Raw genomic sequence first — 72,089 nt, 5'->3', positions numbered from 1 at the left:
ATCCTTCTACAAACACAATAACAGAGATTTCTTTCTTTCTTTTTTTGTTTTGTTGATGCTGGTACTGTGGGGGAGCTCTATCTTTTAGAATTTAGGGATCTCTGGTTTGTTTTCCACTGTAACACCAAAAATATCGCATTGTGCACTTAGTAATCGAGCACATACAGTAAAACTCCGTGATTTAAAACTGTTGATTAAATATACAAGATATACTGAGCCGATAAAGATGAAAGTTTTACAAGCTTGACACTTAAACACACCACAGAATGTAAACAAATAAGCCAATGATGACATGAGCAAATCAATCGCAAGCAAAACACACAGCAAGTTTTCATTTCAACCAACATGCTGTTAGTTACTAAAACCTCCACTGAGGGAAAAATGTTCTGTTTAATAGCTCTAATGACATATCAATAAACACTGCAGAGATAACGAACCACAAATAATCAGAATTTGGATGTCACCACCAAATTAGCATCAAGGACTTACGTTAGAGAGCATAACAGAAAGGTGCGTCGGTTGTGACTGAGAGTGAAGACAAAGTTGGGGTTAAATCCTCTTCCGGTTCTCTCTCGTTTCCAATGGAATTTTAGCTAAATAAGCTCCATGTTGTATTTCTGTAAGTAAGTTATGCTGTCACCAGAAAAAAAGCGCTCTCACTGGCTGAATCAGGACGAAGGTTTTAGTATATGAATAAAAACACAGCGCCGCCTACATGCAGCTGCGCTGTGTTCAGTTCTGTCAGACCGGCTGGTGATTCAGCACCGCCTGGAGCGGACAGCTCCCGGGATGCGCCTCCATTGACTCGGGCTTTTGGCGCGGACGGTCAGGTTAAATCATGTTAATACAACATAAACGCGTGCCACACGTCGGTCCAGGGTGGAAATCACCTACTTTGCTCTTCACAGCATAAGGCCCACGATAGCGAGGCGAGGCAGGTACAGGCAACAAGGCCACAAAAAAAAAAAAAAAAAAAAAAATCCATTACCTCCATCTTGGTTCAGTTTCAGCTGAGTCACTGAGTGAATCCTGGTCAGGTGATCATAAAATGTGAAATTGCACAGATTCAATCAGCAGTTATCAGCAATAACTGTTTAATAGTGATGCATCATACACTGAATATCCCGGCCACGAATGGACACAACGTCAGATATTACAAACAAGTTTTTATTGAGTTGATATCTGCAAATATCCTGTTTGAAATGGATTAATGTTCGGGCTATATGTGTTTCCCTACAGGACCGAGACGGACAAAGCTCCCCCTCCGTATCTCACCATCAACAATATGGGTGAGGTGGAAGTTCAGGACGACCAGGTGCTCGTCAGCACCTGCAGGATGCACATCTACCAATTCCCCTTTGATATTCAGAACTGCAACCTCACCTTCAAATCTGTTGCACATACTAGTAAGAGCCTGTTTGTGTTTGTAAAACGTCACAACTTGCATCAGTAGACAGAGTCTCCTCTGCAGGCACTTAGAAACTGCGGTAAAACGCTGTGGTTGGTGTGGATGAAAATACGAATGACACAGAAGGCTGTGAGGGAGACAAACATCTTTCTTCCTTCCTCACCTCTGTCTCTTTCCACCACACATTCAGTTACTGTAGTTTTAATAATTATTGTCTAGACGAGGGTTTTAAAGTGCTGGAGGATGTTCTCTCTCTTCCAAAAGCCTGAACCACAAAAAAGTCATCATCAGCCATCATCAGCCTCTCTTTTCTCTGACCATCCCTTCAGTGTAACATTGTAACCTTTGACAATATTTCTTCCAGGTTGGATCTTCTTGAAAGAGATTTTTTTTTAAGAAAAACAGCTGTTTTATATTTGTTATGAACACTTCATCCTTGACATCCTATCTTGGCTCTTTGCGACACAAAATACCCTAACAGCACTTTCATCCCCCTCAGTCAGAGACATTCGACTCCAGCCGAGTGACAACTCCTCGGAGGCCACAGAGTGGTCTCGGGACTTGATGCGGACCCAGTACGAGTGGCTGTTCATGAACATGGCAGTCACCTACCTCAACACCAGTGATCGATTTGGACAAGACTTTGTCGTTTACACCGTACGTACCAAGATGCATTTGTAAGATAAGGTTGATGTCAGCCTTAAGCACTACCAACTGTTTGAATAAATCTTTGCACAAATTCAAGCATTTATACTAAATAGTTTGTTTCTGTTTCCACCATTCCCTACATATATTTTAAATACAGTTTAAAGATTAAAAAACATTCTTGACTCAAACGTCTGATCCTGCTCGTATCTTCAGATCACGATGAAGAGGAAGCCTGTTCTCTACATTGTTAACTTCCTGCTTCCTGTCCTCTTCTTCTTGTGCCTGGACTTGAGCTCGTTCCTGATCTCGGATAACGGCGGCGAGAAGCTCAGCTTCAAGGTCACCGTGCTGCTGGCCGTGACAGTGCTACAGCTCATCCTAAATGAAATTCTGCCCTCTTCCTCCAACAGGATCCCACTTATAGGTGAAGAGCTCTGCCTTGTTTGGACTGCAGTGGTTACTGACACGTTTTGTGACTATTGATCCACAGTAGTGTTGTTGTCTGCTCTGTTAGCGGTTTACTGCATTGGGATTTTTGCCCTGATGATGCTGAGCCTGCTTGAGACAATTTTGGTGATGTATCTGATGGAGAAAGACTCCATATCATCGGACAGCAAGACTGAAAGAGATCAAAATGTAAGAGAGGACGGCAGCTATCAGAACAACACCAACAGCCACTACTGCCATAAAGGTGAGAGCAGGAGCCAGAGGAACTGGCTAACGTCCATCTATCTCCCTTCTCTTTATCTATCTTATCAGTAGACTCATGCTCTCTTGACAAAACTCGTTTTGGTTGTTCGTTTACACAATGATGTCAGAAAATGAGATTTATTGAGAACACTTGTCTGCATCTAGACGGGGAAAACACATTTTTTTCCAACACTGCTACTCCTGTCCACCACCGCCGTGGTAAAACATCCCACTGCACATCAGCAAGCAGACTTAGAATAAGAACAATTGTGGCTTCCAGAGTGGTATAACTATCAGTCTGTGTACGCGTCATTGTTAATGATATTTTTTTAAATCCTGTTTATAATTTTTCAGTGGATATTGATTTAATGACTTCTACATTTTCAGATCCACATAAATGGATTCAAGATGCACGTATTTATGAAGCGTCTTCTGGTGAAACTCCGTCTGAGCTGCTGCCTGAAGATAAAGAGGTCAGAATTCTATTTTCACTAACTTTTTTACAATTAAAATATTAGCTCTCTAATGCTGCAAATCCAAATCACTTCAACAGGGCAACGGCAACAGACTGACAGCGCAGTACCTTGGCTTGGAGAAGCTTTCCGATGAGCTGAAGGAGATGCGGAAAACATTAATTTTGCTCCTCAAAAGCAAGAAGGAAGAGGAGAAGCTGGGCTACTGGACCGGGGTGGCTAAAAAAGTCAACAGAGTTTTCCTGATTTTGTATCTGACTGTGGTCAGTGTGTTTCTCGTGGTTATCTTCTCAAAATGGAACAATCCATAGAAAATCAGTCCCACTGAGTTGGGATGGAGGTGAAGAATTGAGGATACAGGATCAACAGTTGTGTTTCACAGTTAGTCTACACCTGATAGAATCAATATTTAGTCTCAATTTTAATTTTGAATTTTTCTTTAATGTAAATTATAGAAGTAGTTCAGAGAATTCAGAGACTATCATTTAGACTACATCAACATGAAAAAGAGAGCTCTGTTCCAAACTTCCTTATGTCTTTTCTCTGGAGTGACTCCATGAAGACTTTAAGATCACGATGAGCATTTTTGCAGGTCTGCTTTACATTCTTGAAAGGGTCTTATTATTGTTGTTGTTGCTGTTGTTTTCTTTTCTTACATTTGCTCAAATCATCTTTCTGCTTCAGTTTTTGGGACAATAGCACATGCAGACGCCATGTTTTAAAAGCAATTTCCAAGATTCACTGTGATGATAGTAAATGTAATTAATTCTACACTTTGTTGAGAGTCAGCGGCACATTGTTACTTTTGCACATGTAAAAACTATTGACTGCAACTGTCGTCAGTGGAGTCTAAAATATTCTTAATGTTAAATTGTTGTGACTTATTTTATATAAAAGCTTGGAATTTCAATTTGGTGATAACATTGTTTGCTTCTGGGTAATTTCTGGACACAGTAAGTGCCAGTATTGATCCAACACTTGCTGAATTTGTAGGAAAGCCTCTCTGATGGAGGAGAGGCTTCATTGTTAGTGCCTTCAGCCCTTAATGGTGGTTTTTGTTGCTTATAATTTGATCTTCTGCAGGATGATCAGGAGCTCTGCTGAAAGCCATATTCAAACCACATTCTGATTACTGCAAAATGATGAGAACTTACACTGAACAAGTTGTGTTTGCAGGGCTGAAAGTTCTTTTGTTGAAGGTTTCACAAGCTTGGAAAAGAAATTGCAGCGTACAATAATATCTAGTAGAAGTTGTATCTGTCTTTATCATGTACGTGATTATGTGTCACACGTGATGTGCACACTGTGGAATTTTTTGCGTGTATATTTTAACAACAGTGTTTACATTGTGAGACGTTTTAGTGAATTCACTCCCATTATTGGAAAAAGTGCGAAACAGATTGTTGCTATTAGATAATTAAAAAAAAAATCGCAATTACTGAACTTTGCTTGAGCTTGTGATTTCTTTAATATAATAAAGAAGTATAGAGCTGCTGTCTGTGTACTTATTTTGGTGCAAACTGCACAGAAACTTATATAAAAAAAGGTGGATTCACAAGAAAAAAAATTTAATGTCAAAAGCTATATAATTGATTCAGAAGAATGAAAAAATGACTTACATTAGGTCTAGTTCAAGGACGTGAAACAAATTAATTTTAAAAATTGTATCAGACTGGTAAGTGAACTCTCCAGTTGAAAACACACCAAACACTTCTCTGTATGCTCTTGTTGTGTTTTGTAAAGTTTACGGATCTAGGATCAATGATGTCCAACTGATGGCAAAATGCACCTTTAATCAAACGTCCTTCTACCCAGTTTCAAAAAGTGAACTCAAATTGAGTCTGAATAACACCTACTGAGGTGAGGAGGAGTTGATTTGTAGTGATGAAGGTTAATAAGGCAAAAAGTCTGCAGGAGAAATGGAAAAATCTTGAAGGTAATGATGATAATAATCAGTGATAAGTGCAATAGAGTTATTATAGAAATGCACAACTCTAACAAGGAGAAACTAATCTATTTTCACCTCCTCCTTATTTGTACTACTGTTATCACAATCAGTGAAACATGGAGGTCATCCCAGGGCGGCAGAGCGGAGCTCCTGTTCGGCTGGAGGCCAGGCACGTAATGTGAAACCTAAAAGCCTCAAGAGAAGAAGAGATTGTGGTCTGTGGTCTATGAGCATTGATTAACTGTTCAATCTCCTTCCAGTCTCCAGAACTTACTTTGTGGGATAAGATCATAGGTAGCGTTGAATGAAAAACATGAACCACAAATTATTTCCATTTTTTTTTTTTTTGTGAAAACTGCAAGAAGCCACAAACAGCTCAAGACCACACTTGAAGTGGAAGAGACTGATGAACAAGTGATAAGAGGAGAAGCATGTGTGAGTAGCTGAGACACACAGGGTGAAATTGGGCTCAACCAACAGCAGAAAATCTTCTTTCTGTAATTCATCTTCAATGGGTGAGGGCGGGAGCTTTTTCCAGCTGGCGGTGGATGTCTGTGTTCACTGGACCGGTCACCGGTCCACCAGGCAGACAGTCACACCTCCAGTCATTCAGGGTAATCAGCTTACTTAAAAACTCACAGGCACAGGGGAACATGCAAAACACCTGCTTGTACTGTGCGTTGTGGTCTCTCTTTCCCTCCTCAGGATCTCCTCCCTCCCCTGACATTCCCACATCCCTCACCAGACTAACAAATCCGCAGCGCTCAGGGACTTTCTTTCTTTTTCTGTTTATTTCTTTATGATTTCTTCTCCATGAGTCTCTGTCTGCCATCCCTTGTTTTTAATGTAGCCACTCTGGCCTTACCATAAAAGAAGCCATTTGATCTCAACAAGCACCTTTCCTATTTGAGATAATATTTAAAAGCATAAAAATGAAATCATCATGTTTCTCTTTCTGGAGGTTCCCTTCAGATGTCTCCGTTGGTCTTATCCTCTGCCTCCTCTGGTCCTGCAACATCTCCACATCCTCCTTTCTCATGAAGAAGTTGAATCTGTTCTTTTAATATTGTCTTCTCTTCGCACAAATGTTTAGAATAAGTACAACAGGATGGAAATTTGGAACGTGATCTGATCTGCCCAACAGATGAGGGTGTTGCCCTTGGATTTACCAAAAAAAAGAAAAGGAAGGTGGGACGTTTGATCTGTCCTTCTGTTCTCGAGCACCTCAGTGATCCCAGTCCAGGAGGACGCTTCTTCATCCAGAGCGGAGAGGACAGAGACCCTCACACACTCACAATGTTGATGGCTGCTTCCTTCATTCTTCTGCTCCTCACAGGTAAGGGGGACGGTGTTTGTGTTTTACATGTAGTTCTGTTGTATTGTATTCTACCTAGGGCTGTCACTTTAGTGCATTAATTCGATTAATTAATTACACTCCAAATTAGTGCACTAAAAATTTAATCTAAGATTAATTATAGCTCACTTGAGTGGCAATTCAATGTGAATGGAACTGTTGTCTTATTTAGAGGCATATTATACTTGTAGTATTCATTTTAAATTGCTGTATTAAGTTAGTTTTAGTATTCATTTTGAATTTAGTTTGCTTAAGTGGTTATTTGAAACTCAGTCTTATTTATTTCAGAATTTTTTTAATTTTTTTTTATCAATATTTGTACTGCATTATTGAATAGTGCACCAGGCCGAATTGGCTTGCTGGGACGTACTTAAACTTTTTCTCCTTTTGAATTTCTTTAATGAAACACACTGAAAGTGTTATTTAAGTTGCCTGATTGGGCTTAGAATTTATTTTGGACAAGACGTCCTGACTGAGCTTTCATTCATCATTGACAAAAATGTGGATTTCAAATCTTCTCTTCTCGGTGTTGTCATTTAAGAGTCATGCACTACAATTCTGTAACATCCCTGAATTTTAATTCTTTACTTGGGGACCAAATCAGATATGAGATTAAAATGTGATTAATTAGATTAATTAATTACAAATCATGTAATTAATTAGATTAATTTTTGATCGCATGACAGCACTAATTGTACCTAGTTACATCTAATTTCATCAGGTTTAAACTTTGTCCCGCAGCCTCAATACAAGAAAAAAAAATCTAAATCAAAGTACATTTTGCAGATTCATGCATTTGTAATCTTAGAGGAACAAATTCCACTTTTGATCTGGAAAAAAAAGTATTTCATTTTAAGGTTTTTTTTTTTGCCATATTTAGGCCTTTGTCTGGATCTGTTTCAGTCTTTTAAAATGATAAACCATTATTTTGAAGCGTATTTCAATTTTTGCAAAACATAGGGAAAACTAAATTTAAACCTGTCCTATAACTTTTGTTTTCAATCAAAACAAGTCACAGTTTGCAACTCTTTCTCTTTTCTGTATATCAAAATAAATTAAATCATGATCTCTTTCGTCCTGGTCTGATTATGTTTGAACAAATAAATGGACTTCATCATGTTACAGTTTTTTAATCATTCCTGTGTGTGTGTGTGTGTGTGTGTGTGTGTGTGTGTGTGTGTGTGTGTGTGTGTGTGTGTGTGCATTAATTGTTTCGAAAACAGGTGGAAATGCATCGTCCAACTGCAAGTCGTCCTCTTCATATTTTCCACCTCACAATATGAAAATAAAAGGTCCTTAAAAAAATACTGTTTTTTTCCACCCTTAAACAGTCTTTTCCTCAAGAAAACCACAAACTTTAAGGCTTGAAGAAGGTTTAGCAATGAGCCATGATTATTTTTTCCCCTATAAATCCTGCATTGACGCTTGAATAATTCATACATGCACATCGCTTCAATCAACGTCAGAATAAACCACAGTGTCACAGATGTTTTCATCTCACCTTCCCATAAAATGACAGTACTGAACAGTCTATTCATTTCTAATTAGAGTTTAATTATTTTTTACCTGGCGCTGGTTTGTTCTTGAATTGAAATTTTTGGCACTTTTGATATTTATTACCTCAGGTCTCCTTTTTTTTTTTTCTCAAAATCAAGTTTGACAAAGACATCAGGGAAAGACCAGCTAAGAGATGACTCACTAATGAATTGGGAGAAACTGACTTTAAAATGTGTCTTTCTGTGGTTGCAGATCATGGGAGGTCGCTCGGTGGAAGCTGCAGTTACCAGGATGTTTTAAATCATCTGGCCTGACCAGAAACAACGACCTTTTCAGCATGAGCAGGCCCGTTAAACACTACGATTCGGTTACAGTCGTGAACCTCATAATGGCCATCTCTGCCATCCTCGATGTGGTAAGATGTTCCATCTGATTGCAGTTTCTTTTCTATGTAATCTTTTTGACAAGGACGGTTGTCGTTATCCCACTTCATTGGTCTACAGCACTGCTGTGTGCCACAGAAGCCAGACACTGAAATCCCTTTAGGTCCCTGCAGTGACCTATAATGACAGTTCAAAGTGGCTTTTAGCATCACAGCGTCTCCCTGGTGGCTGCTGATTGTTTCTGTCGGCCAGTATGTCCAATTACTGTCTCATTAAAAGCAGCATGTCTGTGAAAGGTTTTCCCAAAATCCTGTGCATATTTGATTATACTTTCTCTGCAATGTTTTTGGGACTGTGGCATGAAACCCACACACAGGGAGAACATGTGAACGCCCACAGAAGTGAACCTGGATGTTTTGCTGTGAGGGGGAGCGCAAACCACGGAATCGTTGTCTGGTTGTCATTAACTTGTTGAGTTGGAAGAAACAGATATAGTCCCCAGCCTAGTAAATAAGATGAAATGTTTATTCAGTTTATGCTGTGAGACATGATCTTCCTCCATATGAGTCAAATTCAGCTGTAGTCTAGACAGACTCTGACCTGGTTTTACTTTTCTACCACTGAAGCGTCATGTTTTATGATCCTGCATAGCTTCAGGCTTGAGTTGTTGATTAATGTTCACACAATCTGTATTTCTTCATTCACAGAGAGAGACCGACCAAACCTTCATTTCATACATTTGTATTTACACGGTGAGCTATTTTCTCACTTATTTATTGACTGCACTATGATCCTGACCATTCTCTGCTCGTTGAATTAAGTCAGATATTGAAAGACTTTCTGTATGTTCCCTTTAAGAACCGACTCTTTTACAGCCCTGCGATCATAAAAACAGCTCTTAATTTACCTGACTTCTTTCCTCTGTTGTTTCTCTGATCGCTTCTCTTCAACACCTGTGTGCACCCCGTCCTGCCGCACCTTCACTCTGTAGTCTTGGTGCAACGATTACATTCAGTGGGACCCGGAACAGTTCTGTGGACTTAACATGTGAAAGTCCCGACGGATGTTCTGTGGAAGCCGGACATAATTATTGAAGAGATGTAAGTTTGATGACGTGAGCATCGTCACAGATTAACATGTTTAACAGTTACTCAAGATGCAAGATGTGGTGCGTGTGTCTGTTGTGATGCAGGATAGAGAAAGACAAAGCTCCTCCGAGTCTTTACCTCAAAATAAACTCAGACGGTGGGGTGGAATATCGGAACGACCAGGTGGTGATCAGCACCTGTAAGATGCACGTTGACAAATTTCCCTTCGACATCCAAAAGTGCAACCTCTCCTTCAAGTCTCTCATGCACTCTGGTGAGTCTCTGGAGCGTCCCGTTCACATTTGTGGAGCCAAATCTACCGGTGGAAGTGTTTTTCGTTCCTGACCCTCCAAAGCCGAACATCTGTCTCCCTCTTCAGACGAAGAGCTGAATTTTTTAGTCCACAAAGATGACAAGCTGCTCACCAACTGGTCTCGCATCGCGATGCAGACGCAGTACGAGTGGCTGTTCCTCAAACTCACCGTCACCAACAAGACGGACAACCACAGCATCGGCTCAGACCAAACCACGATCGTTTACACTGTGAGGAGTTCTCTGTAAATAGAAAGCCTCACAGAGCTGCTGCAGTAGATGCTCTGTTTTCCTCTCGGAGCACACTCTGACAGCTGACCTCAAGCTTTATTCCACAGATTCACATGAAGAGGAGGTCAGTCCTCTACATCGCTAACTTCTTGCTGCCCGTCCTCTTCCTCTTGTGTCTGGACCTGAGCTCCTTCCTGATCCCGGACAGAGGCGGCGAGAAGATCAGCTTCAAGGTCACCGTGATGCTCGCCGTCACCGTCATGCAGCTCATTCTCAACGACATTCTGCCTTGCTCATCGGACAGGATCCCCCTCATAGGTGAAGCAGATCACAGACATTACAGAATTGCGCTGCACAGTAACAAGAAAACAGGTTGTCTCTAATAATGTTGCCTGTTTCATCCAGCGGTCTTCTGCATTGGGATCTTTTCTCTGATGATGCTGAGTCTGCTGGAGACGATTTTGATGTCGTATCTGATTGAGAAGGACTTTACATCCCGAGTTAATGAACAGAACCTGAACAGGGACCAACACAGCAAACTCCACAGCCCATTACTGGGTGAGCTGAATAATGGAAGGATCCCTTCTTGAAATAAATGTTCTGAAACATGTGAATGTGGGTTTGAATGCTCCAATATTTCACATTAATAAGCTTTTTATTCTTCTTGTGTCCAATCAGAGATGAAGAGATACACAAACTCTGATGTTCAAATATCACCTGAAGCCAAACAGGTAAGAGTTGTTTTAAAATATATTTTAGATGGCATGCTTGCACTCTCATCAGTGGAAACAAGACCCGGCTCCAGCAGCTTGAAAGTGTTGTATGCAGTTGATTAATTTTCTGTCCCCTCCCGGCAGCTCGGCAGCGGTCAGCTGACCGAAGTGTTCCTCGCTTTGGAAAAGGTCACAGATGAACTGGAGCAGATTGAGAAAGCAATGACAGCACTAAATGAAGCGAAGGAATGGGAAACCCAGGCTACTGGACCAGACTGGCTCAGCGAATCAACAGGATCTTTATTATTCTCTACGTCATCGCTGTGAATGTGTTTCTAGTTGTATCTTTTCAGTGTGGTGCATTTCAGAGGATGATCAGTAAAAGAGAAAATACTTGAAAGAAGACATTAAAGACTGTGTGCTTTTTCTTGCAGCTAAACAAGACTTGCTTAAGGAGCATGTGGAGTAATAAAAGCTTCACCCATCACTGCAGTGGGAAACCGTTGTAAACTCAGTACAAATGGCATAAAAACAGTTCAAATTCAGTCTCAACTGCAAAGAACCGAGCTAAATCTGCTCTAATCTACGGGAATCAGATGGGCAACAAAAATTAAAATCTCTTCTGACTATTCTGTAATCACTTGTGGAATTTCAGTAGACAAAGCGTCTCCATCGAGGAGTTATTGTAGAAGCAACAAATAAAAGCAAAAGCTAATGCTGATTTTGTTGATTAAAGAGAATTTTTCCATCCAATTACAGATGATTCGATCTCTGTCGGTGCCGTCGGCACCTAATGGCGGTTTTATTCATCACAGTTTGTTCTGCTGGAAGATGCACTTTAAAAGTGTGGCTTTCCCACATCCTGGTTTCAGATAACACACACACGCACGCATGCTCACACGCACGCACGCACACCACACACACACCACACACACACCACACACACACACACACACACACACACACTCACACACATGTAATCTGCAACATTTACATGTATGTGTTTATTAAGCCAGAAAGTGTTGTGTACGTTGGTCAGACTGTAAATATGTGTGTCAGTGTCGTTCATACATGCTGCTGTTTGGTCATATTTTTCATGCAGAGGTTTTAAAAACATTTTCATTTTGCAGTTTTTGTTTTTGCATTTGTATTTGCAGTTTGTTCATGAAGGTTTATTGTTCAGGTTCAGAGTTCCAGCTGACAGTCGCTTCACTTTATCAAGCTGCATCAGTAGTTGTTGGCTGCCATAACTCGCTGTTTCAATGTCAAAAATAAAACTAATCTAAAATTGTTTATGTATGTTCTCATTTGTCCAGGCAGGAGGTGTATTAAAGAAGTTGTATCAGGTAAATTGGACTTATGTATGGACTTGTGTCACATATTTTAGATGTTTTGATGCTGATCTGAATGGCTTCATCAGTGCAGTTCCATTAAAGTAAAAACACAAAAAGTTGAAAATTCGCATCTTGTTTTTAATTTTACACTTGAGTAAATTTATACTTTTTTAAACTTTTTTTTTTTTTTTATCAATTATTACTGTAATTAAAGGATAATCAACAGACTACTTTAACTACACCCAGATTCCCTTTGTCTATTGAAGTAAAACATCTAAATGCTTTTGAAACAGACTCAGTTGTGGTTTAAAAGATGAGTCCGTTCACCCACAAGCTGTGGATGCTGTGGATGTTGCCAGAAGCTTTCAGTAGTTTTCAGTTTTGTAGTTTACATCCTGCCCACTAGTCTGTAGTGTTGGATTTTGTGATAAACCTCATGGTATTTCTTCTTGCTCCCTTATACTCAAAGTCAAGTGTCAAAAAGATTCTATGTTTAGTAATAAACCATAATTTTCTGTTGTTTTTTGTTTTTTTTTTCCTTTTTTTATTTTTGCTCTGAGTTTCTGTACCGTCTTCATAACAACCATTTAGGTGATATTTTTTTTAGAATATTCTCACACACACAAACACATCACACATAAACCTAGTGGATATAAAAACTCCATTATAATAACACTATCTAAAAATGTAACTTAATTGGCTGTGTATTGAACACGTTATGTGAAGCTGAAGGTCCATGATGCATCATGAACCTTCATCATCAACAGTTGAAAAACAACACAGATGCTTTTAAAGCCTTTCATGAACATTGGGAGGGACTTTTACGTGCTCGCTGCATTTTAGAGTGCCTTTTTTTTTTTTTTAATTGGTTCTGCTGGAAAATGATGTAATATCCTAAAAGCCTCGTTTCCCCACATCCTAGCATCACCAAACCTCAGAAGTAAACATGCACAGATCTGCCAGATCCCTTCAGGACTGACGTATTTTCAGCTTCAGCCCGTTTTTAAGACAGTATACACAAGTATCAAAACATAAAAATTGGATATTTTATGAAATATTCACATTAAACTTGGTTATTTGAATATCTATAACATTTAGACAACTAAATTTAAATCATGAATTAACTCACGTTTGGCACACAGTGCACTTTGTACAAGTCACTAGTTTAACACAGGTGAAACACAGATGACAATCACACTGACATTCACACTGACTAATAATTCAAAGCACCAGTTGAGCCCACGAGAATATACAGCCCATGCCAGTACAAGTATGTGATGGAAACTCCCCACAGTAATATTTACTTTCCACCACGTTTTTCTTTTTTCCATCATCGCTTGTTTATTACAAGTTAAGGCCATTTGTAGTGCATTCTGTTCAGTCTTCATTACGCATACAGCTCGTGTGGATATCCTGCATTAGCGGCCATTAGTGGTCTCACTGATGGTTGATGGTTGCTCTGCTCAATTTGAACTTTTTCATGAAAAAAAGAAAGAAAAGGAGAAAGGGTTGGTTGTGACTGTGGTTCAGCCTCCTCCCAGGAACAGGACTGTGATTCCAGGCAGAGGACTGATCAGTGATTTGTTCAGACATGGAGCTTCCTTCATCATTGCTCATTCTGCTTCTCCTCACAGGTAGGCTAAGTAGTAGTAGTCGTACCGACCTCTTCTCTTGAGATTGTAGTTTATTTTGACGAAATGCCCGGCAATGCAATGCAGACAAGATAAAGTGCATTTGTGGTTCAGCATGAAGTTGTCTTTTAATTGTTCGTGACAATTTGTTTGACTGTTCACAGTGTGAAATGTGGATGATGCAGAATGAAATAATGGAAGGACCATCAAAGCAAACAGATCCATTCAGAGGCTCTGTTTTGTTATTTGGTCCAATTTTCACTTTCTCTCCTCGAAATACAGTTCAGCATCAATCTGAAGCAGTTCATATAGTATAAAATAACCATTTTAGAGTGCCTCTTAGTTGACTTTAAGTACATATTTGTGAAACTCAACTTAGCCTTTGAACCAAGTACACCTTACATAGTGGAACAATTCTACAATTTCTTTTCTTTCTGTTTTGCGAAATATCCAGTTTAACCAAATTCAAATTTGGTGTCTTCTCGCTGTGAGGCAAATGTGCTAACCTCTATTGCCAAGTAAAAAACTTCACTGCAGCTATTAACCCATTGGATTATCATTTAACAGCATGTCCTACCAATCTGTTAAGTTATGAAAGAAATTTGTTTCAGGGAAAAAATTATTAGGAATAATATAAAACCTGGATGAAACACGTAGGCGGACAGAAAAACTCAACTCTTATCATTTACATCAGTAAGGCACTTGAACCAGAGTATCTCAATAAAATAAAATCATCACATCATCAATGATTACACTGTTGCTGGCTTGATTATAGATTTGAAAAACACAAATGGGAAACACTTCATTGTGGAGCTTTACAGAGCACGGAGAAAAGAGCTGAACTATGTATGCATGAATATGTTATTTTACTGTGCAAAAAAACAAACAACTTGTGTACTCTATCAGGTGGGAGTGTTTCAATGTTACAGGAACTTCGAGAGGAGCCAGTGTTGAGTGAGAATTATGAAGAAATGTCAGGTAAGAAACAGAAAGATTTTATTATCGAATAATAATCCCGCCAGATCACATTCTCTCTCTAACCAATGTCACACATTAAACTCTGGGGGCTCTATTTTTGCGGCAGCAAAGGCAGCGTAGTGGTAATTTTGACAGGCGCAACAGCGTCCGAAGCCAAAATTGCTGTTTTGGTTTAGTTCGCTCTGCTTGTGGCAAGATGGGCCTGGCGGCGCATCAGGGGAGGCGTCAGCATAATATGACTGATACATGTGCACCATGCACGTGTCACTAAAACCTCACAGATAGGTTTGCAGAATGTTAGTGAAGTTGTGAAAATAAAGAATGTCCGAGGGGCAACACAATGTATACATGAAAACAAAAAGTCTAACTGCAAAAAACAACTTGTGTACTCCATCAGGTGGGAGTGGCTCAGCGTTACAGGAGCTTGAAGAGGATCCAGGTTTCAGTGGGAATCATGAAGAAATGACAGGTATGAAAGACAAAGATTCCAAAGTACACGGAAAGATATCCATAAGAGTTTTTATACATAATGGCATTTACTGTATTTCCCTCAACTTCAAACAGAAATCTACTGAAAGACTTTATTGCATTCAATTTCTATCAAAAAAGTTGCTCAAATTGGATCCTTGCTTTAACCAATTATATCCGTCAACTCTGGGAGGCGCTGAGCTGTGATGCAATCAGAAGGTTGTACTTGTGCACTTGTGTCATCAGTACTTGGTTAAAAGAATATTAATGACTAAATAAAAGGTGCCCAAGTTCAGTCTGCAGTGCTGAACTTTCAACAATGAAATAACAGCAGTGCAGGAGGCCGGCGAAAAGCGATGCTGCCATGAGTTGAGCCTCGTCTCAGATCCATTTGAGCTGTTTAGCTCTTTCGCTGATCGTTTAATCTCAGGGGAAAAAACTCAACTGCTTACTTTTTTATGTCTTCTGTTCTGTGTTTTTTTGTTGAAGAATTCCCCAGGATTCCTGTCCGTTTGCTGGAAACTGGTGGCTTGATTGTGAGAAGAATAGGTACACACACCCAACAATCCAAATATCACTAGAGTTCTAGATGCATTTTTAAGTTTTGGAACAAACATGTACGCTTGTTATTCAGTTTTCTCAAGCTAAATGACTCTGCTATGCTTCACTGTAACTTATAGCCGAGAAGTATCATACAGCTCAATTATTCGTACCACTTCAACATAATGTTTGGTTTTGGTTGACTGAATTGTTCTGTTGGAACATTATGCTTCATGTAATTCAATATTAAAACTTTTTTTACATCAGAAATAACTCTGGTGTACTTTGTGTCTAGAAACTTCTCCAATCGATGAACCAGTTCGTTATGACCGCTGTGGTTATCAGGATGTTCTGGACCACCTGAAGCTGAGCAAAAGCAATGATCTGTTCAGTATGAGCCGGCCCGTCAAAAACCACACATCTACAACAGAAGTTTTTCTGGCCATGGCAATCTCTGCCATCCTTGACGTGGTAAGTTTTCTATTTGTGTGAAAGTTTCCGATGTAAAGGTATTTTTCTTTTCCATTTTGTTCTGGTCAAACAGCTCAGTTAAGGTTTTTACTTCCAAATTTAAATGCAAAAAAGAATTTTTTGTTATTTCACACATTGCTTTGTTGAGCCATTCCACTTTATAACGATCAAAAACAAACTTCGTATCTTCCAGATTGTCATCATAAACAGTTTCACCTTAAAAAAAGGTTTTTATTACGTGGCAAAGTAACATCTCAAAGTCGACCAAAAAATAAAAACTGAAACCTTTTATTAGTATCACTGTAGAAACCACTTTACGAAATTGCTCCAACTTTGGCATCAGTTACTGGTTCATAAATCCTGTTTCCACAGCGCAGTTTAGGCCAATTCTGCACGTATGTTATGGCAAAGTGTAACCAAATCTAAATCTGAAACGGCTGAAAAGAAAGTGGGATTGTGAATGACCGGGTATGGCTGTTTTGGTACCATCCACAACTTTACTCAGTGGAAATGCACAAAAAACCCCTCCCATAGCGACCGGCACAAACTGTGCAGTGGAAATAAGGCCTTGGTGTTTAAATTTTGAACTTTCAGTGGGTGGCCGCTACATCAGCTTAAGTCTTCACTTGATTGTTTACATTGAGTGTGAGAAGTTGTCTCCGATGATATATGCGGTGACTTGTCATAACTTCGAATTTAACCTGGACCTACAATTTCTGACTTTTAACACACTCTGAATGGGTAAAATGTTTAAGAAATATTTAACATTTGTTTTTGTTGACAGAGAGAAAGAGATCAGACTTTCGTTTCTTACATATGGATTCATATGGTGAGTTTCCCTGTAAATATGAAATACATTAAAAATGTTCTTCAGCTTTTACCATATCTCTTATTCTCTCTCCTTTCTTATCCCCCCCCCCCCCCCCCCCCCCCCCCGAATGCCGCTCTTTCTTTCCTGTGCAGTCTTGGAACAATGAACACATTCGCTGGAATCCAGCAGAATTTTGCCAGATTAAACACATGTTGGTTCCCACTGACGTTTTATGGAAACCAGACATAATAATTGAAGAGATGTAAGTTTTCAAATGCGCTACAAAAAAACAATTGAATAAATGTAAATGCAAGATGTTTTATTTTGGTTTTGATGTGTTTAACCTGTCATTCTGTAATTATTTCACATTTATTTATGTCAAAATCCACATTTCTGTTTTCATAATGTTTGCAGAAATGAAGCTTAACATGAGTTTGTGGATAAATTGTTCCGTGTGATTGTGTCGTCATGCAGGATAGAGAAGGACAAAGCTCCTCCGAGTGACTTGATCAAAATAAGATCAAATGGTGACGTGGAGTATCGGAACGACCAGGTGGTGATCAGCAGCTGTAAGATGAGAGTTTATAAATTCCCCTTCGACGTTCAGAGCTGCAACCTCTCCATCAAGTCTCTCATGCACTCTGGTGAGTTCATCACACGTCTGATTCTCCTGTTTCACAAAGCAGGTTTTGTGAAATCTCTGGTCTCTGAACCCTGAAGTGAGGGAAACTGAAATTTCAGTTTCAGTCTTGATGTATCCTTTAGGCTCAGAAGCTGGAGACTTTTTTCACTAACATGTTGTGTTCTTCAGATATTGATCTGTGGATGAAGATGCAGCCACAAAGAATTAAATATTGGTGAGGAGATGGTTATCAGACCGTAGCTTTCCAGACAATTATCTTTTTTAGTGATGCAGTTGTACATCATAGTGTTTGTCAGAGATGCAATATAAATATCTCTATCTATCTATCTATCTATCTATCTATCTATCTATTTATCTATCTATCTATCTATCTATCCGCACACACGCATGCACACACATATATGCATAATATGAATATGATATAGATGAGAAGTCATTTATGCATATGACAGACACTTAATATTTACTTTGCATTGTAAAACATGTTAAAAGTCATCATGGTTTTCCCATGAGATTATTCCGAAGTGTTCCTGTTTGATCAATGTTTTATATTTCATAATAAATTGTTGCCAAGTGTGCTTCTCCCTGTCCGATTGCCCCAAATTAAATACATGAATATTCTACAATTCAAGAAGCTTTTCCCTGCAACATTATTGTGATTTTAAAGATCAACATTTACACTGACCCGAGCAGCAGTGTCTCCCTCCTTTAAGAAGTCACACGACTTTCTAAAAACATTCAGATGAGCCATATGAGCGCATTAAATTGAAACCCTCTCTGCGCTTCTCTGTTCCATGGTGAGTCGTCGAAATGGGGCTCCATTACTGCTGTCTTCTTGAAGTCGTTCAAGTTCAAGTTCAAGTTTATTTATATAGCACATTTAAAAACAGAAACATACTGCCCCAAAGTGCTTTCCATGATTGTTAAACCGCCATTATATAATAAAAGATCAACTATAATAAACATTAAACACAAGACTAAAACAAAACCTGGTAATACAATAAAATTACAATACCAAAGCCTTAAAATCAACTTGAATTGAAAGCCAGTGAAAAGAAGTGGGTTTTCAGCAATGATTTAAAAGACTCAACAGAGGAAGCATGTCTGATATTAATAGGAAGAGTATTCCAAAGTTCAGGGCCTGCAACAGCAAATGCCCGGTCCCCTCTAGTTCTTAGATTAGACCATGGGATGTCCAGAAGAAGTTGGTTGGAGGACCTCAAGGTTCTTTGTGGGGTACGCAGCGTAATCAGCTCAGTTAAATAAGAAGGTGCGAAATTGTGCAAAGATTTAAAAACCAGCAGCAACATTTTAAATTGGATTCTAAAACTAATAGGAAGCCAATGAAGGGAAGCTAAAACTGGAGTGATGTGCTCCCAGCGTCTAGTTCCTGTAAACATCCGAGCTGCAGCATTTTGGACCAGCTGAAGCCTGCGGATAGAAGACTGGTCCAGGCCGTAATACAAAGAGTTGCAGTAGTCAATCCGGGATGAAATCAGTGCGTGAATGACTTTTTCTAGTTGATTGGGAGGGAGGTAAGGCTTAACCTTCCCCAAAAGTCTCAACTGGAAAAAGCTAGTTTTAACCACTGAACTAATCTGTTTTTCCATTTTAAACTCGCTGTCAATATAAACACCCAGACTTCTTACAACAGGGCAGCAATAAGATGACAATTGCCCCAGCACACCATTAAATGTAGACAGAGCAGATTTACCAAAGGTCACAATTTCGGTTTTGTTTTCATTTAAGTTTAGAAAATTTAGTGACATCCAGTCTTTAACATCTTTAAGACATTTTTCCACATTTTGAGAAGAGTTTGCCTGGCCACTTAACGGTAAATAAATTTGGATATCGTCAGCAAAACAATGAAATAAAATATTGTATTTCCTGAAAATGGATCCAAGAGGCAACATATACAAGGAGAATAGAACTGGCCCTAGAATTGAGCCTTGAGGCACACCATAGTCAAGAGGGACCGTTCTAGAATTAAAAGGGCCAACATTAACATAGAAGGACCTGTCTGCCAAATATGACTGGAACCATTTGAGGACTGTGCCTTTGATCCCCCACAAGACTCCAGACGAGAAAGTAAAATGTTGTGATCTACAGTGTCAAATGCTGCTGTAAGATCCAGTAGTATCAGTACAGAGGAATTACCAGAGTCTGCATTTAAAAGAAGATCATTAAAAATACGTAAAAGGGCAGTTTCAGTGCTGTGTAAAGATTTAAATCCAGACTGGAATTTCTCAAAGATATCATTTGATTTAAGGTGCTGAAGAAGCTGAACGTAAACAACCTTTTCTAAAACTTTTGATAAAAAAGGCAGTTTTGACACTGGCCTGTAGTTTGATAAGACTGACGAGTCCAAGTTTTGCTTCTTTAAGAGAGGCTGTACAGCAGCGTTTTTAAAAGAGATTGGCACATAGCCCTCTAGGAGAGATCTATTTATCAGTTTTAAGATGAAGTTACCCACAGCACCAAAAGCATCAATAAAAACCTTAGCTGGTAAAATATCTGAAGGGCAGTTTGACACATTGAGACTATAGGTTGTGTCACTTAATTCAGAAAGGGAGACGGGCTCAAACTCTCCCAAAGCAGCTGAGCATAGAGGGGCAGTACTGGGGTCAGATGAATTGCACACAATTGAAGAGCGAATAGAGGCAACCTTATTACAGAAAAAAATACAAAATTTGTTACAAAGAAAGGGGCATGGAATGATACCAGAAGACTCAGGAGGATTAACGACCCTATTTAAAACATTGAAAAGAGTCTGTGGGTTGTTACAGTTGTTGGACACAAGATTAGACGGTAACGCTTCCTTTTACAGTACGGTAATTACCATGTATTAACATGGTAATTGCAAGGTAAGTACCATGTAATAAGGAGAAGTTACTGTAAAATTACCATGTAATTACAGGGTAACTATGTTGCTAATTACCTAGTACTTTTAGAGTAATTACCAAGCCAATTCCAGGCAAATACCAAGTAACTACCTGGTAGTAAGTATTAATTACTGGGTAATTATAATGTATATAGCAACTATGTCAGTAATTGCCAAGTACTTACTAAGTAATTGCTAAGTAATTACCATGTAATCATTGGGAAATGTAGACTTTTTACTAGGTATTACTAGGTACTGCTAGGTGTGTACGCTATGTATTTCCCTATTAGTCAAGTGTTTTTTACTACTTACCTGGTAACTTCTTAGTATTTCGCAGTAACTACAACTTTTACCTGGTAATTACGGTTGAACTGTAGACTACTGCAAAGGAAGTGAGGCCTGTTCCACACTATTACCTGGTAACTACTTATTCGTTACCCAGGAACTGCAAAAATACCTACCTGGAAATTACATAGTTATTAAAGTGGATTTGTACTGTAAAAGGAAGTGAGGTCTGTTTCCATGTTATTACATGGTAATTGCTTATTTGTTACCAAGTAAATAGAAAAATATTTACCTGGAAATTACATAGTTATTAAAGTGGATTTGTACTGTAAAAGGAAGTGAGGTCTGTTTCCATTTTATTACCTGGTAATTACTCATTTATTACCCAGTAAATAGAAAAATATCTACCTGGAAATTACATAGTTATTAAAGTGGATTTGTACTGTAAAAGGAAGTGAGGTCTGTTTTCATTTTATTACCTGGTAATTACTCATTTATTACCCAGTAAATAGAAAAATATCTACCTGGAAATTACATAGTTATTAAAGTGGATTTGTACTGTAAAAGGAAGTGAGGTCTGTTTCCATGTTATTACCTGGTAATTACTCAGTATTTAGCCCGTTACTCGGAAACTTTCACATTACCCCACACACTTGCACCAAAAATACAGCAAACCCCATCAGTGTCTGTGATACAGTGTCTGAACAGCACACTGTATCTGTCAGGAGATCAGTTTCCATCAAAACCACCATCACCAGCCATCACATTACATTAAGATGAACGCATTATTATTACACTTCCTCACTCCAAACACCTCACTGTGACAGACATGCAAAAACAAGAGAGCTGCCAAAGATAAACATTTTAATCAAATGGAGTTCAACTTCTTATAAAACAATTTACAAAACAGTGCACATTTTTAGCAGTCAGGCACCTTTTTTTTTTTTAAGAAACAGAACAGATTTCTTTTGCAAAAAACAAAATACAAATAAGTGATAAACAATCACTATAAATCAACATTAATAAGTACACTGCTCCAGTCTTGTGAATTCACATCATGTGTTTTCTGCAGACCCGTCTGGTCTACAGGAACCCTTGATCTCCATCATCCCGAATACCCAGGACCGCCGTCGCCAGGTGTTGTCACGTCGTCCACGTCCAGACTTGTACCTCCCTCGGCGTGATGGAAACGAGGACAGCACAACTGTTCCTTCTTAATGCTCAGGGTTTATTCACTTTAACACCCAAACCCCAAACGTGAGAGCTGAAAACATACAAATATACATATTAATAAACAGAAACTTAGACAATAAACAAATATACACATTGCACAAAACACAAATATCTTTAAACCTTCAAACATACACTTGAAACCGACATTACAACCGAAATATCCACCCAAGCCTGAACCACAGCCACCCAGCACCAGCTGCAGAGCTCCACACTACCACCACGATAATGATCAATAAACACCAAGAAAAACGAAAATATACACACCTCACTGGCTGCTTCACATTGTAAAGGAGGTAAGCCGTTTGTTTTTGCTCTTTTCACGGAGTTTTTTTGTTCTTATTTTCTCTCTCCGCGTTTATCTGTGCATCACTTAATGTGGTCCGACCCGGAATGTTCCGCCGTAAACACGCTTTCTCTCATTAGAGTAGGAACCGAAATTTAATTAAATATAAATATAACCATATCACCAAGTGTCTGCAGACGTTCTGCCATAAATAAGCTTTCTCTCAGTCGAGGTAGAACCGAAATTTAATTAAATATAAATATCACTGAGTGGCGGAACTAACCCTCTGCAGACGTTCCGGGTAGGACCACATTAAGTTGTGCACACAAACGTGGAGAGAGAGAAAACGCTCCAAAAAGTATGTAAAAAGAGCAAAAACAAACGGCTTACAATGTGATACAGCCAGTGAGGTGAGTATATTTCCGTGTTGCTTGGTGTTTTATTGATCATTATCGTGGTGGTAGTGTGGTGGCTCTGCAGCTGGTGCTGGGTGGCTGTGGTCTCATGTTCAGGCTTGGGTGAATGTTTCGGTTGTAATGTCGGTTTCATGTGTATGTTTGAAGGTTTAAAGATATTTGTGTTTTGTGCAATGTGTATATTTGTTTATTGTCTAAGTTTCTGTTTATTAATATGTATATTTGTATGTTTTCAGCTCTCAAGTTTGGGGTTTGGGTGTTAAAGTGAATAAACCCTGAGCATTAAGAAGGAACAGTTGTGCTGTCCTCGTTTCCATCACGCCGAGGGAGGTACAAGTCTGGACGTGGACGACGTGACAACACCTGGCGACGGCGGTCCTGGGTATTCGGGATGATGGAGATCAAGGGTTCCTGTAGACCAGACGGGTCTGCAGAAAACACATGATGTGAATTCACAAGACTGGAGCAGTGTACTTATTAATGTTGATTTATAGTGATTGTTTATCACTGTTATTTGTATTTTGTTTTTTGCAAAAGAAATCTGTTCTGTTTCTTAAAAAAAAAAAGGTGCCTGACTGCTAAAAATGTGCACTGTTTTGTAAATTGTTTTATAAGAAGTTGAACTCCATTTGATTAAAATGTTTATCTTTGGCAGCTCTCTTGTTTTTGCATGTCTGTCACAGTGAGGTGTTTGGAGTGAGGAAGTGTAATAATAATGCGTTCATCTTAAGGTAATGTGATGGCTGGTGATGGTGGTTTTGATGGAAACTCTGATCTCCTGACAGATACAGTGTGCTGTTCAGACACTGTATCACAGACACTGATGGGGTTTGCTGCATTTTTGGTGCAAGTGTGTGGGGTATGTGAAAGTTTCCGAGTAGCAGACTAAATACTGAGTAATTACCAGGTAATAACATGGAAACAGACCTACTTCCTTTTACAGTACAAATCCACTTTAATAATTATGTAATTTCCAGGTAGATATTTTTCTATTTACTGGGTAATAAATGAGTAATTACCAGGTAATAAAATGGAAACAGACCTCACTTCCTTTTACAGTACAAATCCACTTTAATAACTATGTAATTTCCAGGTAGATGTTTTTCTATTTACTGGGTAATAAATGAGTAATTACCAGGTAATAAAATGGAAACAGACCTCACTTCCTTTTACAGTACAAATCCACTTTAATAACTATGTAATTTCCAGGTAAATATTTTTCTATTTACTAGGTAACAAATAAGCAATTACCATGTAATAACATGGAAACAGACCTCACTTCCTTTTACAGTAGTCTACAGTTCAACCGTAATTACCAGGTAAATGTTGTAGTTACTGGGAAATACTAAGAAGTTACCAGGTAAGTAGTAAAAAACACTTGACTAATAGGGAAATACATAGCGTACACACCGAGCAGTACCTAGTAATACCTAGTAAAAAGTCTACATTTCCCAATGATTACATGGTAATTACTTAGCAATTACTTAGTAAGTACTTGGCAATTACCGACATAGTTGCTATATACATTATAATTACCCAATACTTACTACCAGGTAGTTACTTGGTATTTGCCTGGAATTGGCTTGGTAATTACTCTAAAAGTACTAGGTAATTAGCAACATAGTTACCCTGTAATTACATGGTAATTTTACAGTAACTTCTCCTTATTACATGGTACTTACCTTGCAATTACCACGTTAATACATGGTAATTACCGTACTGTAAAAGGAAGCGTTACCGATTAGACATATACTGAGTCTTTGCTGTCTTGACAGCCTTTTGGTAGTTCGAAAGACTGTCTCGCAACATCCCCAAAGATACGTGAAGTCTGTCTTTTTTCCATTTCCTTTCTGCACGGCGACATTCGCGCCTGAGAGCGCGAGTAGTAGCGTTATGCCATGGCTCTCTGGATTTTACGCGCCTGTGCGTAAAAGGCGCAACGGTGTCAAGAATGTCCGCACAGGTGGAGTCAAAAAGGCTGACAAGATCATCGATCCCAAAACAAGAAAACGAGTTGTCATTCAGAGACGAAGCCATAAACTCAGCAGAAAAAAGAGATGCCGTAGATGAGTTTATGACGCGACGCTGGCGCATCTGAGCGCACAAGTTACTTTTTGAGCCAGACAGTGAAAATGAAAACAACACGGGCGAATGGTCTGAAATCCCCGCATCACAGATCTCATCAACAGTTACGTTTACACCATATGACATTACAAGATCTAAAATATGTCCTTTTCTGTGCGTTGGAGCCAGTACAGACTGTGTAAGGCTAAAGGAGTCCAGCACATGTAGCACATGCATTCTTGAAGTCGTGACGCTTAACTCCGGGTGAAACTGTTTAGAGTGGACCTCATGAAAGCTGATCAAATCAGCTATTCTGAAACCGAAAACTCAGAGTTTCCAATCTAAGTATATCAAGACAGAACTCAGAATGAGTCTCAACTTTTGTTGAGCCTGCTTTGGGAAACGGACCCATGCTCTGCAATCATCACCAAAGTTCCTGTTATGACTGACCAGCAAGTGACCCTTTCTTATCAATCTGCCGACATTTTCTCTGATCCTCTTCTCAGATGACGAATTATATTTTTCCTTCATCTCAAACACAACGGCGCTCACCGAGTTGTCCCGCATGGTGATGCAGACCCAGTACGAGTGGCTGTTCATAAATATGACAGCCACCTCCAAAACTGACAATGTGAGCATCGATATGAATCAAACCTCCGTCATTCACACAGTAAGTATCGCATCAGGGATGCACACTTTTTACGTCCACACTGACCAAGTCAAAATGATCCACCTATTATAAAAATGCAAAACATGTAAAGTTGATGTGTAGAATATATGTTGCTGTACCATGCACAGCTGCATGAACCCATACTGCACAATTACACTCTGTACACTCCTTAGTCTAATGATTTGCACTGAATGGAATCAGTCAGGGATACATGGTCTGGCTGCTGACAGCCGCCCTCAAGCACACTTCCAAATAATCATCAGTCATGGTGGAGCTTTAATATTGTCAGTAAACCAGACAGAGGTCGATCTGGATGCTGTTCACACAAAACACTGCTCTTCGAGCACCCACTCATGACAGGGCAGACAAAGACACGGTCATAGAGAGCCCTGACCATTCAAAGGCAGAAATGTTTAAATAGAAGTACATACATCTGTTGTGTTTTATTAATCTTTCACAAATGTAGAAGTACTATCTACTTTTAAAAATCAAATTTGATTGGGGCTGTCTCAAATTACCGCACACTATCGTTTGATTAATTTAGATTAATGTAACATTTCCTGTTTGTCATTGTTTTTGCAAAGTTAATCATAGGTTCAGTTTTATAATAAATAAGCAATAAACATGAATTAAATGTTTTAATAAACATGCATTTTCAAATTACATATAGAGAGTCTTTACATTCTTTCACATATATTTTTTATTAGCAGTAGCAGTAGTAGTAGTAGCAGTAGTTTCTTTTTTTTTTTGTGTCACATTTTGGGGAGGAAGGTGCAATTATGAGGACCAATGAGCCAATCAGATGTGAGTGAAACTCATATTTTATTGACTTTAAACAAACAACAACAAAAAAACCTCTCAGAAAATCCCAAACTCTCAAATCAACCAAAAAGGAGTCCGCCATGGATTTGGAAGCCTAATACTGAAGATTAACCAAGTATAGTACAAATAATACAAATTGCAATAACTCACTATGACAACAATTTCCTTTAGAGTCCACTACTGGAATTTTCCAGACTGGAAAATTAAATATGTCATTCTAGATTTTTTTTTATTTGTTTTGATACATTCTAGAATCAGCACAAATTCTACAATCACCAGTATCAATAATGTGCAACACAGTCTCTGGTCTCTGAAACTCATTCCAGATCTACATGAGGAGGAGGTCTCTCCTCTACATTGCCAACTTTCTGATGCCGGTCCTCTTCTTCTTGTGTCTGGACTTGAGCTCTTTCCTGATCTCAGAAAGTGGAGGAGAGAAACTCGGGTTTAAAGTCACTGTGCTGCTCGCCGTCACAGTGATGCAACTCATTCTCAATGAAATTCTGCCGTGCTCATCAGAGAGAGTCCCACTGATAGGTAAAAAGAAATGCAAACTAACAAACAAACAAAACATATTGTGAGTAAAATTATATAATAAAAAAGATTCATGATGGTGTCTTCTCTTCTCAGCTGTCTACTGCATTGGGATTTTTACTTTCATGATGCTGAGTCTCCTGGAAACTATTTTGGTGATGCATCTGATGGAGAAAGATGCTTGCTCCACCTCCAGACAGTGATACAAGCAGAGAAGATAAGCTGAAAAAGCACAAACTGAGCAAACCCAGCATCCACCACTGTTTTAAAGGCGAGTTTAATCAAAGATTCTGCAAACTCTCTGGATGTCATAAAAATGGTACTTTTGTAATTTCATTTTCATTTTGATCCTGAAATAGACAGTAAAGGCCAAAACACAGTGCTTACTTTCAAATGCACCCTATTAATATTTGTGTCTATATCTCCTTCCAGAAATGTACAGAAGCTGTACCGCTGTCAGGGATGTTGCAACCGGATTCAAACACCATCTGTGATCAAAGAGGTTAGAGTTGTAATACATAATGGTGGCGTGCACGGGTGCACCAGCTCACAACTCTCCAGTTTGATGTTTTCTTTTTTTGCTCTATGCTCATTAATGTTAAAATTTCTACGGCAAATCACTTTTATAGTCGCCAGACTCATTGATAGCGGACTAAGGTGCACCTTGGCCGTAACAAGTGAATACCAGCAAATCCACAGCATTCCGAAGGACATGTGAGACCACCAGGATCTCTGTGGCTGGTCAGCCCACAAACTAAGTGGTGCAGACTGCGGAGGAAAGAGGAAGCTGAAACCAGGATGCCGGTCGGGACCAGAAGCTAGGCTCAGGAAAAATCCCCACAACCCATTGCTACCGAGCATCTTCCCCACCAACGGCAGATCCCACAAAGTGGACGAACTAGAACTAGAAAAGAAATTCCCCCTTGTGGGACTAATAAGGCTTAGTTCTTCTTCTTAATGATCACCGCAACCAGTTTAATCTGAAAACTGCAGCATTATTGTCATCACGGAGACGTGGCTTCACCCACTGATCCCCGACGCTGCAGTTCAGCTGGCGGGGCCTCACGCTACACTAGAATGACAGAAACAGAGGACTGGGGTAAGAGCAAAGGAGGGGTGGTGGGCTGTGGGGGTTAGGGGGTTGTGGAAGGTGCGTGTACGTGTATGTGTATATGTGTGTGGGTGTGTATGTGTGAGTATGTATATGTGTTTTTGTATGTGTGGGTATTTATGTAGGTGTATGTGAGTGTGTGGGTGTGTATCTGGATATGTATGTGTATGACTATGTATGTGTAAGTGTGTATGTGTGTGTGGGTATGTATCTGTGAGCGGGGTATGTATGTGTGTGAGGGTGTGTATCTGTAAGTATGTATGTATGTCTGTACGTGTGGGTGTATATGTGTGGGCGATTGGAGCTATGTATGAGAGAGTGCGGTGTCCTGTGGGGGGTGGGCCCCGGTGGGCCTGGGGGCGGTGGGCCTGGGTCTGGGTCCTTCTGCTGCCCCTGTCTGTCCTCACCTTCACTCCTCCTGATGCATGATGGGTGTGTGCTTCTTGGGTCGGTGGCTCTCTGGCCATGGTCGCTGTCCGCCCTGGTCCTGGGGGGGTGGGTGGCGCTCCTGGCCCTGTCCTTCATCGGGGGGCTCCTGGGTGACGGGGGTGTGCTGCGGCATCCCCGGACCCCCCCTCTCCCCCCCGCTCTCATGCACACACACGTAGGGCTTTGGGAGGCGGGCTTATCAAGTTGGGTGTGGTGGAGGGGGCCATCTAAGTGGCCCCAATCACGCACGCTTCAGTGGCTCGCCTCTCAGTCTTAATTGCACCTTAGTCATCTAACACGACCAAATACATACAAACACACACGTCGGGGGGTCTTGGCGCGCTGTGTCGGGTGGTGGGGCTGTTCAGGTAGATGAGGACTGCTCGTTTGGCTTCACTCGCGGCACGGTGTGGTTACTGACCCTCAATTTTAATCGCAAACAACATATACTCCATCAACACTCACGAGACGGAGGGGGGGGAGGGAGGGCAATGGGGTCTTCTGCGCCCCCGTTTCCAGATTCCTTCTGGTGGGGGGTGGGGCGGGGGGGGGCTGTTGTTTTCCCCACAGGCCGGGGGTTTGGAGCGGCTGTGGTTTGGGGGGCTGCTGGCTCTGGGGGGGTGCATACCTGTCTGCGGCGGTGGGGTGGGGGGGTGGGGGCGGCAGTTGTGGGTGGCGGGGGGTCCTGGATGTGGGGTTCGGTGTTCCCTTGCCTTCCGGGGGTGTCTCCCACAGGATGTGACAGTGGATGACGCGGGAATGTGAGTGTGTTTGGTGGTAGGATGGACTGTGTGTGTGTGTGTGTGGTGGTGTGTGTGTGTGTGTGTGGTGTGCGCGCGCGCGGGCTTGTTAGCGTGTGCGTGAGAGTGTGTGAGTGTGTTGGAATGTGAGTGTGTGTGTGTGTACGTTTGGTTTAGGGATGAGTGGGTGTGTGTGTGCATGTGTGTGTGTCAGTATGAGTGAGTGGGTATGAGTGTTGGGTTGGGCGGGGGGGGAGTGAGGCGGGAGAGGACAGGGGGTGGGAGGGGTGGGCCGGGCGGTGGACGGGGGGGGTGGGTTCCGGGTGGGGGTCGTGGGGTGGGTGGGGGGGGTGGGGGGGTGGGGGGGGGGGGGGGGGGGGTGATGCCCTGGACCTCGGGGTGCGTGGCCGGAGCGCTGGGGGTGTGCTGGCCCGGGGTGGGTAGCCGCCCGTGTGGGCTGGTTCTCCCGGATGGGTCATGGCCCTCCGCCTGGGTGGGGGTTGGCTCCTGGGCTCTTGGGCCTTGGGCTCTCGGCCCTGCCCGCCCCGGGCGTCCGGCGCCCGGGGGTGGACCGGCTCCTGCCGGTCGTGGCTCTGCGGGGCTCGGGCCCCGGGACTGCCGGGGTCCCCCGGCCGGGGCTTTCCTCTGCCCCGTTTCTGGACTGGAGCGTGGCCGTCTGCCTGGGGGGGCGGCTTGGATCCGGGCTCGTTGATGTCCGCCGGCTGTTCTGGGCTCTGAGGGCCTCTCTGGCCTGCTTCTGGCCTTCTCAGAGGTCAGAGGTCATATATGCATGATCACTATCACCATCACTGTCACCATCATATTCACATGATCACGTGATCTTTAATCACTCTTTACATACTGGGTTACCTTGTCTTCTTGTGGTGGTTAGAATAATGGTGATCTGTAGCAGACCTCTCTTGATGCACGCCCCCTAGTTTACTACTAGTTACGACTAGCTATATTCAGAAAAAAAAAAAAATACGGTTTGTGGTGTCCTTGCATTTCCTTCCTCCCCTACACCCTCCTTTTATTTTTGTGGCCTGGTCTGTTCACTAATCTGGTTCGGAAAAAAAAGAAAAAAAAAAAAATGTATGTATGGTTCTGTAATTTTCTGTGTTGGTTGTCGGCTCTGTTTTGGTGTTGTCTAGATTGGGGGTTTGGGATTGTTCTAGGTTGCGTGTGGTGCGTCGACAACACTGTTTTGTATTGTGACTTTGTACATAGGTTGTGCCCCCCCCCCCCCCCTCCTTCCGTTCTCCCTCTCTTTATCTTTCTCTCTTTCTGTCCTGCTCTCTGAGCATTTCCGTCCCGGTCCCTGTCCGGCAGCCATGCCGGATGCCAGCTTTAATAAAGGCAGCAGCAGGAGGAGACTCAGTCTCGTCCTGCTGCTAACATTAAAATCTGTTCGGATAGTAAAAGGCTACAATCATACAATATTGCACGCCCCAGCTGCCGAACAGGACAAGGGAAAAAAAAAAAAAAAAAAAAGAAAAAAAAAGAGCAAAGGAGGGGGGCTTCGTGTTTACGTCCATCATGGATCATTGACACGCTCTGTAAACCCCAGGAAAGTTGCTGGTCCTGAAGGAGTACTGGGAAAGGCACTCAGGGGATGTGCCAACCAGCTTGCTGGGGTTTTCACCAAAATCTTCAATCAGTCCTTGTCACAAGCGACCATCCCTCCCTGTTTAAAATGATCGATTATCATCCCAGTTCCCAAAAAGCCATCAACTGACAGCCTAAAAGACTACCGACCCATCGCTCTCATAGCCATAATGACAAAATGCTTTGAGAAACTGCTTGCAGAACACATCAAAACCAAACTGCCCCCCACGCTCAACCCGCACCAGTTTGCCTACAGAGCAAATAGATCCACCGAGGATGCCAACGCTATAGCTCTTCACAAAGCGCTGAGTCACCTGAAACACCAGGGGAACTATGTGAGGATGCTCTTCATTGATATCAGCTCATCTTTCAACACCACCATCTCAGACATTCTGGTCATCAAACTCTCTCGTCTTGGACTCCCCACATCCATCTGCTGATGGATAAAAGACTTCCTAACAGACCGCCCACAAACCGTCAGACTTGGCTTACACCTCTCCCCCACCATAACACTCAGCACCGGTTCCCCACAAGGTTGTGTACTGAGTACTGAGAGTGATCAACGCAGAAGATTACTGGCTGCCCCCCTCCCCTCCCTGGACAATATCACCAGCTCTCGCTAACCTCAGCGGAGCAACAAACATTATCAAGGACCCATCCCATCCCAGTCATAATCTGTTCAACCTTCTGCCCTCTGGTCAGCGCTACAGAGCACACAAAACAAAAACAAATCGACTCAGGGACAGTTTATTCCCTAGAGCCATCACTGCTCTGAATATCAAGAAAACATGAACACAATAACAATAACATCACTGGGATTACGCAATACACGTGTAATCTTGTGCAATATTCACCGCCAAGAACAATCTGCAAGGTCACTTTACCAGTTGTGTGCAATTTAAGCTCCTGTCTTTCTTTAACTGTCGTTCTAATTGTATTTTATTTTATTTTTTATAGTATTTTATTCCATTTTTATTATTTTCCTTATTGTATTTTTATTCATATATTTTTCTAAGCTCCCAGTTTCATTGTATACCTGTCATACAATGACAATAAAGGCTTTCTATTCTATTCTATTCTATTCTATTCTATATTTCACTTTTTTATGAACACATTGACTTTATTTGTTTTAATTTCATGGTCGTAGAATTGTGAGTGAGTACTTTTCCCTTTTTCCATGACGGCTTTAATATTTTCTGTGCTCATCGTGTCGTGCTACTTTCGAGACTTCACATGGTGGCTGCTCTTTTTCCCTCTTCCTCTGCCTTGTTGGTAGGGCCATGACACAGCAAGATGGTCTAATTTCAGTATCTAAAGGCGACCTTTGCTCTTATCAGTCCATCATAGACAGGTTTCCACTCCAACAAAGATATGACTGTTAATCTGTTTGCATGAGGACTGCACCACTGACAAAAGGATAGTTGAGCCATTGCCTACCACCTTACGTCCAGACCAAGTCCATCTACAGTACAATCTCTCACACAGAGGAGGTCCAACTTGTAATTATGCATTTCTTTGATGACCTGAAGTGTTTAGTGGCTTTGAACTGGATGCAGACAGTCCATGCTCCAAACTTCAGACTTTGTGAGGCGGGCTTTCATGCCGAGTGTTGAATGCTCTCTTTGAGTGTTGAATGCAGCAGCTTGACAGTAATATGTGTCCTGATCTTTTTTCTGCAGGATAGCACCAGCCAGCTGACAGAGGTGTCCCTGGCTTTGGGAAAAGTGTCAGATGAGCTGGAGCAGATTGAGAAAACAATGATGGCAACTGAATGAAGAGAAGAAACCAGGCGAGTGGCCAGGGTGGCTAAAAAATCAACAAGGTCTTCATGATTTCTATTTCACAGCAGTTCCTGTGTTTTTAGTTACTATCTTTACATTCTGGAGCCTTTCAGATGAGGAAGAGTGAAAAAAAACCTTAAACACTTTATAAGAGGCAATTTGTCAGACACTATAATTAAAAATAACCTGTTCCCTCAGAAGTGATTAAAAAATGTCAGTTCAAAGGACAACCAGCTCATGATGGTCAAAAGCCACCAGTCCATCACAGGAACAACAGACTATCTATCTATCTATCTATCTATCTATCTATCTATCTATCTATCTATCTATCGGAAGAATAAAATGTTATGTTTGATATGTTCAAGCAAATCACATACAGTATTTCAATCATTCAGTGGTGTAAAATCTGGTTTTGCTCAACGTCTGCTGTGTTTGCCATGTGAGTCATTCTTTAAATGCAAGGGTAAATGTGTAGTAAAAAGTATGCTGGAAACACATCTAAACGTTTAATGGTATACTGAATATTCTTAGATTATCACACAATGTGGACAGTTAAATGTGTCGTGTTCACCTCTGTTGTGCAGCATTTATTCAAACTGTACAGGGTAAGATATTGAAGGCATGAAGAGCCTGTCATCTGATTATAAAATCTTAGTCGTGTCATCATGTGCAGCTTAAATAAACCGCAAATCTCCCTCTGTGTGTATTTCTGTATATGTGCAATTGTTGGGTTCAGAAACAAAAGCAAATGAATGTAAACAACATACAGCAAGGAAAAAAAACATGAACACATCTGGAGAAACATATCAAGGCATGTTCCTGAGGTGGTATTTGCTTGGGGACTTAGGGCCAATCCCAATTCTACCCCTTACCCCTACCCCTTACCCCTACCCCTATGATATGCGCGTTCACGAGGCTTAAGGGCTATCCCAATTCTCCTTTTTGAATAGGGGTAGGGGAAAGGGGAAGGGCTCTTTTCACCCCTTTCAGCGAAGTCTGCATCGATGCTCCCTATTCTCTATAGGGGTAGGCGGAGTTTCACATTGGCCAGAAAAAAACAACATGGCGCCCACCACGGAGTCGCACAAATGTAAGATTGCTTTCTGTATACTATTTAAAAGCTATAAAAAAGTGTATTTGCCTTCACTGAATTTCTAGATATACTAGCGTGACAGTGTCCCAGTCATGGATTAACGTTTTAGCGCTGCGCAGCACCGTTTCCAATCGTGAATTTGTAACTTCTTTAGAGCACTAATCACTGAATCAACGTCATCCTTTATCATGTTTTTAACGTAATATGTTAGACACAGGGACCCCCGATGAAACCCGACTGCTGATTCAGTTAGAGCCGGGTTCCTCAATTAGCGGACCGCGGTCCACGACCGGACTGCGGCACACCTCGCTGCTGCCCCAGGGCAATGTATGGGGGAAAAAAAAAAGAAAAAAAATCTTTAAACGCTCCATGTTCCGTGTGAGCACCATTCTGCCACCGCGCCGCTCTGCGCGTGTCCAGCGCACTCCGTCGCACCGCACTGCTCGGCAGTCCTCGGTATCGCTGCCCCCCCACCCCCTCCTCTCCCACAGGGCGCTGAAGTCCAGACCCATGCTTGTCTATAAAAAGCAAATGTGGACCTTCAAGATTTGTATTTGAGGACCCCGGGTTTAGAGGTTAAAAAGGAAGAAAAGTTTTTGAAATCAAAATACAGCGCCAAAACACATTAGGAGTAAATTATACTATTCGTCTAAGCTATAATATGTCAGTAATAAAACGTGTTTATATAAATATATCTGTATTACTTTAGGAAATTCATAAAAGAAAATGGCTTGGAAGGGGAAGTTACAGCCCAGCAAGCTTCAAAAAAGTGGGAGAACCTCAAAGAGAAATATAAGGTAATAATAATACCATTATTAAAAATAAAAGTAATTTCTAATGTAATTTCTATCATTTCTAATATCCATAATTTTTTGTTGTTATAGGAGTGCGGCGGGGCTTAAGGGCCAAGGGGTATCCCAATTCATAGTGCTGCAAAGATAGCCCTAGCCCTCAGCCCTATTCTAAAAGGAGTAGGAGAGTGATAGGGGTAGGGCTAAGGGCTAAGGGGTAGGGGTAAGGGGTAGAATTGCGATTGGCCCTTAATGACTGCGTCCTGGCTCTTCATGAGATCTCGCACCACCCACAATTGTGGAGAGGGTTCCTTCCAGTACTCCTGTTTTTCCTGTTTTGTTGAGCCCTCAACTTGCATGGGTGAAAGGTGAATCCCCCTTAAAATTCCAGCTTTGATGAACGTTTTCCTCATTGTGTTGAGTAGACTCCGCGCCTTCATGGTTCTCGCCGATAAATCTTGAGCAAAGAAGATCTTGTGAACAAGCATTGTTTGGATGTGTTAAAAACAGCCTTGTGTCTTGAAATCTCAGAAAGTGAATGATAAAGGTTCTGCTCTGGTCCAGTCTTGGTCTCTTGGTCTCTGTCACTTGATGACTATAGACATCAGAGACGGTGACAGTCTATCACCCATCATTTTCTGCCACCAATCTGGGACTGGGTCACTGAAGAAGCAGGGATGCCCAGACTTACCTGTCTCCAGACACTTCCTCCAGCTCTTCCTGGTGGATTCCAAGGCATTCCCAGCCCAGCCGAGACACATATCTCTCCAGCGTGTCCTTGGTCTTCGCCGGAGCCTCCTCCCAGAAGGACTTGCTCAGAACACCTCCCCAGGGAGGAATCCAGGAGGCATCCTAAACATATGCCTGAAACACAGCAGGCGCCTCTCAATGTGAAGGAGTAGCGACTCCACTCCGAGCTCCTCCCTGGTGACTGAGCTCCTCATCCTATCACTAAGGAAGTGCCCACTCTCCAAGCAGCTGCTTCACCAACAAGGCGGGAAAACATGGTCCAATTTCCCCAGCCTCCCTCGAGATCTGGGAGAAGCTGTCCCGGAGACGGGAATTGAACACTATGTTGACAGAGGGTTCCACTCCACTTACAATGGTCGGCAGGCACCCTGCCATCAGTTGGCATACAGTCCACACTGCACCTGGCCTTTATGGTTCCATCGACGGGTGGTGAGTCAACCAAAGGATGGGCCCACATCGTCGCTTGGGGCTGACCCTGTCCAGGCCGCGTAGGCAAAGGCATGGCCAGCAGGTGCTGGCATGAGATCCCCGACAGAGGGCCTGGCTCCAGGGTGGGGCTCCGGCTGCGCCATACCGGGCGATGTGTTGGTCCATGTTTTATTTTCTTTATTAGAGGCTTTTGAACTCCTCTTCGTCTGGCCTGTCACCCAGGACCTGTTTCCCCTGTGAGACCCTACCAGAGAGGTCACATTTTTCCTTTGTTGTAAGAAATCTGTGACATTCATATTTTTGATTTGTTGAAGCTACTGGTCAAGTCTCAAATGTTAAACTTGCAGTCAGAGAAACTTGAAAATGTTCCCTCTTTGTGAAAAGACTGTTTCTGTGTGTTTACAATTTTAGAATTGCTTGTTTAAACTTGTAAAGCTGCAATTTCCAGTTTTCTTTAAAGTAAATGAATTTTTCAGAGCTCTTTCTACCTTTAGAGGAATACAGTTAGTCATGGAATTGGCACTCTTTGTCATTAAAACTTTTTTTTTCTGAATAAAATATAGATTTTTAATTAAATTGTCATCCCAAAAATTGGAATAAAATTGAATTGTGAGCTGTTGTACTATTCACAACTATCTTCAGCGTATGTCACGCCCCCTACCTCTGGCTCCAGCTAGTGGTCTTTGCTTTTGTTTTCTCCCTGCTTTCCTTTCCTTTAGGTGGGCGTGTGCTTCTGGTGAGGGAGGTGTGGACTGGTGCAGGGGCGCAGCTGATTGCCTGAGTGCATTCACCTGAGGTGGGGCGTGGTCTACAACGCCAAACGATTCGCCTCCCTGTAAAGCTGGCTCAGACCACAGTGCAGCGCTGGACTGTAAATCTACCTACAGCCAGTTGAATCTGTGTTGCTTCACTGCTTTCTGCTGCACTCTGCTCAGCTCTGACCAAGCTTGTCCTGTCCGGGGGCGAGCTTCTTTTGCCGGCGGGGGGCCATAGGCACACGGTCCGGGGGCGAGACCTGTGCAGCGAGGAGTGGGCCAGCCGCATACCAGGACGGCGTCGCCACACTGGCGGAGCTCCGGGACCCACCAAGTTCGACAGGCGTGTGGAGCACTATCACTGTCGGGGTGAAGTCTTAGGCGGGAGGCACGCCGCTTCACCAAACTCGCTTGCCTGCTGGGTCCAGTGGCGGTCGCTTCGTTCTGTCACGGTGCAGGGATGGAAAGACCCACGTGCAGGCAGCCAGGCAGAGCTGATGAGCTTGTCTTTATTGCAGGAAAACAGGAACGCAAGTCAAGCTGAGCTGAGGTGCAGGCAGGGGAACAGGAACACGCAGACAGACCCACAACAAGACCCGAGCGCCCCCACAAGGCCGCAGGGGCACAGGGTGTGACAGCCTCGGTATATTCTCAGTGTAACTGGATTGGTCTGGAAAGCACTGATTATCTTCTATTTTTAAATGGATTTATTGTTTCAGAACACCTTTAACACAAAATATAACAATCACTCTCAGTGACTTGAAAATATACTCGGCTTAACTTTGATCATAATTGCTGAATTTTTAGGAACAATAAATCTCCAGCATTGGATTCTAATAAAAGTTATTGCCAAAACCAAACTGACAAAAATCTTAAGTGCAGAAACTTCAGGTTTACAGCCTATGAACTTCTGAAGAGAAATTAACATTTTTCTTGAAATGTATTTGACATAACATTTACACTTTTTTGCACAAACTTTAAATGTAAAAAACAAACATGGAAAATTCACAAAAAAAAAAAAAAAAATCAAGTGTTTTTTTGTGCCTCTTTGTGTTGAAAGTGCATCAATCCTGGACCTGAGTGAAAAAGAGTGCTGCTGCTGCCATGCAGTGGTGGACACTCCCACACAGCAAGCAGCCATGCGGCTGCTGTTGGGTAGCCTCAAGCTGTGGAGTGGGCAGGGCGTGTTTACGAGGCTACTCCAGACCCACTTGACATTCAGGCTGATATCGTGTCACCTGGTTCATAATACTTCCATTCATTTATATATACTAAACAGCTATAATGCTTAATCCAACTTTGGATTGCATGGAGGCTGGAGCTGATAGTTAACAAAAACTGGTTGTGGGTAAAGGCACGGTACACTTTGTACAGGTCACTAGTTTAACACGGCAAACACAGATGACAGTCACATTCACTTGATTTAAATTCCACACTGCAATAACTTTTTTCCACCATGTTTTTTCATTATTCCATCATTCCTTTCATTACAGCTTGTTCATTACAAGTTCGAGTGCAATCTATTCACTCTGCATTATGCATACAGCTCGTGTGGATATCCTGCATTAGTGGCTATTAGTGGTCTCACTGAGGGTTGATGGTTGCTCTGCTCGATTTGAACTTTTCCAAAAAAATAAAAAAGGAAAAAGGGTTGGTCGTGACTGTCGTCCAGCCTCCTTCCAGGAACAGGACTGTGATCTCACCATCAAAACATCTCCATGACAGGACAGAGAGAACAGGCAGAGCAATGATCCGAGATTTGTTCTGACATGGAGCTTCCTTCATTGTTCATCATTCTGCTTCTCCTCACAGGTAGGTTAAGTTGTACTGATCTCTTCACTTGAGACTGTAGTTTAGCTTGATGAAATGCCGGCATAATGCATTGCAGGTTAAGATAAAATGCATTTGTGGATCAACATGAAATTGTCTTTTAATTTGTTTGACACAAAATGTTTTGACTGTTCACAATGCGGATTGCAGAATAAAATTGATAAAAGGACCGTTGAGAGCAGCAGGAAAAGACAGATGGTAGAACTCATTCTGTTTCATTAACTGATATTTCAAAGAGTGAACGTGAAAACTATATGGTTCAATAATCTATTTCAATCTGAAGCAGTTCATCTAAATTCTAAAAAGCCTTTCAGTGTCTTTTAGTTCACTCAATGTAGATATTTTCTGAAAGTCAAGTTTGCCTTTGAACCAAGTGGAGCAGTTCTACAATGAACGTTGTGTAGTTCACTGTAACAACAAACCCTGTCACTAACCTTTTCTAGATGCCAAACACAGGTCATGTGGTGTTTTGATTTGAATGGTTTTATTTTTTGTCTGCCTCAACAGTCAGATGTTCCTGTTTTGGTAATGTGCCTTATTTCCTCTGTGCCTACAACAACATTCAGCCAGATCATTGAGTGTGTTTGTAGCCTCAACCATCCCCATAACTTCTTTGTATGGTCTTTTCAATACATTCCTGTTATATTTATGCAAACTTCTTCCCCCCATTTTTTTTGACTTCCAGATTTTCTTTCTTTTATGGATTTTTTTTTTTTTTTTTTTTGGGAAATATCTACATTAATTCAGTTTTTTACTTCTTGATCTTTTGACCACTGCATTTGAATGGCCTTCAGGTCCTGCTGTGTTGCTGTAATGCTAGTACAAAAGGCCAAACCAAATTTAGGGTCTTCTGGCTGTGAGGCGAGAACGCTAACCCCTGTTGCCAAATAAATTGCTCCAATGTCCAACTATTTGTCTCGGTAATGTCTTGTCCTGTCTGTTTGTGTGGTGTTTCTTTAGGCTCTGTGGATCTGTGTCCTCATGTTTGATTGCTGTTCCCTGCCTTCATGTTTTTCACCTGTGCCCGAGTGTGTTATTGCCGTCACCTGGTGCCTTATGGGGCTGTGTGTCTGTGGTCTGTTTTGTCAGATCGTCTGTGTTCAGTCTGTGTCAGCCTGCGCTTCTGTGCTCCTGTGTCTCTGCTGCGGCAGTTCAGAGTTTTTGGACCGAGTGTTTGAGCTCCTTGGGTCCCTATTTGTTTCAGAGAGAAAAAAAAGGAATAATATAAAATGGGTAAAACAACAAGGAACAGCAAAAAACAAAAACAAAACGAACAGGTGAAACACTTGGGAAGACAAACAAAACCAATCTTAACTTTTTCACTGGTAAAACAATCCACCCAGGTATCTGAATAAAATAATTCATTTAAATGTACAAAAATACAATATGTAAAATTCATCTAACTTAGGTAACTAGAGTTTGAATAAATAATGAAATGTGATGATTGTAGTGACATTTTACTTTAGAAGTACTCTGAATATATTCTTATTCATGCCAAAAGTACATTAAAATAACCAAACATTACTGCTTTACCTTCTGCATATTGCATATCTGTAGCCTGAGAGGCACGCTGCTGTATCCACAGTGGCAAATGGCAAGAGATTTACAATATTTCATAATGAATGCATTTTAATGTTTTGAACTATCGCTGCCCTTTTAACAGATTCAAATTATATCATGAATTACAGTAGCTACATCTCCTGCATTATAGAGCAGTTTGTATAATGTAATACATTAGAGATTGAGTGTTTTTATGGATTTAGTCCACCCGAACACAGGCAATGTGAATTACCTTTGACGATCATGGTGGTGCCCACAAAATATTGTGTTTACCACTTGCACACTTTGTCACAGAGCTAAAAGTATTTATGAATTAATATGTAAATATGTAAAAATTAATTAACATGTGGACTCTCGCAGGTGAAAGTGACTCAGCATTACACGAGCCTGAAGAGGATCCAGCCTTCAATGAGAGTCATACAGAAATGTCAGGTATGAAAGAAAAGACTCCAAAACACACAGGAAATATATCCACACGAATATGTCAAGGAACAGAGTGTTACGTCCCCCCCCTTTAGATGTTATAGATGGCCAAGCTAGGAGCAGGGGGGGGAAACGCAACGCTTACGCGCAGGCCTACTGGCTGATGTAAATGCTTCAGGTGGTGTGCGGACGAAGCAAGGTGCAGCACAAAAGAGTTTGGGTGGCCTTTTCCCCAAAGGAAAAGGGAATTTATATAACAAAAGATAATTAAACAGAAGCAACGTTACAAACTCACAAGATACAACAAAAATGCCAGAACGCAGCCAGCAGGCTTTAAACAACAAAACGTAATGAGCCTAAACAAAAAAATCTGGCAAACAGCAAAAATGGGGAGAGCTAATGGAGGGCAGGCAGACGTTAGGAGAAGGGCCCTGTGGGCGGTGCCACTAAACACAAAAACCCTAATCTTCTCCTACACCTCAACCCTATGACCCTAACTATCTTAACCAGTGACTAGCCCTAACTCACTGACTATGCCTGAACCTTACCTACCTGCTACAGAAGATCGTGGCAGCCGCCCACACTTACCTAGTGTGTATATACAGAAAGTCACCTACGTGCAGAAATGTAGACCCTGGGGTGTCTTACCTGGAGCCCTTCTCCAGGGAAGAAGACAATACAGAGAATGGGGTTGACTACAAAACACACTAGGTGGGGACAGGCAGGGTTTAACAAAAATAAGTCCTCAAATAGTAGCTTTGGCTGAGGAGGGCAAAAACAAGATGTCTCAAACTTTAGTCAAAGCGTCAAAATGCTCTCCAAGAGTTGCAGTGATCTCTCTCTCACAGACAGACAGGCAGAAACACAGGGTGCAAAACAATATATAGGGGCAGGACTGGAGGTTGATTGGTTGATTGGCTGATGGGATGATTGGCGACAGGTGTCCAGGATGGCTGCTGGCTGGAAAGGTGAGGTCTTGGCTGAAGGCTGGGAAAGGAAAGAAAAACACCACAACTGGACACCTGGGGGAGACAAAGAGGATCAAACCATGACACACAAAGGCAGCAGCCGTAACACAGAGGTTGAGCATTTTTTATAAAAAAGACAAAGTGCAAAAAACCAGATGTAACAGATAAAACACAAATACATGGATCTCCGGACACTAACATGGGGAGACATGGTGAAATACACTCAGGAGGGCAGGAGGACTGGACTGGAAGACGTACTGTGATCGCAGCAACAGATAGTATGAATATTGTGACTGAGAGGCCAGAGGTGGAGAATCTGTCTGTAGTTTTATGTTTGCATTTCAGTTTGGACTAGCAGACACACACTTAACCTGGGAAAACTCCCCGTGCTCCCTGGTCCCTGTACACCTCTGTGTACAGTGAGACTATACAAACCTCACCTGGCCTAACCAAATTTGGGACTGTCTTGCTATGGGGAAAATATCCCAAGGCCTCATGCCAAGAGTTGTATTAATGTGCAAAAAACTTGTGTACTCTGTCAGGTGGGAGTGGCTCAGCGTTACAGGAGCTTGAAGAGAATCCAGCCTTCAGTTGGAATGATAAAGAAATGTCAGGTATGAAAGAAATGACTCCGAAATACATAGGAAATATATCCACAGGAACATTTTCATCGATATCTGTTCTTATTGATTGACCATTATTGACCATTATTTTGAAAAATATGGGACGGTAGTATGTAGTTTTGCTACAGCTGCAACTGAAGTGTGTTGAATAAATCTATTGTCCTTCAGGCTGTCGATACTCTCAGAGAGACTGAGTAGGTTATGAACCACAGCTGGGTGTGAACAGTTTTCAATATTTACACTGCAAAAAAAGATTTCTAAGAAAGTAAAAAAGTCTTATTTCAGGGAAATTGTTCTTATTTTTTTGTCTAAAAAGTCAAATAATCTTGACAAGCAAGTTTTGTTCTAGAAAATTATTCTTATTTGAAGAAAATATATCAAAATAAACATTTTCTCAATAAGATACTACAGCTAATATTGAGCTAGAATTACTAGTAATAAGCTACAAGAATGGCATACATGAAATCCTGGCAGGGGAACAAGATTTTTTTTTTTTTCTTATTTTAAGAGAAAGACAAATTGCACAAGTTCTCAATTCAAGAAACTACACTAATTAAAGTCTGAATTCATCTGTTTTTATTTACTGTCAACACTTACAACAAGCTTCACATGTCACATGATGAACAGAACCATAACCTGACGTACACTCATCTTAAAGTCAGAACTAAAATTTGAACTTTTAAAAGCAAGTTGGAAAACAAAGTGTCCATGGAAGTGAATGCTGGAGGATGATAAAAGATGCCAAACAACCAAATGCCAAGAGTGGAAGAAGTGGAATGAGCCCTATATGCCATTTAGGCACTAACTTCAATTAAGAAATTTTTACTTGAAATTTGTAAAAAAAAAATAAAAAAAAAAATCTGCCAATAGAACAAGCAAAAAATGTTCTTGATTTCAGAGAATTGTCTCTTAAATCAAGCCTTTTTTTATTATCTTAAATCAAGTAAATGAGACATTTTTGCTCAAAACAAGTTGAAAAAACTTGCTCAGGATTGGAATTTTTTGGAGTGTTTTTAATGTCTTTTAGCAAGATCTGGAGTGACAGCCTAGTGGTAGAGCGTCCGTCTCTTAGCCGGGAGGTCGTGGGCTCGTGTCCTGGCCGGCTCATACCAAAGACCTGAAAAAAATGGTACCTAATACTTTATCTTAATTAAGATATACATTCTTAAATTAAGACAAAGTTTCTTTGCTTGTTATAAGCAAATTTTCTTACATTTTGGACTGTTTTTTTTTTTTTTTTTTTCTAGTTTTAAGACACATTATGGCTAGATTTATAGTCTAGTTTTAAGAATTCTTGCCAAGTAAACGTTGCTTACCCCATTGGCAGATTTCTTTTGCTCAAAACAAAAAAAATTTGCCCAGATTTAAGAATATTTAGCTTATTTCTAATAGGGCTGTTTTTGCAGTGTATTAGTCAATAGTTATTAGTCAATACGATCTCTGTATTTGGTTGGTATGTGCTTCTTGATCCTTTTTTTGATGAGCCACAGACAGATTTCCATCCCAGTGGATAATTAACTTCTATCCTCTTCTATTCTTTGGTTTGTAGGAGCAAAACACTTGCCGCCGCCCCCAGATCTAGAGATACAGTTTATGCCAGGTATGGAAGAAAAGCACACTTTAAAAAGACAAAATGAGGGCCATTGTGATTTGTGAGGTTGAAATGTAAAAGGATGTTTTTACTTTGTATCTCCAGTCCCTGGTATGTGCCATGCCTTTCTTATCTTGTCTCCTTCCATTGGGGGAATCAAAGTAGCTTATTTTTTCTGTGAAACTTCTATAACTTTTTGTGTTTCCCATACTGTGTTCTTGTCACTGTTTTTTAAAGGTATGTCCTCCTACAGAAACATTTCGGCGAAACGTCCTGACTTTTTTGAAGAGAAAACAGGTACGAACATTTGATAACGGCAACAAAAATAGCTTTTCTGGATGTATTTTCGGATACATTGTAGGGAACAAAAAATCTTTCTTAACATCCGCTCAGACTATATGTACATGGAAGTTGAATAACATAGCTGCTTGGATACTAAGTCTAACTGTATGTGCATTATATTCCATTTATCATTCTAAAATTATTGAAACTTGAAAGAACAATGTTTCTGTTGAAAGCTACAGTAGCCTGATGAAAAGAGTGTTTTTCATGTGAAATGTGAAAGTACATTTTTTAACTGTTCTGGCTGTTGTCTTTGGATTATCATGCTTGAAATGCAATTCAATCTTTTTTTTTTTTTCTATTTATAGTAACTCTGGTGCACTTTGTGTCTTGAAACTTCTCCAATAGATGGACCGATTCGGTACGATCGCTGTCGTTATCAGGATGTTTTGAACCATCTGAATTTGAGCAAAAGCAATGATCTGTTCAGTATGAGCCGGCCCGTGAACAACCACACATCTGCAACAGATGTAATACTTATCGTGGCAATCTCTGCCATCCTTGATGTGGTAAGTTTTCTTTTTGTGAGAAAGTTTCATTTGTAAAGGTGAATTTTTGAGTTTGAAATAACTCAAAAACCCAATGCCTGCCAGTGTGTTGTGAAGAAGTGTCGTGAGTCTGTCTGGCTGCCCTCTTTTTATTGCAACCTGCAATTGAGAAGGTGCTCTTCCTGCTGTTGAAGGTTTTCACCCAGATATCATGAAAAACTGACAAACAAAACACCCTAGCCCCATGAACATCGATTTCACCCAATGTTTTAAAAATAATTTCAAATTGGACTGACAGAGGTTCACCATGTCTCTTTGACTTTTTTCCTTTTTTCTTCACAATAAAAATAGCAGTTAGTTATTACTTCCAAAATAAGTGCAATAAAAACTCATAAAAATCATTTATGTTATTTCACCCAAACTCATTTTTTCGCTGTTCCAGTATGGCATGATGAAAGAAAAGTTTATATCTTCCAGCTTGTTAACACAAATCATTTTTACCTGAAAAAAACATAAAAACAAACTGTAAACACGGTTTTCAATCTTAAAAAGTAATATCACAAAATCAACATCACAGTAAGTGAAAACTGCAGCCTTCCGTTAGTATCAGTACAGTGAACAACATATAAAACTACTTTAAAAAATTGCTCCTACTTGTTGCAATAATAAGGTGTCAGTTATTGGTTCTCACTGTCTTCAGTTTCAACTTTCAGTGGGTTGGTGGCACATCAGCAGAAATCTTCAACTTGATTTTGTTTGTTTACATTGAGTGTAAAAAAATTGGTCTATCTTGAACTTTGCAGTGACTTGTTGTGACATCGACTTTAACCTGCAGCTCTAACTCCTTCATGACTTTCAACACAATTTGAATTGATAAAATGTTTTTGAAATATTTAACATTTGTTTTTGTTGACAGAGAGAAACGGATCAGACTTTTGTTTCTTACATTTGGACTCATGTGGTGAGTTTCTGGGAAAATAAGCAGCTTAATTGTAGAAAGTCATAAAAGGTTCTCTATGTTTTACCATTTCCTCTACACTCTTTCTTTTGTAAACCAAAAACCCTCCCGGAACCCCCGATTGACCCACTTTTTTTCCTGTGCAGATTTGGAAAAATGAGTACATTCACTGGAATCCAGCAGATTTTTGCCGGATTAAACACGTGTTGGTTCCCACTGATGTTTTATGGAAACCAGACATAATGATTGAAGAGATGTAAGTTTAAAAACACCCCACAAAAAGTGGTGCTTGGTTTCTGTACAATTAAAAAAAAAAAAAAAGATATTGTTGGAAACTTCAGATTAAAATCCCCATTTCTATTTTCAGAATGTTTGCAGAGACGAAGCTCAACATGAGCTTGTGGATAAATTGTTCCGTGTGATTGTGTCGTCATGCAGGATAGAGAAGGACAAAGCTCCTCCGAGTGACTTCCTCAAAATAAGATCAAACGGTAATGTTGAGTATCGGAACGACCAGGTGGTGATCAGCAGCTGTAAGATGAGAGTTCACAATTTCCCCTTCGACGTTCAGAGCTGCAACCTCTCCATCAAGTCTCTCATGCACTCTGGTGAGTTCGTCACATGTCCGGTTCCCCTCTTCTGTGATTATTTTCACAGTTCATGTTCCTTTCCTCCTAATCTGCCTAAATTCTCTCTGATGCACCTTCTCAGATGAGGAATTACATTTTTTAGTTGACTCAAACTCAACAACGCTCACTGAGTTGTCCCGCATGGTGATGCAGACCCAGTACGAGTGGCTGTTCATCAAGATGACAGTCACCTCCAAAACTGATAACATTAGCATCGATATGAATCAAACCTCCATCATTCACACGGTAGGTATTCCAAGAATTTAAGTAATTCCCATGCAGCACTGTGTTTTTGATTAAAAAAGGAGATATATCTTACCATGTGTATGTCACATCTGGTCAGCAATCACTACTAATATTTGTAAATTGTGTCCACTAATCAGAAATCTTCATAAAGTTATCAGAGTGTTTTAGCTGATCCCAGCAAACTATTGTTGAAATGAATAGTAAATAGGGACAGACACAGTCGCATCACATATGCAGGAAATATAATGCCTTTCGACTGATGGAAGAAAATTGAGTACCTGGTTAAAACCAACACAGTCACTGAGATAACATGCAAACTCCACACATGAAGGCCCGGTCCAGACTCCAGATCCTGGTGCTCAGCATAACAGATTTAGATAGTAAAAATTGCAATAACTTGCCATGTGATAATTAATTACAGTTCAACTTTAAATACTGGAAAATTAAATCTTGATATTTTAAATTGTTTTGATACATTCCAGAATCAGCACAATTTCTACGACCACCAGTATCAATAATGTGTGACAAAATCTCTGGTCTCTGAAACTCATTCCAGATCTACATGAGGAGGAGGTCTCTCCTCTACATTGCCAACTTTCTGTTGCCGATCCTCTTCTTCTTGTGTCTGGACTTGAGCTCTTTCCTGATCTCAGAGAGTGGAGGAGAGAAACTCGGTTTTAAAGTCACTGTGCTGCTCGCCGTCACAGTGATGCAACTTATTCTCAATGAAATTCTGCCGTGCTCATCAGAGAGGATCCCACTGATAGGTAAAAAAAAAAAAAAACATGCAGGAAAAAAAAAGATGGTGATTAAAATCTTTCAGTCAGAGAGAAGTGTAATTCCTCCCAATTGATGACGGTGTCTTCTCTTCTCAGCTGTCTACTGCATTGGGATTTTTACTCTCATGATGCTGAGTCTCCTGGAAACTATTTTGGTGATGCATCTGATGGAGAAAGATGATTCTTCACCTCAAGACAGTGATACAAGCAGAGACCATCAGCTGGTGAAGAACAAACCAAGCAAACCCAGCATCCACCACTGTTTTAAAGGCGAGTTTAATCAAAGATTCTGCAAAACCTCTACATATGTCACAAAAATTTTGCTCTTGTAATTTCATTTTCTGCTCTTCACGGAGGCGGCTGCATCTTTTCCTCCTCTCCTCTCTTTCTCTCGTGTTTTTCCCTGCTTGCTGCTTTGTCCTTGGTCTCTCTTTGGAGCTGTGCTCTGCTTGATCTGTGAAAACGTCAAATTCAAAATGGAATTGATCAAACAATGGTCTCGCAATGCAATTGAGAAGATTATTTCAATGGACCTTCAGAAACGTGAAACTGTTTTGTTTCATACGCCTAAAAGAATGCAAAGATTAGATTTCGGCTCCCCTCTTTCCAGTAGCCTCAAGGTCGCTGCTCAGGGTCTGTTTTTACCTCTATAGGACTCAATCATGGTGAAGCTCCTTTACCCTTCACGTGTTCCCATGTCTACCATGACCTCAAAGGCTGGATCCTCTGGCCACGGCTCACTCACACACATGAACTTTTGGACTCTGAGTTGACTACAAATAGACACCCCGCCCCCCCATCCCTCCCGCCTCCACTCCTTTACCTGTACTTATTTGCTGTTGGGCTTTGCTTTTTTTGGTTCATACTTCTAAGTATGCAGTTAGACGAAATGTACACAGCCAAAGCCAATGGAGCCTACATTCGATCCCGGGCAAACTGGATCGAACAGGGTGAGAAGAGCAATTCTTATTTTTTCAATCTTGAAAAAAGCAGACAGTCAAAGAAAGTAATAAATAAACTTAATGTAAATGATGTTTTGGTGGCGAATGCTGAAATTATTGGGAGAAGCATCTGGTCATTTTATTCAGAATTATATAAATCGAATTTTCAAACGGATAAATGTGAGTCTTTGTTTAAAAGTTTAAAGAGTAAAATGCAAATTTTAGAGAATGATGATCAGTCTGTACTGGAAGAAGAGTTAAAGATGACAGAATTAGACAGGGCACTTCATGAGATGAAGAATGGGAAGAGTCCTGGAATTGATGGATTAACCACAGAATTGTTGAAATTCTTTTGGGATGATATCAAGACAATTATTTTCAAAGCATTTCAGGAATGTATAATACAAGGTAGCTTATCCCCAACAATGAAAACTGGGTTAATAACCCTATTACCCAAACCCAGCAAAGATCTGTTATCTATAAACAATTGGAGGCCAATAACCTTATTATGTACTGATTATAAGCTGTTGGCCTCGTGTTATGCTAACCGTCTGAAATCAATCCTTACAAAAATAATAGCTGAATATCAATCTGCTTTTATTAAAGGGAGATACATCTCTAACCATGTTCGGCTCATTCTGGACATGGTAGACTATAAGAACTTAATTGATTCTCAGAGCTTTGTCTTATTTCTTGACTTTTTTAAAGCATTTGATACTTTAGAGCACAACTTCTTATTTAGAACCCTCAAAGAACTAGGATTTGGAGAAAAATTCTGTAAGACAATTAAAATGTTCTGTAACAATATTTATAGTTATGTTATACTTTCCACAGGGATTTCAGAAAGGATTGAAATTGGCCGAGGTATTAGACAAGGCTGTCCAATATCTCCAAAACTGTTTATTCTGTGTACTCAAATTTTAGCTTATTCAGTTATTAATCATTCAGAACTCAAAGGTATTAACATATTTTATTATGAATATAAAATTAGCCAATTTGCTGATGACACCGTTATCTTCATAAAAAATAAGGACATTATCAGAAAAGCCCTTCAGGTAATTTCGTCATTCTCACTAGCCTCTGGACTGTCATTAAATTTGAAAAAATGCGAACTCCTGCCACTTTATTCCTGTCCAGATCTCATTATTGAAAATATTCCTGTTAAATCTCAAGTCACTTATCTGGGTATCACAATACATGCTGATGGAACCACATCAAACCAGTGTAATATTGAAGCTAAAATTATTCACATGGCAAAATCGCTTAATCACTGGTTAACTAGAGACCTTTCTATATTTGGTCGAATTCTGCTAGTTAAAGCTGAAGGCTTATCCAAATTAATTTACCCTTGTCAATCACTTTATGTCAATCAGGCTCTTATAAAAAAGGTTAATTCTATCATTTTTAAATTTATCTGGAAAAATAGAACACATTATATTAGTAAAGCGCAGATTATCAAAGATTACCAAATTGGAGGTTTAAGAGCACCAGAATTTGAGTCTATAGTTGGCATGTTGAGAATAAATTGGATAAAGCAGTTTATATCTCAGCCGGAATCAATGTGGTTCCACATACCAAAATGTCTGTTTGAGAAGGTTGGTGGCCTCAACTTTTTGCTCAAATGTGATTTCTTGGTTCCAAAACTCCCCTTAACATTATCAGACTTCCATAAGCAGATGCTGCTCTTTTGGAAAATGGCATTTTCTCATAATTTTTCACCACACAGCTCCACCTTGTGGAACAACAGAGTTATTACTATAAAAAATAAATCTATTTTTAAATTAGAATGGGCAAACAACGGTATTTTTTTCATTTCAGATTTGTTGAATAAGAATGGGGAATTACTAGAGTTTAATCATTTTGTTGGCAAGTTTCACCTGAAGTGTTCATATAGAGAATTTAAAACTGTTTGTAAAGCAATTCCACCCCCCCTAATGCAGCTCGTCAAAAACACTTTGGTCTATTCCAAAGTGACTATTAAACTACCTGAATTAAGAATTGAAGAAATAGAATTAAAGAAAAAACAGTGTAATAATAAAGTTATCAGGAATGCCTTCAAACGGAAACTATTTACAAACTATCACAATCCAAGAAGGGTGGGGTTGCTAAACTTTACTATCCCAAAAAACTCTCTCTACAAATACTTGAAGTGGCCAGTCTCACCCAAAGTTAAAGAGACTCAATTCAAAATAATTAATAATTATTACCCTGTTGCTGAAATTTTGAAGAAGCGGTTTAAGTTTGAAGTGGAATTGTGTGTCTTTTGTGGAAAAGGAAGCGAAACAGTAGAACACCTCTTTTTTTCTTGTCCTTTTTCTTTGAAGTTTTGGGAGGAAGTTATCACCTGGTTTAATTTTGGTCATAACTTTGTTTTGGATCTCCAGGAAACACTGCTGTATGTCGAAGCTATCCCTCAAAAATGCCATACTTTAGTGAATATTGTTTTCATTTTAGGTAAATATCATATTCATTGTAAAAAATGGAAGAACTGCTTGCCCTCTGCAGCTGGGTTCAAAAACGAACTGATGAAGTATTTCCAGTGTCTGGAATTACTGTCAGAGAGAAACTCTAAAATATCCAACCTGCTTATACTTGCTAAAGACTTTCTTATGCTCTAAATTGTTATTGTCACATCTGCCTTACAATATGGTGCTGTTGCAGTCCCCCCTTTTTTTTTTTTTTTTTTTTTTTTTCTCTCTGTTGTTTCTGTTGTCATTGTTGCCTCGACTCTGCTGTAGTTCTATTTTGTCATTATAAGAAAATTAATCCCCGATTGGATGTTGTATCATTGTTGTTACCAATAAAGTATTTAAAAAAAAAAAAAAAAAAAAAAAACTTCTAAGTATGGTTCCATCTTGAATCTTGATTGGGAATGTTGTCCCTTTTTTGATTCATCCCACTGCTTCCTGTTTCTTTCCTTCAAGTGTGGCACGGCTATGAGCTGTGTTGGCAGAACAGCTCTCAACTAAATTTCCTCTTGGGGATAAATAAAGTTTCTTGACTCATGAATCATCATCATTTTGATCCTGAAATATACTGAAGAAATCTGGACACAATCTTTTAAATGCACAGTATTCATATTTGTGTCCGATATCTCCTTCCAGAAATATACAGTAACTGTACGATCACCAGCGATGTGCAAGTGGACCAAACACCATCTGTGGTCAAAGAGGTCAGAGTTGGGATACATTTTTCACTTTTTTATGAACAGATTGACTTCATTTGTTTTGGTTTCATGGCTGTAGAATTGTCAAAAAATGTGCTACAGTTGACATGATAGGAGTAAATTAATAATTGGATACAGTCGATGTAGAAAAAAAACAGCTTGTTTGTCGTTTGTAGTATTTCATTCTTTTGACGGTAGCAACAAAAATCCCTTGCTGTTGAATGCAGCAGCTTAACAGTGATATGTGTCCTGATCTTTTTTCTGCAGGATAGCAGCAGCCAGCTGACAGAGGTGTCCCTGGCTTTGGGAAAAGTGTCAGATGAGCTGGAGCAGATCGACAATAAAATGACAGCACTGAGTGACGAGAAGAAACCAGGCGAGTGGACCAGGGTGGCTAAAAAAATCAACAAGGGCTTCATGATTTTCTATTTCTCAGCAGTTACTGTGTTTTTAGTTACTATCTTTACATTGTGGAGCCTTTCAGAACAGGATGACTAAAACAAACCTTCAACATGCTCATATATTTTAACCTTTATGTGTGGCATTTTGCCAAACACTATCCTTAAAAATCTCCTTTGTCTCTTAAAGTCCTGAGAAGTGATTAAAACATCCGTTCAAAGAACAACCACCCAGCTGATGATGGCCAAAAATCACCAGTTTCCCACAGGAATAACAGACACACACACACACACACACACACAGATAGTTTAGGGACATACGTAAAAAAGGCCTCCGGTTAGGAAGAGAGGAAGTATATCTGTGCGGAAAAAGTCATACCGGCTGTCTGTTTGTATATTTGAAGAATAAAATGTTTGGTTTGAAATGTTCAAAAAAATGACATATACTGTAGTATTTGAATCATTCACCTGTGTGATATCTGGTGTTGCCCAACGTGTTCTGTGTCTGCCATGTAGATCTACATTAATTATTTAAATACTAAGGTAAATGTGGATTAAAATGTATGTTGGACATAAATGTGAAAGTTATGTGGTATACTGTAAAGGAAATTAATAAAAGTGAACTGTTAAAAGTGTTGAGTTCACCTCTGTGCAGCATTTATTCAATGCGCACAGAGTAAGATATTTGATGGCATGAAAATCTGTCACCTGTTATGAAATCTCAGTGTCATTATGTGCAGCTTAAATAAACCATAAATCTTTCCCTGTGTGTATCTTTCTATAAGTGTAACTTTTTGATTCAGGTACAAAAACAAAAGCATGGAAACAACATACAACAAGAGTAAAATGTGAAAATACCTGGAGAAACATATCAAGGCATGTTCCTATTCAGTCGAGGCTTCATGATAGTGTCCTGGCACTTTATCTGATCTCGTACCATCCACACTTGTTCACATGTGTTTTCACTCAGAGAATAAAGGTTACAATGTAATCCACAATGATGGATCACACAGTGATGTCTTATTCACTTAAACATATGTGTCCCTTCCAAACTATGGGAATAGCAGAAAGCTGCCACCTCTGAGCCTGGTTCTGCAAAGGTTTTTTTTTTCCTTTTAAAAGGGAGCTTTTCTTTTTTCACAGTCACTTTAGCTTGTGCATCAAGAAATGACTGATCTAATTGGCACTAAGTAAAGCTGACTTGAACGGAACTGAATTAATGGAGCTCTGTTAGTGCCTGCAGCATTTTATGATGTGTTTTTCTTCAACTAACACTAGAAAATAAAGAGGCATCAATTCAAAAGCCTTGTTTTCCCACATCCTGGCTTAACTGAACCTCAAAAGAAAACATGCATCAATCTGCCACATCCTGTCAGGACTGCAGTACTTCAGCTAAAGCTTGTTTTTAAGACATTGTACAAGAATCAAAATATATTTACGGAAGTTAATTATTCTCAAAATATGCTGGGTACCCCTGACATTGAACAGGACAAGCAGTATAGAAGGATGGATGGATATGCAGGGGATCTTTATCAGGTGATAACACACTAGGCTGTTGGTTATTGAATATCTATACATACAGAATATCGACCCTAAAATGGAATAGAACTGCATAATTTTTTCTTGTATCTAAAATTTTTAATGTGTGCAACACATAACAACTGTTATTGCTTTTTAACAAGTGTTCATCATTGGATATTTTATTAAATATTCACATTAAAAATTGTTACACTTTTATTACTTAAATTTTAGACCCATGAATGTAAAAAAAACATATGAAGTCAAGGTTTGATGTTCAAACTGTTATCATGTCACCTGGTTCATAAGACTTACATCTATCTATATACAGTACTAAACAACTATAATGGTTAATCCAACTTTGCATTGTATGGAGGATGGAGTTGATAGAAGTCAATAAAAACTGGTTGTGGGTAAACGGACGGTACACTTTGTACAGGTCACTCATTTAACAGGGCAAACACATATGACAGTCATTTATGTCATCACAATACGGTGATGTAAACTCAACAAAGCAATATTTACTTCCCACCATGTTTTTTTTTTTTTAATTCCATCATCACTTGTTTATGACAAGTTAAGGGCCTTTCGAGTGCAATTCATTCACTCTGCATTACGCATACAGCTTGTGTGGACATCCTGCATTAGCGGCCATTCGTGGTCTCACTGATGGTTGATGGTTGCTCTGACTGTTGTTCAGGCCCCTCCCAGTAACAAGACTGTGATTCCAGGCAGAGGAGTGATCAGTGATTTGTTCTAACCATGGGGCTTCCTTCATCGTTCATCATTCTGCTTCTCCTCTCAGGTAGGTTCAGTTGTACTGATCTCTTCACTTGAGACTGTAGTTTAGCTTGATGAAATGCCCGGAGATGCAATGCAGGCAGGTGAAGTGAATTTTTGGTTCAGCATATAACTGATTTTTAATTGTTAGGAACAAAATGTTTGACTGTTCACAATGTGGAATGTGGATAATGCAGAATAAAACTGATAGGGGCCGTCAAGAGCAGCAGAAAGGAAACAATCCTATGGTAGAACTAATTCAGAGAGTAATTCATTTAATGTTCACATTTCCTCCTAGAGGCACAGTTCAATAATCCAATATGAATCTGAAGCAATTCAAACAAAAATATAAACAAAAGCAGTCTTTTAAAACTCAACTTAGCCTTTGAACCTTTGTGAAGCCTGTAGTTCACTATAACAGCAAACCACTGCCACAAACCTTTTCTTGATGCCAAACAGATCATGTGGTGTTTTGATTTTTAATGGTTTTATTCTTCTATTTTTCTACCTCAAAAATCTAATTGTCCTATTTTGCCTGATTTGTCCTGTGTCCAGTTTAAGCTGAGCACAACATTCAGCTGGCTCCTAGTGTTTATCTCAACCATCCCCATAACTTCTCTGTCCATTCAATGCATTCCTGTTATATTTATGTCAACTTCATGCCTCAAATTTTTTCACTTAGATTTTTTTTTTTAACAAATATCCACATTAATCAAGTATTTTATTTCTTAATCTGTTGGTTGTTGTACTTGAATGTACCTCAGGTCCTGCTGTGTTGCTGTAATGCTAGCGCACCAGGCCAAACCAAATTTGGGGTCCTCTTGCTGTGAGGCGAGAGTGCAAACCCCTTTTACCAAATAAATAGCTGCACTGTGCAGCTATTTGTCACGGTAATGTCTTGTCCTGTCTGTTTGTGTGCCGTTTCTACCTTTACCTTTCATTTTAGGCTCTGTGGCTCCCTTTCCTCATGTTTGATTGCTGTTACCTGTCTTCATGTTTTTCACCTGTGCCTGAGAGTGTTATTACCATCACCTGGTGCCTCGGGTTCATAAGGAGCTGTCTGTCTGTGCTCTGTTTTGTCAGATTGTATAGTCTTCTGTGGTCAGTCTGTGTCAGCCTGTGCTTCTGTGTCTCTGCTGTGGCAGTTCGAAGTTTTTGATTGAGCTTCTAAGTCCGTTGTGGACTACTTTATTTGACTTTTGGATTTTGTTTCTTTGAACATTTGTTTTTTTTAAATTTTTTTGGTCAGTACCTAATAAAATTACTTTTCGTTTGAACTCCAGAAGTACCTGGCTCCTTGGGTCCTCCTCCCTGCAGCCGCCTCTACATGATATCACACTATTAACCTACTGACTCATCAATGGGTCCTGAACTGTCTGTGAAAGGTTGAATAAGTTAGCCTTTCAAACTAGAATATCAGTCCAAATAAACAAAAAAGTGCCCCCCCCCCGCCTTAGAGAGTGTCGTGCAGGTTGCCAGGCTATTAGAGCATGGAGAATGTAGCGCCAGATAAACTCACAATGACGAACCAGATTGATTGAAACAGAGTAAGGAGCTTAGCTTTTCAAAGGGTGCCGAGGCCTTGAGGGTTTCTTTCGATTAAACTATTTGTGGTTCAATTCGTTTACTGGCTTCCGTACTTTCAGGCTGCTGCTCTTTGTACGATGTGAACTACCAAACACTGCGCTCCTTGTTTGGTACTTTGGGAAACTCACATATGATTAGGTCGGGAACCAGGAAGTAGTGACGGGCTTCACACTCCACCAAAGTTGTTCTGCTCTGTTCCTCTCAGCTCAAAAGGAGAAACACTTTACCAAGACATTACTGATGGAAAGCACAGATTGCAAATGATAATCGTATTTTGTCTTTAAGTGGTGAAGACAATTTTGTTAAAAAAAAAAAAAAAAAAAAGAAAACGAAGAATAAGAATAGAAAACGGGTAAACTATTTGAGGAGATAAAAACAACTCTTAACCATTGCACCAGTAAAGGGACTGACCCAGAGTATCTAAATAAAATAAAATCATCACATCATCGATGACAAAACTCCAAATGCTGACTTGATCATAGGTTTTTTTTTTTTTTTTTTTTTTTTTCCCTTGTCCTGTTCGGCAGCTGGGGCGTGCAATATTGTATGATTGTAGCCTTTCACTATCCGAACAGATTTTAATATTAGCAGCAGGACGAGACTGAGTCTCCTCCTGCTGCTGCCTTTATTTACAGCTGGCATCTGGCATGGCTGCCGGACAGGACCGGGACGGAAACGCTCAGAGAGCAGGGACAGAAAGAGAGCAAGATAAAGAGAGGGAGAACGGGGGGGGGGGCACAACCTATGTACAAAGTCACAATACAAAACAGTGTTGTCGACGCACCACACGCAACCTAGAACAATCCCAAACCCCCAATCTAGACAACACCAAAGCAGAGCCGACAACCAACACAGAAAATTACAGAACCATACATACATTTTTTTTTTTTTTTTTTTTTTTTTTTCCCCAAACCATATTAGTGAACAGACCAGGCCATAAAAGGAGGTGTAGGGGAGGAAGGAAATGCAAGGACATCACAAACCCTTTTTTTTTTTTTTTTTTTTTGAATATAGCTAGTCGTAACTAGTAGTAAACTAGGGGCGTGCATCAAGAGAGGTCTGCTACAGATCACCATTAGTCTAACCACCACAAGAAGACAAGGTAACCCAGTATGTGAAGAGTGATTAAAGATCAACGTGATCATGTGAATATGATGGTGACAGTGATGGTGATAGTGATCATGCATATATGACCTCTGACCTCTGAGAAGGCCAGAAGCAGGCCAGAGAGGCCCTCAGAGCCCAGACAGCCGGCGGTCATCACAGAGCCCGGATCCAAGCCGCCCCCCCCAGGCAGACGCCCACGCTCCAGTCCAGAAACGGGGCAGAGGAAAGCCCCGGCCGGGGACCCCGGCAGCCCTGGGGCCCGGGCCCCGCGGAGCCACGACCGGCAGGAGCCGGTCCACCCCGGGCGCCGGACGCCCGGGGCGGGCAGGGCCGAGAGCCCGAGGCCCAAGAGCCCAGGAGCCGACCCCCCACACAGGCGGAGGGCCATGACCCATCCGGGAGAACCAGCCCACACGGGCGGCTACCCACCCCAGGCCAGTACACCCCCCAAGCGCTCTAGCCACGCACCCCGAGATCATAGGTTTGATAAACAGAAATGGTAACACATTTTTCATGGAGCATTATTAGCTGAAGGTATGGATGACTATGTTGGCTAAATGTGTAATTAAAAAAACAAAAAACAAATGTGTGTTCTGTCAGGTGGAAGTGACTGTGCACTACAGGAGCTTGAAGAGGGTCCAGCCGTCAATAAGATCGATGGAGAAATGACAGGTATGAAAGAAAAGACTCCAAAATACACAAAAATACATATCCATATGAATAGGTCAAGCAACACAGGCACAGAGTGGGTTTTATAGACAGGTAAAGTAAAATTATAATCAAAAGCAGAGTGAAAGTCCAAAAAAAAAAAAGATACAAAAGGTCGAACACAGAAGGAGCTGGATCTCCAAACTGACAGGAAACAACAGAAGACCCGACTCAAACAGGGGAGACAGGATGAAATACAATCAAGAGGGAAGGAGCTGGGAGGGGATTGGTGAACAGGATGATTGACACAGAGATGAGACAGGCAGACACAAACAACATGTGAGGTTGATGATACATAGTAGAGACAGAAAGAAACACAGAGGGACATTTAGAGCAGGTAGGGATGGGAGACATAGGCAGGGTCCTGACAGAGTCCGCTTTAATGGCCAAGTTAGTACAAGTATGTCAAGGAAGGAATTTGACTCCAGTTGTGTTCACTCTCTGCATAAGAGAAAAGAAGGAAGGGTTATTAAGGTAGTGTGGGGGGTTTGCAGAGATGATGCCTGCCCGCTTCCTGGCCCTGAACAGCTACAGGTCTTGGATAGAGGGGCGGTCAGCCCTATTATTCTCTCTGCAGACAGTGATGGAGTTACACTGGACAGACTCGATGATGATGGAGTAAACTATGATCAGCAGCTCCTGTGGCAGGTTTAACTTCTTGAGGTGTCGCAAGAAGTATAACTTCTGCTGGGCCGTTTTCCTGACAGAGAGTATGAGGGGGGTCCACTTCAGGTCCTGAGAGATTGTGGAACCCAGGACCCTGAAGGTGTTCGCAGTAGACACTAGACACATTTACACGGGCCCAAAAAATCCTCTTATAATCAAATTGTAAGGTGAAGTGAATTGTAAATGTGTCATATAAACACTTGAGTGGATCCGCTTCACTCAGATAATAATATATTTTAGATCCGATGTATGAGGTAGTCTATGCTGAACGATAATCCGCTTGTGTCTGTGCCACCTATCTTGGCACAGGATGAGTGGACCGGTCAACAAAAATGCAAATTTTGACTTTGCGCGTGTTGCGCCTGTCAAAATTTCCACCATGTGGTCTGCGTGACCATTCACCACCCTGCACTTACAATATATCCCTTAGAGACTAAAAGGAGTTCCAAAGATTTAATGGGAAAAACTCAAATAAATCAAGCAAAGGGATCATCAAAAAAGAAGACAACAGACCTGAAATAGAGATAAAACACAAGAATTTGGAAATAAAACAAGAAATGCTCCAACTGAAAAAGTTGAGACAGGTAAACAACACCAACTGAACCAGGGCTGGGGCTTATTCACACTGACAAAAATTGGTGAACCCACACAAAGCCCATGCATGCACAGTTGAGAACATGCAAACTTCACCTAGATGAACCAAGTTTGGGGTTTTCTTGCTGTAATGAAAATAAAAAATGTGACTATATGTAGAATAAATAGATCCACTGTGCAGCTTTTAGCCTCTTGGCTTTTTAACAATGTGTCCTGAACTTTCTGTGGAGTTATGATGACAATTTAGTTTCAGGACAAAACAAACCAAACAAGGAATAATACAATTTAAAAAAATGACATTATCAATATCAACTATTCATCATGAAACCTTATAACCTAAAAGTATTTATGCATGAAAATAATGTATAAATATGCAAAAAAGAAATGTGTATTTTATCAGGTGGGAGTGGCTCAGCGTTCCAGGAGCTTGAAGAGGATCCAGCCTTCAATGAGAATGAAGAAATGTCAGGTATGAACGAAAAGACTCCAAAATACACTGGAAATATAAACATATGAATATTGTAGCGGCTGCTGCAGCGGACTTATATAGTGGGCCTCCCTGAGAGGCGGATTCCTCTGGAACTGTTGTGGAAGGACTCTGGAGTAGGGGGGGTTTCTGGGGCGAAAGTTTGTTCCTGTTGTTCTGTTTTGGGCGCGAGAGATGCGCATGTTCTGAAACGCCTTGAACTGGACCAATTGTGCCAATAACGAGCCACAAACTGGATACACGTCTGAGCCTCCTTTTCCTGGACTACTACAATATTATATTCTTCAAATCAAATAGCACGCCACAATCTACTCAATGACTTTACTGCATTTAATTTTCATAAAAAAATCTGAAACTCAAAGCGCATCTTCTCTCCAACCGGTTATATCCATTTAACTCTGGGAGGTGCTACAGAATCACGAAAACGTGGACACCGCCATGTTGTCATTCCACTGGAACTAAAATAGCTGATGCATCTTTCTGTATCCCAGATAGAAACAGCTTCGTACCACCCAAGAATAGAACATTTTGCTATGTCTCCATGCCATGTGTAAGATATTCGATCTATTTGATTAACCATTATATTGAAATGATTAATATTCTCAGTGACTGAGTGCGTTATGAACCACAGCTGGATGTGAATAGCACTCAATACTTATTGGTGAACAGTTATTAGCAATGTATTTTTATTTTCCACACAAATCCATCGCCAGTAGATATTAAACTTCTATTTTGTTCTTTTCTTTGGTTTAGGAGGGAAGCAGTTGCCGGCACCAAATCAAAAGACATTTGTTGTCTCGTTGCCAGGTATGAAAGAAAAATGCACATTTGAAAAGACATATGATTGGACATTGTGACGATTGTGACGATTTGCATTAATGGTTATTATTGTCAATGAGCAGCTTGTATTTCCTTTAAAATCAAGCAGAACTCTACAATTAAGAGCAGCTGCTCTTAATTTCGTCATGCTCAAGCTGGCCCTGTCAAAGTGGGTTGGGTGTAATGGTAAGATAAAATCAGTGTCGTGTCAACTGATCACTTCAGGGGGTAACTGTCATGTCATTGATGAAGAAGATTCACAAAGGTTTTATGCTTAGTTCGGACAGCGATTTTTCCCAACTCTGATGCTAACTGTTAGCTTGACTCCCCTTGGGAACATTCCACTTCATCTCACAATACTGAGGCCATTAAAAATGCAATCAGATTTAGTTTTCTGAGAAATCCGTGTTACTTTAGAATCTTGGATTTTCAGGAGCTGGTGCTATCAAGACCTATGAGGACATCTGTTGATGCTGAACCCAGAGAGCTTTGACAGTATCAGAATGTTGCGTCAAGTGATGCATCAAGTGATGAGTTGTCATTACGTGATGCTTAGGATGGGTCTAATGAAATATAAAATGAATAAAAGGTGCCTAAACTGTGTTTAGCTCTTTAGCTGATTGTTTAACGTCAGGGAAAAAATAAAACAGTTCTTTTTTCAGTGTAACTTTTATAGCTTTTTATGTCTTTTATACTGTGTTCTTTGTCTCTGTCTGTTAAAGAAAACTCCATGATCCCTGCCCGTTTGCTGGAAGCTATTGGCTTGACACAAACAGGTACAAACAATTAATTTTTTATTTTTTGTTTTGTGTAAATGTGCTATGTAAATAAAAGTGGAACGGATTGGATTATTGAATTCAAACTGCATCTTCTCTCCACATATTTATTCAACTTTCACTCAACATTCAATATTCATTCATGCGAGGTGCAAAAGAGTCACGAAATCATAAAATTCATCATGAAATTAATTGATTCTATTTTGTTCTTTGGCTTGTAGGAGGGAAATGGTTGGCACCTCCAGATCGAAAGCTAGTGATTATCTCTTTGCCAGGTATGTAAGAAAAAGACGCATTTGAAAAGACATGTGATTGGATATTTTCCGTTAAATTCCGCTGCTATTGTCAATGAGCAGCTTGCACTTACTTTAAATTGAAGCAGGACTCCGCAATTTCTCCAAAGACTTTAATGCATTTTATTATTATCTAGTGATATGCTGCATCAGCAAACAAATAATGTACTTTTGTATTCCAATCTTGTCTTGACACTCTTAAATTAAGTGCATCATTACTTGTGTATGCGTGTGAATAATACGTAATGGATGTTTGTGTATGTTTGTCTAGGGGTCCGTTAACAAAGCAGGTTCAACAAACTCTGAATCTAACCATGAACTCTTGAGTCGATCTATTCTGAGATTAAAAAAATAACAAAAACTCAGAGTTTTTGGTTTCACAGCAGCTGATTTGAGTTAAGTTTGTTCAATTCAGACTTAGGCTTGTGCCACAACTATAAAAAGACAGCATCGATGGAATAGTGCAGTGCAGAGTTCACCCAATCAGTTCACATGGGTTTGTGGATTTGGAGAAGGCGTTTGTCCGCATCCCTCGTGGTATCTTATTTGGGGTGCTTCCACAGTACAAAGTCTGGGGCCTTTTGGTCAGGGCCTTCGGGTCTCCGTATGACTGAAGTAGGAGTTTGGTCTGCATTGTCTGCAGTAAGGTCGTCCTTGTACATGTTGGACTCCATCACGCCTGCCCTTTATCACCATTTCTGTTCATAATTTTTATGGACAGAATTTATTGGTGAAAGCCAAGGGCCGGAGCAGATCATATTCGGTGACTACTGGATTTCGTCTCTGCTTTTTGTAGATGATGTTGTCCTGTTGGCTTCATCGAGTCTGGACCTGCAGCATACACTAAGTCATTTTTATGGACAGAATTATTGGTGAAAGCCAAGGGCCGGAGCAGATCATATTCGGTGACTACTGGATTTCGTCTCTGCTTTTTGTAGATGATGTTGTCCTGTTGGCTTCATCGAGTCTGGACCTGCAGCATACACTAAGTCAGTTTACAGGCATGAGTGAAGCAATGGGTATGACGATCAGCACCTCCAAATCTGAGGCCATGGTCTCTAACAGATATCAGCTGCTGATCCAGATCATGGAAGAATTCCGGATACCAGGATCCTGAACAGACAAAAATAGGGGGATTCCGGAGTGTCGTCACTGTGAGGCAACACATTGATTTAAACATGCAAAACACAGCTTTCTCCCATGCATTGTTTGTGTTGGGGAGAAATAAAATGTTTTTTTTTTAATTATATATGGTGTTCTTATTGTTGTTGGTGAATGATTGAGCTGTGGCGGAGGTCTGCAGCTCTCTGAGTGCCAAATTGTCGTTGAACATATTACCACGTCTTGCCAGCTAGCACTCTCTTTCTAACAACATGCAGAGAGAGCCTGCAGCGCCCTTCTTCTTCTGTGACATCTGTGTAAAATAAGGTTGAACATGGAAACAGCACACCTAGTGGCATGAAGTGCAAATGCAATCATGGCGTCGTCTGTGCGCCGTGGTTTGAATGGGGATATCCTGATTGAATGCGCCTGACTTGTAAACAGGGTAACTCTCCGTCTGTTATATAAACGGGTTCTTCTGAATGTTTCAGAAACCGGAATACTGACCTTAACCCGAATATTGACTGCATGCATGCAGTTCATTGTGGTGAGGAGGAACTGAGTTAAAAGGCGTAGCTCTCAATTTACCAGTCAACCTGCATTCCTACTCTCACTTATGGTCATGAGCTTTGGGTCATGACCAAAAGAACATGATCCCAGACACAAGCAGCTGAAATGAGCTTTCTCCGTAGGGTGACTGGACACCCCCTTAGAGATCAGTGTAGGAGCTCAGTCACCAGAGAGGAGCTTAGAGTAGAGCCACAACATCTCACATCAAGAAGAGCCAGTTAAGGTGGCTCGGGCATCTGTTCAGGATGCTTCCCTGGGGAAGACCTACAATACAACACACTGCCTCTCAGCTAACCAGGCAGCCCCTCAGGGTCCATCCCAGAAGAGCTGGAGGAAGTGTCTGGGAGAGGGAAGTCTGGGCCTCCCCGCTTAGACTGCTACCCCTGCGACCCAGCCCCAGATAAGTGGTTGATGATGGATGGAGGATTGTTTGACTGATTGATTAAATAATTGTTTTAAATGGGGCGCACGGTAGGGCAGTGATTAGCACGCTTGCCTCACAGCACCCCGGCTACCCTGCCCTCGCCCAAAGTAACTGGGATTGGCTCCAGCCCCCCCCCTGCGATGCTGAAAAGGACAAAGCAGCTTTTTGTTTGTTTTTGTGACTGATTTTACCGTTTAGCACTTTGCGTGTTTTTTTATGAAGATGAAAAGTGCTCTACAAATAAAGACTAATTGATTGATTTATTGATAAACTCCCCAGCTGAATGAATGAATGAGAAAATAAAACATTATGTGCAGTTGAAAGTGGGTGGAGTCAGAGGGAAATTCCAGGTTTTGGGGGAAAAAACCTGCTCAAGAGAAGGTTAGTACCAGAGACTGTCACTGACTGAGAGATGAAGTGACCTCTCTCTGTGAAACAGGTTAGAGCTACCCCTTTTTTCTCTGGATTGAATTCCCACCATCTGCTTAGGGTTTCCTTCCTTTCAGGTTAACAGTCTCGGGTTTCACAAAACCTGCTTTGTGAAAGGGATCCCAGGTAAATGACACTAACTTAACCAGTGATGGATAATTTCCTGACAGAAGGAAAATGGGTGAATCCACACAACACCAATGCATTCACAGTGAGAACGTGGAAACTCTACCTGGCCAAAGGCAATTTTTATTTAGTTTTAAAGTGCTAAGCCCCCTATCAAGTCAGTAGATCCACTTTAGAAGGTTTGGTTTATTGACAATGTGGCCTGACCTTTCTGTTAAGTTAGAAAGAAATTTGTTTCAGGAAAAAGACACACACAAACACACACACACACACCACACACACACACACACACACACACACCACACACACACACCACACACAAAACCAAGGAATAGCAAGAATAAACACAAATACAAAATGTCATTCTTACAAACAAGGTTAAACAGAAATGTATTTCAAATAATTATTTAAAGGAGAGATTTAGGAAAAAAAAAAAAAACCAAAGAATGCCTTTGTGGCGACATAATGTATGTATGAAAATGATTTTGCATAAAAGTGCAAACAAAAAAAAACGTGTGTACTTTCAGCTGGAAGAGGCTCAGTATTACCGGACTTTGAGAGCATCCAGTCTTCAATGAGAATGATGAAGAAATGTCAGGTATGAACAAAAAGACTTCAAAATACACAGGAATATATTCATATGAATAATTTGTTATACTGTGGTAGTTACTGTACTTCTTTTAACTTCAAGCATAAATCCAGAAATCTATTCAAAGACTTTATTGCATTTCATTAATATTGAATGATCAGCCAGCCAGATCACATCGTCTCTGGTGAAACACTTGGACAGACTGACAAACCAACTCTTAACCTTTACGTCAATAAGCCGATTGACCCAGAGTATCTAAATAAAGCAAAATCATCACATCATCAAAGACAACACTCCAATTGTTGGCTTGAATGTAGATTTCGAAATTATACATTGCAACACTGCATCGTGGAGCAATATTAGCATAAAGTTATTTATTATATGCTATCATATAGTGTGCTTGTGCAGTGTGCACAGATTCTGGGCTCTAATTTCGTGGTGCAGCGCAGGGCGGTGGAGCGAGGTGCACCCCATGCAGTGGTAATTTTGTCTGCACACCAGCGTACAAAGCCATATTGGTCATTTGATTGACTGGGCTGTGCCAAAATGGGTGTGGTCCGTGCACCAAGGGGAGGTGTCAACATATTCAGCTCAGCTCAGTGACAAGTTCGTGCCACAACCACTGGGCAGAAGGTGCACTAATAGCTCTCATAGCTAATAGCGCAGGTGAAGTGCACCCGGTGTCGTGATAATTTGGCTGACAGGTGCAAACATCGCCAAACCTTGAAAGGCAGGCTTCCAGAGTGTCAGTGCAATCTTTGTTGCATGTTGCGTGCTACACAACAGTCTTTGACCACTTTGAAGTCACGGAGGAGACATCAAATGGCTTAAGATGGAGAAAGACTGAAACTACATCAGCAGATAGAGCAGCAGAGCGCATGGGGGAGAAGAGCCCACCTGACCGCACACTTCTGTCCTAAAATATGAGTATTAGAGTAACGTTTTGCTCACAATTTGCTCAGTCACATTAAAGTTACATTAAAGATAAACAAAATCAACCATGAAACAATATACATTTATTTAAATGTATCTCCTACCTTGCACCATCCACCTCCTCGGTCCCCGGGTCGCCAAGCACCTTCTCCTCCTCTCTCTCCTGCTACTCGGTTTCATCGACTGGGATGTACTCAGAAGCTGGTTATGTTGCAAATAAAAGTTCATCAAACTTATTCACATCTTTATGCAAACTCGATTGAAAATGATAGTAGCTTCCTCCCAGGCTGCCGTTGCGTCATCAGCCCATGGAGTTCCGTTCGCATTACAATACATTCTGGAACTGCGAGCGAAATTGGCACTGCGCCTCACCTGCAGTGCATTTTAACGGCAAGGAGAGACATTCATTTGATTGGCCAAGATTACAGTTGACTGGGTGAAGCTCACACCTTCTCCTCCCTTTTTGCCATTTGCGCCGGTGGAAGGGACAGATGCTGGGTTCAATACACTGTGGTCGACTGCGCCGTGCACGAAAAATTGCAAAATGTCCGGGACACACCCAGCAGAGAGGTGAGCCATGCCTGGGCCTGGTCCACGAAAATAGAGCCCTCTAACTTAACACCAAGCAATGAACGTGGATCACATTCAGAGCATGAAGTCATGTCTGCCTTTCTTTCCTCAACAACCAGGATGAACATAAACAGGATGTGAAGAGCATCCAAATATCCAAATCAGTCATTCTCACAAACCAATCCATAATTTCTTTTAACATAAATTGCAAAGACTATTTAAAGGAGAGATTTGTAAAAATAAAGAATGTTTGAGAGGCAACACAAGTACGCATGAAAATACATCTTGTATAAATATGCAAATCACAAACAACTTGTGTACTCCATCAGGGGAAGTGGCTCAGCACTGCAGGAGCTTGAAGAGGATTTAGGCTTCAGTGGGAATGATGAGGAAATGTCAGGTAGGAAAGAAAAGACTCCGGAATACACAGAAAACTGAATAGTTTTATACATATGAAATATTTTTCCAAGAAATCTTTTAACGTTCAGGCCATTAAAATTCTCAGCTGTGGTAAAGGGACTGAGTGGGTTATGAACCACAGCTGGGTGTGAAGAGTGCTCTGTATTTATTGGTCAATGGTCTATTTTATTGTTTGCTTGTTTTTAACTGTTTTTGATAATCCACAGGCAGATATCCATTCCAGTGGATATTAAACTTCTATTCTATTCTATAGGTGGGGAATGGTCGCAGCCACCGCTCATCTCTTTAGGTATGAAAGAGAAATGCACATTTGAAAAGACGCATGATTGGACAGTCTCATTGATGTTATTATTGTCATTGAGCAGCTTTATTTACTTTAAATTCAAGCAGAACTCCACAATTACGAGAGTGACGTTTTGATGAAAACTGCTTTCTTGGCTGATGAACAAAACAATGAAGCAGGTACAAACACCCACCAACTGCAACAAAATTAGTTTTCTACATGTAGTTTTGTATATATTGTGAAAAAAAACTTTTGCCGAGATATACTCTTACCATCCACTTTTCTCAGATTATATGTAGATGGAAATTATAGAACATCGCAGCCTGGACACTCAGCCTAACTGTATGTGCATATTATTAGATTCACAATGTTAAAATGATTTAAACTTGAAAGAGCAAGTCTTCAAATTACTTAGATTTAGACTTCCATTATTATTCATTTCACAATACACAGCAATGCACTGACAAATGAAATGCTTTTTGATGGTGATGTCAAAAAACAGTAGCTTAACGAAATCAGATTTTTTTTTTTTTCCTGTGATAAGTGAAAATGTGCCATTTCTTTTAAATTATTACCTATTAGGCAATTAGTAATAATCTAAGAAATTGTGTTGGTTGTTTTGGTTTGATTATCATGCTTGAAATGCAATTCAGTATTTCTTTTTTTATATTTTTAATAACTCTGGTGTACTATGTGTCTAGAAATTTTCCAATAGACGGACCCATTCGTTATGATCGCTGTCGTTATCAGGATGTTTTGAACCATCTGAATCTGAGCAAAAGCAATGATCTGTTCAGTATGAGCCGGCCCGTGAACAACCACACATCTGCAACGAAAGTGACCACTGATTGTGGCGATCTCCGCCATCCTTGATGTGGTACGTTTTCTGTTTGTGTGAAAGTTTACTTGGAAAAGGTGAATGTGAGTTTTGAATTTCAGTTTGAAAACTCAACATCTGCCAGGACTTTGCTGCAAAAAAATGATGTTTTTAAAACATTTTTTAAATCTTAAACATTTGTTTTGTTGACAGAGAGAAACAGATCAGACTTTTGTTTCTTACATTTGGATTCAATGGTGAGTTTCCCTGAACATAAACAAGTGGTTACCATTTCCTCTACACTCCCTCCTCTCTTTTATCTCAAAACCAAAAGCCCATCCTGAACCCCCAATTAACCTTGATTTTTTTCCTGTGCAGAATTGGAAAAATGAATACATTCACTGGAATCCAGCAGATTTTTGCCGGATTGAGCATGTGTTGGTTCCCACTGATGTTTTATGGAAACCAGACATAATTATTGAAGAGATGTAAGTTTACAAACACTCCACAAAGTGATGCTTAGTTCTGTATAATTAAAAAAAAAAAGGTATTTTTGATGCAGAGACGAAGCTCAACATGAGCTTGTGGATAAATTGTTCCGTGTGATTGTGTCGTCATGCAGGATAGAGAAGGACAAGCTCCTCCGAGTGACTTCCTCAAATAGATCAAATGGTAATGTTGAGTATCGGAACGACCAGGTGGTGATCAGCAGCTGTAAGATGAGAGTTTATAATTCCCCTTCGACGTTCAGAGCTGCAACACTCTCCATCAAGTCTCTCATGCACTCTGGTGAGTTCGTCACACGTCCGATTCTCCTGTCCTGCGATTATTCATGTTCCTTTCTTCCTAATCTGTTTAAACTTTCTTTGATCACCTTCTCAGATGAGGAATTATATTTTTTCTTTGACTCAAACTCAACGGCGCTCACTGAGTTGTCCCGCATGGTGATGCAGACCCAGTACGAGTGCTGTTCATCAAGATGACAGTCACCTCCAAAACTGATAATGTGAGCATCGATATGAATCAAACTTTGGTCATTCACACTGTAAGTATTACATGAATGCATGAAGTAATTCCCATGCAGCACTGTGTTGTTGTTTAAAAAAGGAGATATATCTTACCAGGTCTATGTCCATCTGATCAGCAATCACCACCAATATTCATAAACTGTGTCCACTAATCTGAAATATTTGCAGAAAGCTCATGTTCTCAGAGGTTTCAGCTGATCCCAGCAAACTAATGATGAAGGAGAAGTGCATAGGGACAGACACACTCACATTCACATTACAGGGAATAAAATGCTTTTCGACTGATGGAAGAAAACAGTACCTGGTTAAAACCAGCACCGGCACAGAGAGAACATTCAAACTCCACACATTAAGGCCTGCGTCCAGACTCCAGATCATGACCATATTGTTATGAGGTGGTAATGCTAATCATTGCAAATTCAGTGAGTGGGATCCTTGTTCCAAATCAGACAGTACAGATAGTAGAAATTGCAATAACTTGCTCTGGCTATAATCTGTTGGAGTTCAACTTTAACACTGGCAAATGAAATCAAGCTATTTGAGATTTTTTTGATACATTCCAGAATCAGCAAAAATTATACAACCACCAGTATCAATAATGTGAGACAAAATCTCTGGTCTCTGAAACTCATTCCAGATCTACATGAGGAGGAGGTCTCTCCTCTACATTGCCAACTTCCTGATGCCGGTCCTCTTCTTCTTGTGTCTGGACTTGAGCTCTTTCCTGATCTCAGAAAGTGGAGGAGAGAAACTCGGGTTTAAAGTCACTGTGCTGCTCGCCGTCCAGTCATGCAACTCCTTCTCAATGAAATTCTGCCGTGCTCATCAGAGAGGATCCCACTGATAGGTAAAAGAAATGCAAACAAACAAAAAATGGCGATTAAAATTATACAATAACAAAGAGGTGTGTTTTTACCAGACTGATGATAGTGTCTTCTCTCCTCAGCTGTCTACTGCATTGGGATTTTTACTCTCATGATGCTGAGTCTCTTGGAAACTATTCTGGTGATGCATCTGATGGAGAAAGATGCTGCTTCACCTCCAGACAGTGATACAAACAGAGAAGATAAGCTGACGAAGCACAAACTGAGCAAAACCCAGCATCCACCACTGTTTTAAAGGCGAGTGTAATCAAAGATTCACCAAACCTCTGGATGTCACAAAACTTGTACTCTTGCAATTTTGTTATCATTTTGATCCCGAAATAGAAAAGGCCAAAACGCAGTGGTTATTTTCAGTTGTATACTATTAATTTTAGTGTCTATTATCTCCTTCCAGAAATGTACAGCAGCTGTACGGCTACCAGGATGTGCAAGCGGACCAAACACCATCAGTGATTAAAGAGGTCAGAGTTGTACATATGTCGTTTTTTTTAATGAACAGATTGACTTTATCTGTTTTCATTTAATGACCGTGGAATTGTCAAAAAAAATGTGAAATAAGTGATATGACAGGAGTAAACTGATAATTGGATATATTTGTGTCATCAAAACTAGAGGGAGACCATTTCAATGTGAAGGTGAAGCAAAAAACAACAAAAACACCAAGCATGTTCAATGCAGCAGCTTTACAGTATCATGTGATTTCTGATCTTTTTTTTTTTTTCTGCAGGACAGCACCAGCCAGCTGAGAAGTGTCACTGGCTTTGGGAAAAGTGTCAGATGAGCTGGAGCAGATCGACAATAAAATGTCAGCACTGAGTGATGAGAAAGAAGAGAAGAAACAAGGCGACTGGACCAGGGTGGCCAAAAAAATCAACAAGGCCTTCATGATTTTCTATTTCACAGCAGTGACTGTGTTTTTAGTTATTATCTTTACATTGTGGTCTATTTCAGAGGAGGATGACTAAAACAACCTTCATCGTGCTCTCATAATTAAACATTTAAATGAGTAATTATGCCTAACCTCGATTATTAAAAACGTATCTTTAATGTGTTGAGACAGTCCTCTAAATTCTTAAACCCTAATTAGAAGGAATAAAATTATCAAACTAGAGGACAATCACCCAGCTCATGATGGTCAAAAGTCACAAGTCCATCACAGGCATAACAGATACACAGAGATAGTTTAGCGCCATAAATAGGCCTCCGGTCAGGGAGATAGGACGTATATCTATGTGGAAAACATCATGTAGGCACAGGAAATCTGCAAATATCTACAAAGAAAACGTATGATGAGCTCATCTATCCATCTACCTACCTATTATCTATCTGAAGAATGAAATATTTGCAGTATGTCGTGCAGTATTGCAATCATTTATCTGTGTAATAGCTGGTGTTGCTCAATGTGTTTTGTATCTACCATGTGGGTCTATGTTAATCCTTTAAATACCAAAGTAATTCATGATTAAATACATCTGGGACATAAATGTAAAGGTTTATTGGTTTACAGTAAAGGAAGTGGATATTTTTAGAGCCTATTTGTGTTTTTTTGCAAGATCCGAGTCACATGAAAGTTACCTTGGACTCCTTGACCGCAGAAGGATCCACGCACAGCCCAATTCCATGATCGCACAGACTGAACGCACCTGCTTCGCATGCATCACAGAAACAACAACAATTAAAGCCGCGAGCGGCGTCAAAAGCCCTCGCCCGCTGCTTACCTGACCCGCCCCGCTTTATTCTTTCATGATGTTTGTCAAATTTGCACATTTCCATGGCAACCAGTAAATTTGATTTGATGGAGATTTTCACTTGGGCCCATTAGAATAACATGGGGAACTTCAGCCATCGCCACGGCAACACCGTTGATAATACAATAGGTTACTATTTGCTTTTTGGATCGGGACCACATGAAGGAATTATCACCCAATTCCATTCATTTCTGACAAACTAAGAATTTACTCCCCATACAGATTTTATTTTGATTCTGTAGGGGGCGCTGTAAAACCGATTTTCAACAGTTTCACTGTCAATGTGTCCATATAAGAAGGGTCAATAAGTGCTTAGTATTTGGCTGAGATTGGATCTGTTATGTACGAATGGCAGCCATTTATGACACTGAAAAAATGGCAAAATTTGACATCAACTTTGCGGCGTTGCCACGCGGAAACCTTAATCTGAAGATTTGTGATTTGGATAACTTTTAATTGTCTACTTGTGTAGATGGTGTCCAACCAAACTTCAGCTCATTCGGATAAGCGCACGATCAAAACGAACATTTTGTACGACGTCCTGGAAAACGCTGACTCGGCATTTTTGAAAATTCAATCCCAGATAGCTGCTTTCCTGCTTTTCTGAGGGTGGGGTCATAATAATAATTTTTGTTTGTCCCAACAAGGTGCATGTGTATACCAAATTTTGTGGCTGTACGACAAAGTTTATGCGGACCCCTCCCATTGACGCAATGCATTTTGGGTTTTGCAGGTGGCGTTGTAGAGCCAATTTTTAATCCCAATATTGAAATTCTTATTAAAAAAAATTTTTCGCCGGAACTGAATTTGTGCAAAATTTGGTGAGTTTTCGAGCATGTTCAGGGGGTCAAATTCCAGTTTAAAGAGCGAGAAGAAGAAGAAGAAGAAGAAAGAAAGAAAGAAAGAAAGAAAGAAAGAAAGATAATATTTTTTGCAAAAACAATATGCAATTTTTTTTCTGCCATTATTTCGCCCACATTTATATATTTCGGAAAGGTCTCGACAAGCCCGACGCGTCTGAGAGGTGTTTGAGAGTGTGAATGTCTGTGGTTGAGCGCTATGCGCTCGACAAGTCATGTTTGTGTGTGAGAGTGTGTGTGCGTTTTTTTGTATTTGTACACGTGTTATGAGTGCATGTTGGGGTGTGTGTGTCTGGACATGGTGGCCTATGTCTGAGGTCGAGCGCTGCGCGCTCGACTTGTCCATTTTTGTACATTTGAGCGTGTGAAAGGCCTTGTCGAAGCGCTACGCGCTCGAAAATTCGTGTGTGTGTGGCGTTTTTGTGTTGGTACACGCGTATGTGTGAGTGCGTGTCGTGTGTGGTGTCTGGACATGTTGAATGATGTCTGTGGTCGAGCGCTGCGCGCTTCGACTTGTCATCGTTGTGTGTCTTGAGTGTGTGAAAGGCCTGAGGTCGAAGCGCTGCGCGCTCGACTAGTTCGTTGTCTGTGTTGCAGAACAATAGGCCCTTCGCCCTTGGCAGGCCAGGGGCTCGGGCCTAAATATGGATGCTGACCAGTGAGTGGAACCATGTAGCATGCATGCACACTCGTGTGTCCGCTGTCTGTGTACAAGTCCAACACGGTGTGCAGTCAAT

The 72,089-nt window shown here is 40.6% G+C and overlaps 3 protein-coding genes and 2 pseudogenes across 3 annotated transcripts in view; all 5 read left to right on the top strand.

Moving 5' to 3' along the window:
• The window catches only part of LOC115393767 (5-hydroxytryptamine receptor 3A-like), a gene marked incomplete at its 5' end in the record, with an annotated part of 3,608 nt that extends 78 nt beyond the window's left edge, over positions 1 to 3,530 (top strand). The window contains 6 exons of the mRNA XM_030098872.1: positions 1,240 to 1,406; positions 1,908 to 2,065; positions 2,270 to 2,480; positions 2,571 to 2,747; positions 3,134 to 3,219; positions 3,300 to 3,530. Coding sequence (XP_029954732.1) covers positions 1,240 to 1,406; positions 1,908 to 2,065; positions 2,270 to 2,480; positions 2,571 to 2,747; positions 3,134 to 3,219; positions 3,300 to 3,530 — 1,030 coding nt within the window. The remainder of the gene's footprint in view (positions 1 to 1,239; positions 1,407 to 1,907; positions 2,066 to 2,269; positions 2,481 to 2,570; positions 2,748 to 3,133; positions 3,220 to 3,299) is intronic.
• Positions 3,531 to 5,283: 1,753 nt separating this feature from the next.
• LOC115393766 (5-hydroxytryptamine receptor 3A-like) lies at positions 5,284 to 11,143 on the top strand (annotated as a pseudogene).
• Positions 11,144 to 13,682: 2,539 nt separating this feature from the next.
• LOC115393765 (5-hydroxytryptamine receptor 3A-like) lies at positions 13,683 to 32,469 on the top strand. The gene is made up of 14 exons (XM_030098871.1): positions 13,683 to 13,713; positions 14,617 to 14,688; positions 15,086 to 15,157; positions 15,646 to 15,705; positions 15,992 to 16,167; positions 16,952 to 16,996; positions 17,131 to 17,240; positions 17,453 to 17,622; positions 25,290 to 25,453; positions 26,602 to 26,812; positions 26,906 to 27,008; positions 27,242 to 27,264; positions 30,803 to 31,089; positions 32,374 to 32,469. The coding sequence occupies exons 2-14, from the start codon at positions 14,631 to 14,633 to the stop codon at positions 32,467 to 32,469; spliced, it is 1,575 nt and encodes a 524-aa protein (XP_029954731.1). The 5' UTR covers positions 13,683 to 13,713; positions 14,617 to 14,630.
• A 9,153-nt stretch (positions 32,470 to 41,622) lies between these two features.
• LOC115393763 (5-hydroxytryptamine receptor 3A-like) lies at positions 41,623 to 51,431 on the top strand. Its single transcript, XM_030098868.1, has 13 exons — positions 41,623 to 41,688; positions 43,247 to 43,297; positions 43,526 to 43,585; positions 43,979 to 44,139; positions 45,035 to 45,079; positions 45,223 to 45,332; positions 45,515 to 45,684; positions 45,788 to 45,951; positions 46,508 to 46,718; positions 46,827 to 47,000; positions 50,776 to 50,843; positions 51,105 to 51,227; positions 51,426 to 51,431. The coding sequence occupies exons 1-13, from the start codon at positions 41,682 to 41,684 to the stop codon at positions 51,429 to 51,431; spliced, it is 1,350 nt and encodes a 449-aa protein (XP_029954728.1). The 5' UTR covers positions 41,623 to 41,681.
• A 2,084-nt stretch (positions 51,432 to 53,515) lies between these two features.
• Positions 53,516 to 68,979, top strand: LOC115393762 (5-hydroxytryptamine receptor 3A-like; annotated as a pseudogene).
• The last annotated feature ends 3,110 nt before the right edge of the window (positions 68,980 to 72,089 follow it).

Source organism: Salarias fasciatus, chromosome 8 (assembly GCF_902148845.1).
Source record: "Salarias fasciatus chromosome 8, fSalaFa1.1, whole genome shotgun sequence".
Classification (NCBI taxonomy): Eukaryota; Metazoa; Chordata; class Actinopteri; order Blenniiformes; family Blenniidae; genus Salarias; species Salarias fasciatus.
This window is presented reverse-complemented; position numbering and strand designations above follow the sequence as displayed.

Bases quoted from the DNA above. Each gene is read 5' to 3' on its own strand.
- LOC115393763 (XM_030098868.1), top strand. The intron at 43,586-43,978 runs GTACGAACATTT...CTTCTCCAATAG, and splicing joins CTTTTTTGAAGAGAAAACAG to ATGGACCGATTCGGTACGAT. The intron at 47,001-50,775 runs GCGAGTTTAATC...ATCTCCTTCCAG, and splicing joins CATCCACCACTGTTTTAAAG to AAATATACAGTAACTGTACG.
- LOC115393765 (XM_030098871.1), top strand. From the start codon at position 14,631: ATGTTACAGGAACTTCGAGAGGAGCCAGTGTTGAGTGAGAATTATGAA. The intron at 15,706-15,991 runs GTACACACACCC...CTTTGTGTCTAG, and splicing joins CTTGATTGTGAGAAGAATAG to AAACTTCTCCAATCGATGAA. The intron at 26,813-26,905 runs GTAAAAAGAAAT...TTCTCTTCTCAG, and splicing joins AGAGAGAGTCCCACTGATAG to CTGTCTACTGCATTGGGATT.